Genomic DNA, 72089 nt, shown 5'->3' with positions numbered 1-72089 from the left:
TATGGCTATAATACTGAAATTACAGACTAGACTAAATATAATTGTTGAATTTAGAACACTTCAAAAGTCAGAGGAAGGATCATAAACCAGATTGACACAATCGCCTTGAACTAAAACAAATTACCTATGAAGTTGCTTGTTTTTAAATCTACAGTATTCTAATGCTTAAATGTCAAGTACTGTGCCACCATCTTAAATAGGATTTTCTTCACATTCAGTTATAGCAGTAAGTATGTGTTCAGCAACAACACCGTAACATTGAACAACATGGTTTCCACCAAAAAAAGCAAGTTCCAAAATGATGGCAGCTACTGACCTCAGATGATTGTGTGATTATCAGGGATTCCTGTTTTTGAATATTGTTTGGAGGGTTATATATAGGTGTTCATTGGGCTCATTTTCTTTGAAATACAGTTTAATGTTGATTTTTAATTTTGGCCATTATATTGCTGCCATTCTAGTGGTGATAGTGTTGATTACCTGTCCTAGGACAGTTGCGGAGTGTGTCCTTAGAGGGCTGAGCCTGTCCATCATGACTCAGTGGGTTAAAAGGGCATGCAGGGGAATGGTTCCCCATCCAACAAGATTAGATAGATAGATAGATAGATAGATAGATAGATAGATAGATAGATAGATAGATAGATAGATAGATAGATAGATAGATAGATAGTCTAGCATTAAAACAGAGTCAGAATTAGAAGGTGTAAGCCAGTTCTCTGCAATACCCAAATTTCACAGTACCTGAGCTCGCCATAACCCACTATGAGTCTTAACAGTTCAAACAACTTATATGAAAACAAGAGAATATATATATATATATATATATATATATATATATATATATATATATATATATATATATATATATATATATATATATATATATATGTAACAGTTGTCTGGTCACACTTACAGGTAATCTAACTTAGACACCATTTAAATATCCGACTACGCCACCCAGTTTTATCAAGAGACTGGGAACTCCTGAAATTTACCAATAATAGCACACAGGTTTCTTTAAATTGGGCGGTGAGTAAACACACAATGAAAGACACAACAGTTATTTCAGGAAAAGCAACAGTAACTTCTATTACACCAGACAATAATAAGTACATTAAAAAGATAAATGAACATAAACCAAATCTAACAGTATCATGAAGAAAATTTCTTTTTTAGAAAAGAAAGTACACAGTCCACACTATAAAAGTCCATTAAAAACAAGAATTGGATGATACAACCTGTAGTGGGGCAAAGTCCAGTTTGTTCTCAGTGTTACCCCAACACTTAATTGTTCAACTGTCCACGGATGCACTCTGTTCACCGGACACTCGTTTCCAAGAGAATCGTGGAATCCCTGTCGGCGTCTCTTCGTTTGTTCCTTTTTTTCCACTCTGGGCCCCTTGTATTGCTGTGACCTAGGCACGCCTTATTTCTTGTCTGCCAGCTTTGCTCGGTCCTTTCATGCGGCTTCCCTCTCTCGCTGGACCCACAACCAACGTCTCCTTGTGGAGCTGTCTCTTCCTCCCTGGAAATATTGCCACCCTTGTGCCTCACGTCGTGCCAGCCACGTACCCTTGTCAGCCTGCGAGCCTCTGTGCTCTATCCAAGTGTCTTGGCAGTGCTCTCAGTGGATCGTCCCCCTCTGACATATATATATATATATATATATATATATATATATATATATATATATATATATATATATATATATATGCATATAAAGCAAAAAAGAAACGTCCTCTGACTTTCAACTGTTTTTACTTTCAGTAAACTTAATGTGTAAATATTTGTATGAACACTAAAAGAGTCAACACCATAAGACATAAACTAAAAATGTTTCACAATGTGTCCCTGAATGAAGGGAGGCTCAAAATCAAAAGTACCAGTCAGTATCTGGTGTGGCCACCAGCTGCTTGAAGTACTGCAGTGCATCTCCTCCTCATGGACTGGACCAGATTTGTCAGTTCTTGCTGTGAGATGTTACCCCACTCTTCCACCAAGGCACCTGCAAGTTTCTGGACATTTCTGGGGGGAATGGCCCTAGCCCTCACCCTGCGATCCAACAGGTCCCAGACGTGCTCAATGGGATTGAGATCTGGGCTCTTCCACTGCGAGGATGATCAGCTGTCCTTCTTGTCTCCCTGTAGCGCTGTCTTAGGCGTCTCACAGTGCGGACATGGCAATTTATTGCCCTAGCCACATCAGCAGTCCTCATGCCTCCCTGCAGCATGACTAATGCACGTTCACGCAGATGAGCAGGGACCCTGGGCATCTTTCTTTGGGTGTTTTTCACAGTCGGTAGACAAGTCTCTTTAGTGTCCTGCGTTTTTAGAACTGTATTAATCTGGTCAGTTAAGTAGCAGAGGGGGTTGTTAATCAGTTTCAGCTGCTGTGGTGTTAATGAAATTAACAACAGATGCACTAGAGGGGCAACAATGAGATGACCCCCAAAACAGTAATGGTTTTACAGGTGGAGGCCACTGACATTTTTCCCTCCTCATCTTTTTTGACTGTTTCTTCACTAGTTTTGCATTTGGCTACAGTCAGTGTCACTACTGGTAGCATGAGGCGATACCTGGACCCTACAGAGGTTGCACAGGTAGTCCAACTTCTCCAGGATGGCACATCAATACGTGTCATTGCCAGAAGGTTTGCTGTGGAGGAGGAGGAGATTCTAGGAGACAAGCAGTTACTCTAGGAGAGCTGGAGAGGGCCATAGAAGGTCCATAACCCATCAGCAGGACCAGTATCTGCTCCTTTGGGCAAGGAGGAACAGGATGAGCACTGCCAGAGCCCTACAAAATGACCTCCAGCAGGCCACTGGTGTGAATGTCTCTGACCAAACAACCAGAAAGACTTCATGAGGGTGACCCAAGGGCCCCATGTCCTCTAATGGGCCCTGAGCTCACTGCCCAGCAGCATGCAGCTCGATTGGCATTCGCCATAGAATACCAGAATTGGCAGATGCACCACTGGTGCCCTGTGCTTTTTACAGATGAGAGCAGGTTCACCCTGAGCACGTGACAGAAATGAAAGGGTCTGGAGAAGCCATGGAGAACATTATGCTGCCTGTAACATCATTCAGCATGAGCAGTTTGGTGGTGGGTTAATGATTGTCTGGGGAGGCATATCCATGGAGGGTCACACAGACCGCTACAGGCTTGACAAAGGCACCTTGGCTGCCATTAGGTATCAGGATGAAATCCTTGGACGCATTGTCAGACCCTATGCTGGTACAGTGGCTCCTGGTGCACGACAATTCCTGGCCTCATGTGGTGAGAGTATGCAGGCAGTTCCTGGAGGATGAAGGAATTGATACCATTGACTGGCCACCACACTTTCCTGACCTAAATCCAATAAAACACCTCTGGAACATTATGTTTTGGTCCATCCAATGCCACCAGGTTGCACCTCAGACTGTCCAGGAGCTCAGTGATGCCCTGGTCCAGATCTGGGAGGAGATCCCCCACAACACCATCTGTCATCTCATTAGAAGCATGCACCGATGTTGTCAGGCATGTATACAAGAACACAGGGGCCATACAAAGTGCTGCGTACAATTTTGAGTTGCTGCAATTAAATTTTGGCAAAATGGACTAGCGTGCCACATAATTTTTTCACTCTGATTTTTGGGGCGTCTTTGAATTCAGGGGTCTGTAGGTTGATCATTTTCATTTCCATCAAACGATGTGGCATCCTTTTGTTCCTAACACATTACCCAGTCTATATCAGTATAGATATCCAGGAGGATTTCTTTTTCCCATTGAGATCTGATGTGTTTTCAAAGTGTTCCTTTAATTTTTTTGAGCAGGATTTCAATATAAACTTCCTGACAACTTCAACCAGTATTATTTATAATAAATCAGACCTGACCTGCATGAAATCAGGTACTACTAATGTGATGCCACATACTACCATCGTTAAATCAGACATTTTCAGTGTGACAACAGACAAAAGAAAAATAAATCACACAAAAGTAGTATGTAATTAATAATCTACCTGAGTTCCATGACTAAGCAGTAGGTGCCAAAAGTAAAAGTTAGAAAGTGTGAACAGGAAATGGAAACAAAAGCCTGGTCAGAAACCAGTCTGGGGTCTAATTCAGGAGTACAGAAAACAAACGAGGTCAAAACATGACAGTCAAAAAAGGTCCTAACTTGAAATTCTTCTTGGTAGCACCTTATAGCTCCCTCTGGAAGAAAACCAGACCATGAGATAAAAAGCTGAATGCTGAAAGCCAGGCAAAGGTCCTGACACTGATGATTCCTTGGTAGTGCCGTTGAACTGCCTCTACTGCTAGGAGGAATGAGAGTCTTAAAGAGAAGAATCTTAAATCCAATAAATGAATGTGTGTGTTAGTGAGGTGCAGGCCTAAATCTGGATCAGGATCAGGGCCTCATAATAGTGTATCACTGCCAACAACAACATGGCCTCTGCCAAAGAGAAGAGCATTACAATAGTATTTCCATTATGATGTAAAATAAAAATTTAACAAATACAGGAGTCCATTTTCAAGCTGAAAACTACAATCACAACACAAAATGAAATTATCAGTAAGAGTTCAGGTACAACCAATTTGAAATCAGGCACCAGCAGTGTCATATCAGCTATTACTTATAAACAGATATTACTAGCATCAATCAAGGTTCACTACCAAAAAATCAAATATTGCCAGTGTGAAAACAGACAGCTTCAAAATGAAAAGGCATTACTGGTGTGGCATCATATATTACCAGAAAATAATCTGTCATGACCAGTGCAATATTATCATTACAAAACCAGATACAGTATTATTAGTTTGGAACCAGGCACTAGCAGTGAGATATCAGATATTAAATTAATTAATAACACATTTCCTGTATGAGATCAGACTCTGACAAAGTCAAATCAGGCCATACAGAATGAAATCAGACACTACCATTATGTAATCTGATTCCACCAGTATGAATGTAGACTAAAAAAAGAAAAAAAAAGTATACAGTATATATATATATATATATATATATATATATATATATATATATATATATATATATATATATATATATATATATATATATGGTGATCTGCTTCTTGCTACTGAAAGAGGGCACCGTGGCAGATGTTAGCCGACTTGCTGACCAACTACAAGCGTTACCTGGTAGGTAACCACCCATACAATCAGATTGTGATTCAGACTATGAATGCCATGAATATATATATATATATATATATATATATATATATATATTAGAAATATATGAAGTATATATATATATGTGTGTGTGTGTGTGTGTGTATGTTTGTATATATATATATGTAAAACTCCTGCTGGGGATGCGGCAGCCCTTCAGAAACAGTTTTTAAATGGTAGGAAAACTCACTCTTCAGCTCTTCTTTGCGGGATCACATGCTGGCATGCTGGCTTCCCGCGTGACATGCTCCACACATGGGGCTACGAACATTTAAAAGACCAAGCCGTGTCCATCCTGTAGTCTCACTCTTCTGTCTCTCTTCCCCCAGACTCCCTTTGCTCTGGCTGCTGCTCAGGGCCAGATTAAGACCCTTAGATGCCCTAAGCACTAAGTAATTTTGGTGCCCCCTTACACTAGTAATTCAAAATATTAAAACAATAACAAACTAGAAAATAAAATTTTATTTTATTATCGAAAATTCAAAATTAAACCAAACATACTTATAGTAAGAAGGAAAATAATATTTATTTTTGTATGCTTCATTTTATTTTTATCTTAATAATTTTCTCCTACTTTTTTTCCTTGCAAACTCTGATTAGATCTTCATAATCGTAACACATCTGCTTCTATACATAATAGAGATAAGGTATCCAGCCTGCCTTGATGCATAGTTGTTCTGAGGGGATTTTTAATATATTTCAACCAAGAAAATGAGAGCTCAGCTGAGCAGTTTGTGACCATTAATGTTAAAAATATACGAAAGGCAATGTCTACATTTGGAAAAGCACACTCAATATTGTCTTCTAAACTTATTTTACAAAGTTTTGCATGACTGAATCTTGTCAATTTAGCAAATCTATTTACACATATTCTTAGTACAAGATTTGAAGAATATTTTGTGAAAAATTTGTTAATAAATCTTTATTAGTAAAAAAGTTATAAACAATATTATCCAATAGCAATCAGCTGTACGATTTTCACTTTTACATAATGTAAATGAATTTAAAAATATCCAAGAATAGAATTAAATAGACTTAACCAGAATATTTTTTCCTCAAACTGGAGCGATTTTTTGCTGTTACTTAGAGTCAGATGGGCGGGGCTTTGTTAGAGCGCGTGAGCTTATTCAGTGCAGCAGGATCAACGCACATGTTGATCTTTCTTTTCTTTCAGTTCATTGTGCCTTCCCTGTTTATTTATACAGTATCTAGTGACTTCTCTGCCTGTCTGTCTCTCTATTACACAGTGCTCTGTCTGTCTGTGTGTTATGGATCTTAAAAATAACAGTTATAAGGACACTTGTTCATGTTAATTGCAGTCTCAATTGTTACAAATATTTTAAAAGGAGCATCCCACATGAAAATATAACAATCTCATTAACTGACATTGCATACCACTTTATAAATATTATGTCCGTTTGAGGTTAGAAAGAAAAAAACACCTTACCACTAAAACAAAAGACAGCGGTAGTGTGAATCAGACCTATTAAACCAGCAGTGTCAGATCAGATCTGACCACTGAATATTATAAAATATAAGTGGACTTAGGTCATGCGGCACCAGTGTGATGATGGGTATTTCTAGCATGAAGTGCCAACTTTGCAGTATATATTTTTCCACTTTACTACCCCAATACAATGTTAGATGGCACCAATTTAAACTTTTATTATGATGGTGGTTAACTTAAAGCACATCAGTATAAAGTGAGACACCAGCAGTCAGACAAGTACACGGTACCAGTATAATCTGAGGATATCAGGCTACCTCCAGGAGTGAGGACACACCACAGGAGAAGGCCAGGGAACAGGTGGGTATGCCAGGATAGATAGATAGATAGATAGATAGATAGATAGATAGATAGATAGATAGATAGATAGATAGATAGATAGATAGATAGATAGATAGATAGATAGAGGTACCACATTGCCATAGATAGTATAAAGGAGCCACATTAGAGTTTCTTGACACACTTCTGGTAAACTATTCATTGGCTGAAAGTCCTCAGTGTTGTTGTTTAACTAAGAGGATACACAGCATTGTTCATAATGGCACTCAGTTTTGTTTTAATTCTCTCCTTTGCTGCGACCTCCAGGGGGTTCAGGGTGTGTCCCATAACTGTGTCTGCTCTTTTAATTAGATTGTTGATTTGGTGGACTTCTCTTGAAGTGATTTTACCAGCCAGGCACACCCCAGGTAGGAACCCACACTGCCAATTGCAGAGTTGTAGAAGATGTGAAGGATATCAATTCCCAGATTGAAGGAACACAGTCTTCTGAGGGAGAACAGCCTGCTCTGCCCTTTGTTATATAGTTTATTAATGTTACGGGAACAGTCCAGCCTATTATTTAGATGGACCCCCAATTACTTGTAGGAATGGATGACCACTACATCCACTCCTTGAATAGTGACTGGACACAGAAGCTCTTTGGTGCATGAAAGTCTATAAGCAGTTTCTTAGATTTGCTGATGTTGAGATGCAGACAAATCCCTTTGCACCAACAAACAAACTTCTCCACCTGACTCCTCTCCTCTGTGTCAACCCCTTATCAATGCACCCCATAAGTACAGAACCACTTTAGAATTTCTTCAAGTGATATGCTCTGATGTTATAAATTTATAGTCCGAGGGGTACAGAATGAAAGGAAATGGAGATTTGACTGTTCGCTGTGATTTTGCTCACACGTATATCAGGGACACGGTCCTTAAGCCTCACAAACTGCCTGACAGACAGTCCATTATGCAGGACACCATAGGCTCATTCACCTGCCTATCTCTGAGTTTACCCCTTAACATGGATGGCTGGACTGTACTAAAGGCATTCGAGAAATCAAAAAACATACTGTAATCTTCACAGTGCTTTGTCCAGGAGAGAATAAGCCTTGTGGAGCAGATAGATAATTGTATCCTCCACTCCAAGCTTTGTCTGATAGTCAAACTGCAGTTGGTTGAGGTGGTCTACCATATGGTCCAAGACCAGCCCCTCAAAAGTCTTCATAATGTAAGATGTAAGTACCTCTGGTCTGTAGCCATTAGATGAAGAGGTGTCTGTATTCTTTAGAACAGAACAATGTAGGATGTTTTCCTCATCAGCAGCACTTTTAAACTGAACAGATAAGAGAGGACACCACAAAGGTGGTCAGCACAGGCCTTAAGAATTCAAGGACTGACTCTATCTGGTCCAGTGGCCTTTCCTGGTGTAGCTTCCTCAGTTTTCTCCTATTTCGGTCTTCAATTATGGACAACCCATATTAATGGACAGAGGTGAACTCATCACTGGCCTTTCCTAATTTCTGAGACAAGTCACTGGATGAAGGTGAGAGTGAAAAATCTACTAAAAAATTGGTAGAGGGTGTTAGCTTTGTCCACGTCCCTTTCTAGCACCTGAGCGATGGATTGCTTGAGTCCATTAATCACGGCCATTTCATTCCCTGAGTTACCCTGAGTGAGGTTGTTTTCTATTTTAGTTTTGAAAGCTTCCTTTCCTTCACTTGGCTTTTTATTTAGCACTTCAGGAGGACCACAGGTTTCAGGAAAAGTTTTAAAGTTCCAGTCACTTTAAAAGCCATACCGACTGCCAACACTAGTCATGCCTAAAGCCAGCTTCCTAGGCAGAATGCATCCCCACCCAATAACTGGGCCGAATCCAAGGAAGGAAACCTATGTCCAAGTTTTGAGTTACTTTTTGTTTGCAACTCCAGAAGCTCGAATCCTGAAATGGCCGCAAGGGGTGAGATGTCACATCAAGTGATAAACATTTGCTGCTCTTGCCACTTCTCCCCGGCACACGTCATCAGTTGCTGCCAAGACAGATTTGTCTGTCTGACATTGTGGGAAGGGAGCCGAATCAGCTGAGCCTAATCCAGTGCCAGGCCCCTCCACCAGAGACCCTGACAGCCACTTCCCTTGCCTTTGTGAAATTATTCAGATGGTGTTAAAATATTTAGCGGTTCCCACTAATATTTAGAAGAGTCTACTAAATAGGTGGAAGGCATTTTGAAATATTCATCCCTTTCTGTCAGGTGTGCCAGTGACAAGCAGATTTAAAGGCCAGTGTGATCACCAGTAGCAGCAGAGACAGTGGCAGCAGTCAGACAGAATTGAGCTTTGAGGGGGAAATCGTGGGAAATCAAGCACATCTTACTTAGTCAAGTGTAATATTACAGTTGTGCTTGAAAGTTTGTGAACCCTTTAGAATTTTCTATATTTCTGCATAAATATGACCTAAAACATTATCAGATTTTCACTCAAGTCCTAAAAGTAGATAAAGAGAAACCAGTCAAACAAATGAGGCAAAATTATTATACTTGGTCATTTACTTATTGAGGAAAATAATCAAATGTTTGTGAGTGGCAAAAGTATGTGAACATCTAGGATTAGCAGTTAGTTCGAAGTCAGGTGTTTTCAATCAATGGGATGACAATCAGGTGTGAGTGGGCTCCCTGTGTTATTTAAAGAACAAGGATCTATCAAAGTCTGCTCTTCACAACACATGTTTGTGGAAGTGTATCATGGCACGAACAAAGGAGATTTCCAAGGACCTCAGAAAAAGAGTTGCTCATGCTCATCAGGCTGGAAAAGGTTACAAAACCATCTCTAAAGAGTTTGGACTCCACCAATCCACAGTCAGACAGATTGTGTACAAATGGAGGAAATTCAAGACCATTGTTACCCTCCCCAGGACTGGTCGACCAACAAAGATCACTCCAAGAGCAAGGTGTGTAATAGTCGGCGAGGTCACAAAGGACCCCAGGGTAACTTCTAAGAAACTGAAGGCCCCTCTCACATTGGCTAATGTTCATGTTCATGAGTCCACCATCGGGAGAACACTGAACAACAATGGTGTGCATGGCAGGATTGCAAGGAGAAAGCCACTGCTCTCCAAAAAAAACATTGCTGCTCATCTGCAGTTTGCTGAAGATCACGTGGACAAACCAGAAGGCTATTGGAAGAATGTTTTGTGGATGGATGAGACCAAAATAGAACATCTTGGTTTAAATGAAAAGCATTTTGTTTGGAGAAAGTAAAACACTGCATTCCAGCATAAGAACCTTATCCCATCTGTGAAACATGGTGGTGATAGTATCATGGTTTGGGCCTGTTTTGCTGCATCTGGGCCAGAACGGCTTGCCTTCATTGATGGAACAATGAATTCTGAATTATATCAGAGAATTCTAAAGGTAAATGTCAGGACATCTGTCCATGAACTGAATCTCAAGAGAAGGTGGGTCATGCAGCAAGACAACAACACTAAGCACACAAGTCGTTCTACCAAAGAATGGTTAAAGAAGAATAAAGTTAATGTTTTGGAATGGCCAAGTCCTGACCTTAATCCAATCGAAATGTTGTGGAAGGACCTGAAGCGAGCAGTTAATGTGAGGAAACCCACCAACATCCCCAAGTTGAAGCTGTTCTGTAAGGAGGAATGGGCTACAATTCCTCCAAGCCGGTGTGCAGGAACGATCAAAAGTTACTGGAAATGTTTAGTTGCAGTTATTGCTGCAAAGGGGGGTCACACCAGATACTAAAAGCAAAGGTTCACATACTTTTTCCATTCACAAATATGTAATATTCAATCATTTTCCTTAATAAATAAATGACCAAGTATAATATTTCTGTCTCATTTGTTTAACTGGTTTCTCTTTATCTACTTGTAGGACTTGAGTGAAAATCTGATGATGTTTTGAGTCATATTTATGCAGAAATATAGAAAATTCTAAAGGGTTCACAAACTTTCAAGCACAACTGTATATAGCACCTTTTGCTGTCAGCACTATACCACATGGGCTGCTATAACACACCTTTCACTTGAGCACTGTCACAAAGCACTTTTTAAAACAATTACCACCCAGCTCAGCCATCCATTGTCTATACCTCTGCCTGAGCACCATCTGCATGAAGTTTGCCATATTCCCCCCTGTCTGCATAAGGCTTCCACATCCCAAAAACTAACTGTGTTAATTTAGCTGGCAGAGTGAGTGTGGCTCTGAGTGGCACCCTTTCAAGTGCTGGTTCCTGCCTGGTGCTCCGTGTGACTACATTTCTGGGCATCTGGCCAAGTAGTGCCATTTACTAAATCACAAGCAGCCAAAGCACAAGGCAAAAAACAACTCTAATTGGAGCAGGCCTTGGAATCCCTGACCCTGTACTACAGTAACTATAACTGGCACAGCAACCAGTCTGTGAGCCTCCACCAATAGGCATTGAGTGCCAGGAAGGACATGGCTGCTGTATGTTAAACATTAAATACACTACAACGTCAGATGCTATTTGGGCTGTATAAACTCATCTAGGGTGGATAAGTAAAATCCAAGTTTTCCTAATGCTCCATTTATGTTTCTTATATAGTTCCAGGGTGTCCATTCCCAGCCTTGAGATCCATAAATGGAAAACAGATCCATCCATTTTACTGACACGGTTAATTCTGTTTGTAGATTGTTGGGAGTCACCACCCACCCTGACATCACTGAAGACCAGCTCTGGATGTGGCACCTGCCCATCCCAGAGTACATGTTTGCATACCAGTTAAACCTGGTGTTGCTGGAGAAAATCTAAGGATGAGAGAGTTCCCTTCCCTTTCTCAATCTATGAACAATTTCTGTTCCCCCAGTTTCACCCACCGGCCTGGGTACAGATTCTAAAAATAAAGAAAACCTTCAGATGGCCCAGTTGTCTAAGCGTTTTGACTAATTCTCCCTTTCTCTTCCATCTTTCCAGATTCCCCCAATTCATCATGTCCACCCTTTTACCCTGTCAGTTGTGTCACTCTTTCCTACAAAGTACCAACTCAACCTGCCAGCACAACAGTACTAGTAGGCACCCCCAGCATTCACATTATTCTCACAGAGTATCTTTCCCTATGATCATTCCTCCATTCCCTGAAGGCTTATTATTTTGTACTTTATCTATGCTGTGACTGTTTGGCATTTGAAGGGAATGATATGTCATTTATTGGATGGCCCTACTTCTTTATCAACCATCACTCTTGCCCAACAACAATTCCCTTTCTGGGTTAATAAAGTATTAAAGCAAATCATGTTTGTGTTCTTCAAAGTGCTTTGTAGAGGCTGACAATCTGGTGAGTGTTTGATGAAATAAAGGCTGATTAAGCATATGATATAATTACACTTTATGACAGGACATCTCACGTCCTGAACGGAGCTGAAGCTGAGTGTGGCAGATCAAACAGCAACCGTAATATGTAGGACAAGGAAGTGAGCTGTCTGAAACTGCACAAGAGAAGAAACAAACTAGCGGGCACTGAAGTACCAAATCTTGATCTTCAATAGGGCCTTTATTTGTCACCCTGGCAGTCTTTAAGTGGCTGCCATCTGACCTCTCACATAACTTCTTCTTACAAACAGGTGGGTCATCTTTCTAGCAATTCCTGCACAATGCCAGGGTCTGGTGAGGAATGTTACACCTCCTATCTCTCAGCCTGGCATGAGGATGTGCACCAGCATGGCAGAACTCGAGTACAGCCAGAGCATTCATCTTACTCATTTCCTGTCTCAAATTTTAAGTGTTTTCTGCTTCAGGACTTGTCTTCGGATCTTATTGCACTGACACTAGTAAAGTCAATGGCAGGAAATACAAACAACGAGGTTAGCAGCAAGTCCTGCAACACAGCTCAGTGACAGAGAAAAAGAAGCTGGTAGGCGACAATAATGGCCACTTGGCAATGACTCAGTGAGCCATCCATATGGCATTCTTCTGGTTATCTTTGCTAAGCTTTCATGCTCATGGACAAAGACACTCTGAACCTTGGTCACAGCACTACTTGAGTACCAAACTGATGGGGCTAAAGCAGCATTATTTCTCTGAAATACACAGAAACCGTTATACATTTAAGATCATCTTTGTAAAACTTCACAAATGTCATATTGTAACCAAGTGTTTATATAGATTGAAAGAAATGAAGACCAGTCCTGTATGCAGAAGATCTCATGGCTGGAGACACTTGTGGTTAAAATGAGGGTGGGAACTGGGCAGGACTAGGCATTCATCAATTCATTTTTTAACCCACTTGGACATGGATTCCAGTAGCATAGAACAATACCTGGATGGGGTGGCAGTTGGGTCACGTGGTACGCACATGCATTGGTCCAACTCAGAGACATGACATGCACCAGAGCACCAGGGGAAAAATCACACAGACTGAAGCCCAGAGTACCAGAGGGAAATCTCAAGAGGAAAAGGTTTCCCTGTCTCTGTGTTGGTCCAAATTGATCTTTCTCTGTGTGTCACCCCATTGACCCTGGTATGCAGCTGGTCAGAAGATAATGACTGAGCTGGGACTCAAATCCAAGTTAGCAGGAATTGTGAGTATTACAGGCCACTCTGACAACTGCAAAAAAGGGAAACAATTGGGCATATAAATGCTTGCGGTCCCACGGGGGTAATGCACATTTAATGGTTGTTTGGGCAAAAGATGTTGAAAAACATTTTGCAAACTTGTAAACACATGGTCTACACCAGTTCTTTATATGACATCCTGTTCCATTGGGTGCTCTGACATCAGTGTTGAGAGCTGAGGGCAAAGCAGAAGTGATGACAGTGGTCGTCTTAATGGAGGATTTCCTCCATTGTGGGGTGGAAGCAGAAAGAAGGTTAATGACTATGTAATATCTATTTGCTTCTCTGTGAACCATAAAGTCAGTCCCTATTAGGGACTTGCCGAGCACACTCAAATGATACAATATATGTTAGTAGCAAGACATCAGAGAGCGCCAATAGAATATAAGAAACTATTATCATAAACTAGACAGAATCACCAGCCTCCTAGGCTTGTGCAGGACTTGCACCCTGATGTCATATGTTCCATATGTTTACATATATGTCTACATCTACTGTACGAGATGAGACACAAAAATAACCGGATTGGCAAAAAAAAATATTTATTGATGAATTACAGCATTCTAAACAACAACAACAACATTTATTTATATAGCACATTTTCATACAAACAGTAGCTCAAAGTGCTTTACATAATAAAGAATAGAAAAATAAAAGACACAATAAGAAAACAAAATAAATCATCATTAATTAACATCAAATAAGAGTAAGGTCCAATGGCCAGGGGGGACAGAAAAAACAAAAAAAACATTGTCACTTTCTATATACAGTACTCCCTCTCCTGATCTCTACACTGCTCCATACGTATCTTCCATCGATTGAAACAGTGCTGGAAGTATTCTTGCCTGAGGCTCCTTAACAGGCTTGCCGTTTCTGTCTTCACTTCATCCATTAAAGAAAAATGTGTTCCCTTCAGGTCACTTTTGATTTTTGGAAATAAGTAAAAATCACAGGGAGCTAAATTGGGCGAATATGGAGGATGATCGAAGATAGGAATGTTTTTCTCTGTCAAAAACTGCTTTATGGAAAAATCATTGTACGCAGGAGCATTGTCTTAGTGAAACAATCGAACTGGCCGTTGAATGTCTTCCACGTTTTCTTGTCCTTCCTTGAAAAATTTGTTCTACTCAAAATCTTGTTTATGAGACAAACTGTTATCACTGTACACTGTTTTTATCATTTCAAAAGTTTCTGTGGCCGTTTTGTTCAATTTTGCGAGAAATTTGATGTTGATTTGCAGCAACTTGTGTAGCGATTATTGTGCAAATACTGACTGGGTTATTCACAGGATATACCTAACCCAGGGGTCCTCAATCACGGTCCTGGAGAGCCGCAGTGGCTGCAGGTTTTTGCTCCAACCCAGTTGCTTAATAAAAAGCACTTATTGCTAAAGTAACACTTCTGCTTCACTTTAGTGATTTTGAGCCCTTATTGCTTAATTTTGTCTTAAACAGCTATTTTAATTGCTCCTTATTATCAATAACATGCAAATGACAAGAGAGAGCAGCATTTCTCCATTTAGCTTATTTACATTTACACCTGTGTGTATTTATCTGCACTATTGGGTTTAATTAAATACTTGGAAGAAAAATGAAGAGAAAAAAGTGAAGGACTGAGAATTACTCGTCCATTTTAGCTTTCAAATCATTTGCATGATAGAAAGGGAAAGAAAATCTAGGATATGAGAATGACCTGACATAGCAGAGTTAATTTAATTTCATAGCTTGTTAGTGCTTTATTGGCAAGAATTGCTTTCTAATTAAGCAACCAGGTCAGAACAAAAACCTGCAGCCACTGCGGCTCTCCAGGACTGGGATTGAGGACCCCTGACCTAACCGGTTGGTGGTTTCAGAGGGTGTGTAGAAGGGGATATAGTTCTGTGATTCATGTTCAGCCGACCTACAGATTGTTTTCCAGGAAAGCCCAAGCCCAGTTGGTTTATTTTTGTTTCTCACCTCGTTTGCGTACTAAAAAGCTAAACTTACCATTGGAATAAATAAAGGGCCATCTTTCAATTTATCTATCTATTATATAGTGCCTTTCACTAATTATCTAACCATTAGTTGTAAGAAACTAGACAGTCCCAGTGGGACAAAGGGCACTGCCAGAATCAACAGCCCCTGGACCTGTGAGCTGGCACCACTGACAACTGCGTCTCCGTGCTGCCTCAAGATGATGTCCATATTACATTAATTAGTTGCTGATATGTGAAAATGTTCTTATTCTTTGTTTTTCATGATTTCAGACTCTTGTAGTTTATTTAAATAATGTATTAAATATTTACTTGTGAGACATTCATAAAAACAGATTTTATTTCAAAGTGCCTTACATTTTTAACAAAATAAAAGCATAAATTGCTACCAAACACAGGATTAAATTGGAATAGAACTGTCCTCAATGGAGGGCAGAGAGGTGCAGGTGATCTTTGCTGTCGTGTGCACTATTGAAGAACCTTATGATCAGAGGCAATGCAGTCCCCAATCCAGACAGTGATGCAGCTGATCAGAATGCTCTTGATGGGGTCTCTGTTGAATGTGGTAAGAAGCTACAAATACAACACTCCATACTGATCTGGGGGGCGTAATCCTCTTCTTAAAATAAATTATGTCATGCGGCCCTGTCCCCTCCAATTCTGCATAAAGAGAACAGGCCACACTAACAAAAGAAGGAAAATACATACAGAACATAACTAATCAATAAACAGAACATGACAAATACGGTCAAAAAGCATAGCATAGACAGTAACAATAATTAAAAGAACAAAAAAAGATCACAAGAAATAAAAACTGCATTTAAGAACCCAGCTAAAACATGACAGGCAGAAGAAAGACTCTAAGCTCCAATTTAGCCAGCAGTGAATCTCAGCTCTGCCCTCAATGAATTTCGTAGTTTGATGCGAATGACTAGTAGAGGCAGACAGAAAAGAAAGAAAGAAAGATTAAAGTGGATAAGAGAGCAGTGACTAAAGGACCAAATATTTGTGGATGCTGTGGACAGGCCTTTTTTTCCCACACCTTGCTCTCAGTACTGGCAAGCTGGCACCAGAAGGGCTGATTGTATCAACAGCTTTTTTGCTAATTAATGCCGCTGCCTTTCCACAGAGCTGCAAATGGTAAAAAAAGAACAGCAGCAGCAGCAGCCTGGTTGGGCAATGTCTACCATGCCAGAGAGAGATTGGATCACTGCTCTGCCTTGCCACCTCATGCATGTGCGCTGCAACGTCTCCCATTTGCGCCCTGTCTGTTTTCGTCTGCCATTCTCTGTTTAAATACAAATGCTTGTAGGACAGAAGGCAGCGAGAGCTCAGAACAGCTGCTTGGATTTCAACAGCATTAAAATGAAGGTGGCTCATGTACAATTGCTTAATAAATTCAAATTGCCTTTTTGGCCTTAGGGAGTGAGACCACAAAACTGGCCACAAGTTGAAACATTCAAATCTGTGAAGTTCATGGCCAAGATCTAATTCACTAGGGATACCGTGGTTGCTTCAGGGAAGGCAGATAAAAAAGTACAAATGGAGCACAGTTGGACAGGCCGAGGATGAAGAACATGAATGGAGACTTTAGCTGGCAGGGTGGCCTTGCAGCACCTTAGAACTTCTAGCTGGGATTTTATGTCTTGGTATTTAGCCACCAAGATTTACTTTGGAAGAATCACCTTGCATGATGTTTTTATTCCTTCAGTAAAAAAGCCTTGGTAGGACTGCTGCCACCATTGAAAGGTGTGGAGCACAAGTCACAGACTAGATGGAGGCACTAAATCCTTTTGTCCATCCTATGGACGTCTTCCTCAAGAACAGAGAGTGCTTGCCAGGGAATTCTTCTGTAATTCCTGACACTTTGTCATTCTTTAATTAATTTAGAGGTACTAAAGAGTCATTTTCCTGTGCTTAGTGTAGGTCCCCAACTGTGGCTTATTCAGTGGCACCCTAATCTGCTTCAAGTTCTTCTCTCATCCACATTTTTGTTCCGTAGATGCCTAAAGATGGACCAACTCCTGGAGCTCAAAACGTGAACCATTGTTACGGATCCATCATAGTGTTACACTGTGAGGTTTCTCTTTAATTTATGTAAGTGTGTCTTGACCTGCAAATGAAGTTTTAGTACAAAGAAACAAGCAATGAGTCAGGAGGAGGATGACAGCACCCTGCAGCGCCGTGCCTTCTACCCACTCTTTAAATACTCACAACAAGGGGGCTTCACCAATGGTAATTTGACTCATTCCTCCCAAGGGCCAATATCATTACAGAGAGGCTAGAAGAACCTTAATTCTATATGAGGTTCATGCAGACATAGGGGTACAAAAACTGCCTTTGGCCTGTGTGCACCTATATTGGTGCCCAGACACAGGGTGTGGTTTTGTTTCATGCCCAACGGCAGCCAAATGAGGTTTTGGCTTGCCAATCTCTTACTCAAGTTAAAGTGGTTTTATGAAATATAATTATCGTGCTCATGATGCAACACTTACCTCTAAAGAAAACACAAAGCTCTACACACCATCACATTCTATAAACAGACAAATACATCATATCATACATAACAACAAACACGCTAAAAAGTAGAAGTGTAACACACACAAACACACTGACAATTATACTGTACAGAACACACAACAATTATTATACAATAAAAAATATACGAGCATATGCAAGGACATTAATACATACAGCACGGTACATTGTACACAACGTATACATACACACAGAGGAACAAACACAGAAACATACAGTATGCCAAAACGCAAAGTAATAAATTGTAGACTGCACGCTAGTTTAGAATAAGTAGCAATCATACTGCTGCTGTATGTTGAATATGACAAAGCTAACAAATACATTGTACTTTACTCAAGCATTGTGGGAATCTGCGACAAACTACCAAGTCGTGGCATTGAAGCAGAAATTGTGGCAACCTTTAAGAAGAATCTGGAGGAGATAGTGGAACAGCTTAGCTATGAGCTAAACAAGTGGGCTTGATGGCCTGAATTGGCTCCTCTTGTTTGTTAAATTACTTCTGTTCGTATACCACACACACATACATAAAAAGACACTAACAAACAAATTAAATACTATACACACACTAGCAAACATATACTAACTAACATCCACAAAAACACAATTTGTGTCCACATACACACAAGTGAATACACAGCAATAAAGGCACAAACAAATACAAATAAAATGTTAGGTTACATCATTAAAATTGTTAAACTTAAGCCAAGGGATGTTGCTCTTAAACTATATAATGCACTCATAAGACCACATCTGGAGTATTCTGTGCAGTTTTGGTTATCCTAATTAATGTACAGAAGCAATTAAAAAGACAAATACAATGTTAGGTTATAGCATACAACTGCTGCTTATAAATGAAGGGGCATTATGCTTAGACTATATAACACACTAAAGAGACCACATCTGGAGCATTGTGTGCAGTTCTGGTCACCACACTACAAGAAAGACATAGCAGCACTTGAAGCTGTGCAAAGGAGAGCCACCAAGTGAATCCCAGGACTTATGGACATGACCTACTCTGACAAATTCAGAGAATTAAACCTGCTGAGTCTCGAGTAGAGGAGATAGCTTGGGGACTGAATCCAGGTATTTAAAATCTTCAAAGGCATTGATAAAGTAGATCCAGCAACATTCTTTCACTTTACAAGTAAATCACATACTCGAGGACATCAGTGGAAATTAAGGAAAACTGCATTTAAGACTGAAGCCAGGAAGCACTTCTTTGCAGTACGAGTTATGGTACTCTGGAACAACCTACCACAGCATGTGGTTGAAGCAGAAACCTTGACCACCTTTAAGAAGAATCTGGATGAGATATTGGGACAATTTAGCTATTAGATAGATAGATAGATAGATAGATAGATAGATAGATAGATAGATAGATAGATAGATAGATAGATAGATAGATAGATAGATACTTTATTAGCTAAACAAATTGGCTTATTGGACTGAATGGTCTCCTCTTGTTTGTCATATTTCTTATGTCCTTAAATACAAGGACAATGGAAAATATAAAGTACATGACATGCATATTAGTTAATAAACAGGTAAAAAAAATGCTGTACACAGAGACTAATAGAGACATTGTACTCCTTGTACACACAAACACACAGTGTCACAGGCGGCATGGAGTAGGGAGGCACTGCAGGGTTTTTTTCTTGTCCAGGGTTTGGGCTGAATCACCACATACATGGGATGTCATCTAGAAGGCAAAGGGGGCTGCACACAGGTCAGAAATTAAGGGAGTTATAGGCTTCGGGAGAGGCTCAGGAGGCCAGCAGTTAGTATTCTTGGCTACTTATGCATAGCAGGAAGCAGTGCTGGGTTTTACATTAGAGATATTTGGCTCTTTACTGGGACATGTGCGTGCCTACTAAGGGATCAAGGACAGCATAGGACCACATGACAGTCAGTTGCGCTCGACCGCAATTGTATTCTTGGGAATCCTTTGAAAAGGCAGTCAGGTTAACTTGGAGTCAATGTGCAGAAGAGGCAAGGAATGCAGGGAAGGAACAGTCTGGGACAAGACAGGAGTCAAAGGGCAAGGTGGCACTGTGAGGCTTGTTTATAGAGAATGAGTTGAGGTTTCTCTTCTATCATGCGTTTGCCTCATTCTCTTCACACTTTGTTGGTTTTACACTACCTGATACCAGCAAGCCCCCTTTTGCATTGCATGTTGCCTGCTGTCTGTGCCATCGTTTTGGTTGAGGGCCTGTTCAAGATCGCCCTCTGCAGTTCAAAACAGTAACACACACAAAGAAATGCAAAGACCCTGTCAAACACGTAGTAACTTACATTAGTGGATATACAATAATAAAGAAACTAACAAATCCCAAAATACATACACAAGTTGATACACACAAACAGGCTATAAAATATACAATCAATCAATCAGTCAATCAACATTTATTTATATAGCACATATTCATACAAAAAAATGTAGCTCAAAGTGCTTTACAAAATGAATAGAGAAATAGAAGACACAATAAAAAATAAACATAAGTCAACATTAATTAACATAGAATAAGCAAGGTCCGATGGCCAGGGTGGACAGAAAAAACAAAAACCACTTAAAAATTTCTGTATTTTAAAAATACAATAACCACTTAATAGATAGATTAGAACTTTATTTGTAAAGTAAGAAATGAATAAATGCATTGTACACTGCATACATACAGTACATAGAGAAACAGCAAGCACACACAATAAAAGAAGGGCAGTTTAAAATCACCAGTCCCATGCAAACGGAGCAGAAACAAGACTCTGGAGCTAACACATTCTGGTTTACTCACTCGTACTAGCAAATACACAGTAACAAACAAACAAGCTTATGCTAACACAAATTCCCCAATACACACAAACACTAGTTAACCTAGAGGAACAAATAACTAATGTGTCTTGTATCACCAAGACACAAAGGCTAGACATGCAAACACACAAACAAACACTGTTCAAAAGAAACTACCACACATACACCAGTGTCCGAATAAATATACAGTACAGCTTCGCACACAAAGCCGCAAACAAATAGGCTAACAGAGAAAAGCACACTGGAAATACAAAGAAACAAACATCCAAATGTAGACTCTCACTCAAGTTGTCAAGCAGATACAATGGCCAGACGTGCACAAGTACTTACATACACTGCACATGTCAGGTTAGGAAGATGGATGGATGCGTGGATGGATGGATGGATTTGACCACTATAATTAAATTAGGACTAACATACAGCCTTTCATTCTTGCATTTTTGGAGCTGCCTTTTCGATTACAGTCCAGGGTCTCAGTGAGTATGCATCTTCCCTCACAGTATGACTGCCCCTGACCAGAATGCAAACTGACACCCATGCTCACGGACAGAAGGCCAGTTTAAAGTCACCAATCAAGCTCACCTGTAAAACTCAGACTGCTTGAACCCAGGACTCTAGAGCTTGAATCAAAGACCCATAGATGCAAGGAATAAATAACCAGGTAGTGTGTTAGAGAGCAGGACTTTAGAGACCTTCATACCTCAACTTGAAGTTATTTAGGACAATCTAGATAAGTAGGATGGGCATATTATAGTGCTGAATGGCCCGCTCTCCTCACAATTGTCCTAATGTTCACAGGCAGCAGTACTATGAGCTGAGCCAATGTCCTGCCTGCACACAGGCAGTAATACAAGCAGCAATGCGATAAATACACAGCACAGGCCACACATAGCCACACTAAGAAATTTAGAATCTTATTAAAAGTAGCCAGCACATACATCCAAAGACGCAAATCAACTGCCAGGAGCACCCAGTGCCATGCACAAACACAACAATAACACACACAAAGCATGCTACAGAGATGCAGATTGGTGGGTGTGTTCTCAAGTCTGCTTTCTGGATCCTCTCCAAATGTTTTCGGGGGAAGAAAGTCTGCTCTTCTCGACCATCACAATGTATGAAATGTGCACTCCCCGCCGGGATTTCATTCTGCACAGATTTCCCCCCCTTCCGAAAACTGTTGCGGTACAGAATAATTAACATTAACAAGCCTGACTTTGTTAGCGAAGTGAGGACTTGCTCTCAGAGGGGCTGCCAATTCTGAAAAGTCCTGCACGACTCGTTTCTAACCACTGAGAGCAGTTGGAGGTGGGCAGGAAGGGCAAAGCCTCTGGGCTTGACGGCTCGACCCGCTTTCCCAGCCTTGGGGTCTGTCCGTCCCGAGTTGACGGAGTGCAGAAAAGATTGTTTTGTTTAATTAGGAGCACAGAATGGCAGTACCACCCACCAGCCTCCAATTATTGTTTCATCCCGTAATTTTCATGTGCAGCATAATAAAACAAGTAAAACGGGAATGGGATGAAAAGACAAAGCTGTGCGTGCAGAAAACACGCAAACAAAACGGTATGCTGACATCGGGAGCCTTCTTGCCAGCAAGCAGTTCAACAGGCATTAATTAGTGAAGCGCTCAGTTGTTTCTTTCTTTGTAGTCTTTGTTAACTATATTTAAGAAATGGTGGAGGGGCAAGGGTTCAAAATGCCTGACGAGTGAGGTCTGTGAGCTTGCAGGCTTCACTTCCAGGCCCTACAAAAATAAAGAATTGTTAACGAGCATTTACAAAGTGTAAACGGCCACCAGCAATCATTCAAAGAAAAATCCTGGTAATTTTAAACGCAAGATAAGAAACCAGCACTGAACGGGACGCCAGGGCACACTTACTTGTGTGGAATGCGCGAGTGCGACGTGCGTCTGCATCTCTAGAATGTGAGCGCGTGACTGGTGTACAGTATGCTTTTTCAGGGTGCGCGTGCGTGTCTGTGAGCGAAAAATGTGTTTATCTACAGAACGCGCGCGTATGGGAGAGCTAGGAGTGTTCCTGTTTAGAGTGCGCGTGAGACGTGCGTGTGAGGAGAGCCGTCAGCTCAACACGCACTTACGCAAAAGTGACAAATCGTGGACGCGCAACCTCGGAAAATGTTTTTTTCTTTCCCAGGATAAACTTGTTAGTTAAATACAATAGAATAAAAGAAAGATCGATACGCTCAGACTGTCAAAAAGATATTAGGTAATAATAAAGGCTTTTAAACGTTATTCTATACGCTGAGCGATCTAAAAAAAACAGAGTTTAAAACATTTATGACTCGGCAGTTTTCCAGGTCAACGGAATTAGACAAATATAAAACCTTTCCATAATGTATCGGTCTCTTGGGCGATGTCACATTAAGGAGAAGAAGTGGAAAGGCTCCATTAGGTACTGTTTTTACTCTTCTCGGGTTTCAGATTTTCTACATCCAGTATCAACCGCTGCCCGGCTTCCCTCCACTACAGTCAAGCATCCTCTCGTTTTTAAAAGTGAGGCTTACACTGGAACGGACCTCAGACTAATCGAATCAGCTGGCGCCTCCTGTCTTATTATCAGTGGTGCCCATCACAATGAGGACAGCCTCGGGCAGACAGAGCTGGACCGGCAAGCGTTCTCTCCTCAGACAGCCGTGAAGAGCATGGCGGTCCAAGTTGGTGTCCTTCAGCGTGTAGGCAAAAGACAAAACGGGCGACAAGCGGCAGAGCGACGGAGGAGGCCCTGGGACTTCAGACGAAGAACGCACATTCTAAAGTAAAGTGCAAACTGTGATTCTGAAAATATTGTGATACTGTGGTACAGATAGTCTTCTCAAATACATTTGAGTCAAGGCTTGGGCTCACTACATAAGTAATCCTGCTGATGTAATGTTAACGTGTTAATAGACTACAGCTTAGACTTGGGCAGGACAGTCCATATTCTAGAGTGGCTCTAGAACAGGGTCACTGGACACAGAAGTCCGTAAGGCAGAAATGGCAAGAACCAACAGGATCAACATAGCTAACAGATTGATATACATGTTACATAGCAAAATAACAGGACATAACATTCTTTAACCTGCTAAATTCATTTCAAGGATATCGAGGGCATCCTGGATGAACCGGGCACAAGGCACGAAAAGGCCCTGGATGAGGTGCTAGTTCATAGCATGGCACACCTATACCCACATGGGATTGTTTTTAGATTTACTAGTTAAACCCACACACAGATCTTTGGGAATAGACAGATAAATGGGAGTTAAATTAAGAGAAAAACCCACCTAGACACAAGAAGAACATGCAAATGCCACTTGGGTAAAAAGCAAGTATAGGATTAAAACCCATAATGCTGGACTGAAGGAGATGTAATGCTAAACAATGCACCTTTCACTATCTATCTATCTATCTATCTATCTATCTATCTATCTATCTATCTATCTATCTATCTATCTATCTATCTCTGTTATATACTAGCTATTTACCTAACTATTATAGTGCTTTCCAATATGTATGCATGTATGTATGTGGTTACAATCTGTGAATTGCTCTATATACCTTACACCCTAACTTTGTATTTGTTTATGTATTTACTTAATTAGGATGATAATTTAAAAAGGCAACACAGTAAATCTCTAAGATGAGGAAGATATTCAAGAGACAAATATGTAGACTGTGGAAATTGATAAGCTGCCATTGTGGATAGTTAAATGTTGCTGTAAGCTATTTGAGGTGCCCCACATCATTCTTAAATATCCTGATTCTTTAATAGCACTTTATGATTCTTTACTGGGTTATGTGGTTCCTCGTAGCCCCATTGCTTGACTAAGCACAATTTCATTCTGGGATGGGTTCTTTGTGCTTTGAAAAACTTCCTAATAAGTACACAAAAAAATAAATGAAATCATTAATGTATGGTAGGCTACCAAGCCATGCAGACATTAGCAGATTAAGAAAACAAGGACTTAGTCTGTGTTACTGTACGCAGTATGAGTTCATTTAAAATCAGGACCCATTAGTACTTCACAAATCTGTTACCATCTATTTATGGTTATTTACTATGTGGACTCTGTTACAGATCTAAATAAGTAAAGGTTCTTTTTGGGGCCTCCATAAGAATGAGTCTTTGTGGAACCCAAAATGTTTCCCCTATGGCATTGCTCTGAAGAGCCGCTCTGGCACCTTTAGTTTTAAGCGTGCAGAACATTTTGCTTGAATGTTTTACTCTTCCTGCAACTTTTTCCAAAACACACACACACACACTCAACTTATTTAAAGCTGTGGTCAATGTCAGCATTCTTTGGGGGGTTTGTAAGACACCACTGCCTATAGTTTCGCTATATACTGATCACAGTGATGTAACTCACCCTTTCAACATTTACATATTCAGTTTTTATGTATACTGCAGAGAATTTCAAAATGAACTGAACAATTGAAAATGAAAACTAATTTGATAGTTCATAAAAGCAATTATTTAAATGGAGTAAACTTGTGAAATCATCTAAAATGACTTTTTATATTTCATAAACATATTCTCTGATATGTAGTCTATTTTTATCTATAATCTATGGAATGCTGCATCCAAATTCTGACAAAGACGTTGCTCAAAACTGCTTGTGCTTCTCTCCAAATTATTTCTGGCCTTTCATAAAAGTCAAGGTATTTAGCTTTCTTGGCTGATTCACTTATGAACACTCTGCTTTATTAATAAAAGTGTGGAAAATACAACAGAGGTTTTTTTTTTTTTTTTTCAACACCTTCCAGATACATTTGAAAATTAGCGTTGACGTTTAAATTATGCTGTCAGTAGATCTTGGACTCTCAGCTTGATAATTCTTCATTTAGTACTGCAATATGAGCATGGCTACGATGAGCTGAATGCAGGGGCACCCTGCAGCTAGAGGGGGGCTATCTAGACACAACGGCTTTTGCTAAGAAGTCATCATTTCTATTTTACTAGGTGACCACTGACTTGACCCTTAAGCCCACTACCACTCAGTATGGGGGTGAGAAGAATAAACAAAACAAAAAGAAAAAAAATCAACAAATTAAAGAGGGGAGCTAGGAAAGGTGGTGGTGGGTTGGGGTAATTGAGCTGATATTAACAGAAAGTTTAATGAAGTCATCAAGCACTTGCCTGTTTCTATGGGAACGAAGAAGCTGCAGCAAGCGGCACTTTTACCCACGACCCCCATTGTTAGCATTCCCCCTATTTATCTTTCTTGTACTCCAGCGTTAAAAATGTAACCCACTCTTAACTTCTGCACAATAGCAGTGTACTAAAAGCCTGTACACAAAACTGAAAAAGTGCAGAAACTGAAAGAAATGTCCAAAATGAGTATTTTTCTTTTGTAATTATCTGTAGTCTGCATCTCATATTTTCCCTTCTAGTGCGTGCCTCTTCTGCAGTGAACTCATTTACATATGAATATGAGTGTTTTGCTACATATTTGCACTTTATAAAATGTTGATCTATCTATCTATCTATCTATCTATCTATCTATCTATCTATCTATCTATCTATCTGTTATATGGTGCCTTTCATGTCTATCTATCTATGTCTCTTTGTCTGTCTATGTCCGTGTTAACTAAAAGTTAACTTTTGAAACCGAGCTTTTTGTTTTAAACCTTTCGTTTATCAGAGATATAAGTAAAAGTTAATAAAATGATACCCAGTCTTTATTTTGAGGCTTACCGATCCCAAGTTCAGTTAGATATTTTATAGCGTCCTTCTTGTTACTGCAGTTCATATCACTACATCGACATTCTCGTTTTTATTATTTTAATCTGTGTAGCACTCGCATGTAGTATTTCAGACACAAAAACCTTTGTAACTGTAACGTGACGCTATAAACATTTTGGCGTTTCGCTGTCAAAAATCGTTTCCACAGGGGCCTGGGTTTGCAGACGGATTTAGCCTGGCATGTAGAGTGGCAAGCCAGCAGATCAGACCTTTGCAGTGGTGGGCTGACGTTATTCGAAAGAAAAAAAACACCGTGGTGGTTGCGCTTAAAAAAAAAGAAAGAAAAAGAACCTTTTTGATGTCAAAATGTCACTCTTGCAGCTGGGGGCTCGATAGCGCAGTGGTTCCGATCGATGTCAACAGCAGTTCTAAGGCGCCGCAGATACTCGAAGTATTGCATTTCCTCCCTTTCAAGAAATCCTTTGATTGTTTTTTTTTTTTTCTAAAAACATAAAATAAATAAGAAAAACCCTTAAAAGGAATCATGTTTTGTTCTATTTAAATTTCTAATTTCCAACATTTTTTTTTTTCAAAATGTTTCTTCTCTCGCCATAACAGCGTCTATTTCTTCCTAACAATGGAGAAACGGCTGCATTTTTTGTAAAAGAGACTATTTTTTCTTTTCTTTTTTTAAGTCAAGGAAACTAAATTGTGCAAAGTAGTGTACATAGTCAGAAAAGAACATATGAGCAGCCCGCAAAGAGACGACTCTTGTGCCGAACACCGTAACGACACGAAGTCGCTCGGCCTGCTCCTGAGGAAAACCGAGCGGCTGATCCTCGAAGTAGACGTGGAGGAGAGATTGGTGTCGAAAGGGTTACAAGCAGAGCGCTCCTTTTCTTTGTTTTAAATGTAGAGTGCTGGGCCATTTGAAGCATATAATAATAATGATAATAGCATACATGACATTTTAATATTAGATTCGAGCGATAAGGTAACAATTCCCTTTGAACACAGTATGATTTAATCAATCCAGATGCTCAGACTGGAGGATAATTTATGTTAATTAACGAATGACAATCAGGTTTCCATATAAAAGCATTTCGAGTAAAATAAACATTTGTGTATGTGTCTGAATTGGATACCAGATGTGTGAGGACCATCTGAAGGGGTGACCATTATTATTATTATTATTATTATTATTATTATTATTATTATTATTATCCTCGCGTACACATCCTCAGCAGGTTGAGGCAAGCCGGATACACCGCGGCATTCAATTACTGTCCCTTAGGATTTATTTATCGCCGCGCGATCATCTTGCGTGAAAATTAAATCTATGCAACTCTGCTCGCAACCTTGTTTTTCCTCAAAAGCTTTGCTTAATTGCTGCTGTTGTTTTGTTTAATTAAACTCTTTTACTGTGTATTAATATTTGCCTTGATTATTCTTCATCAAGTGTTACATTGTGCATACTGAATACTAGTTGGGACAGTACGCTAACAGTATAACGGATCATTAACCACATTCTCATTATTTACTTATTATATATGTGTGCTAGAAATATATATATATATATATATATATATATATATATATATATATATATATATATATATATATATATATATATATATATATATATCATGCAGAAGTATCTCCACATTATTTAATTTCTGATGTAAGCGTTGTGCGGTATCTTCTATTATTTTTTGGTGGAAGAAGGAAGACTATTACCTTTATTATGATTGTTATTATTATTATTATTAATAATATTTCCAAGGTTTTGCGGGAAATTGAGGATCTAAAAAAGAACAATTATTTCAGTTTGTCGACATATCTCTTTTGTGACTACAGGGCACAGTGGCCACGTTAATTGTCTCGATTTCTCATAAAAAAAAAAAAAAAAGAGTCTACACGCTCGGCTTAGACGAGATCGCCACCTGCCGGCCGTTTTGGCGAACGTCTCTTGAAGAAGCTTCATTAAGTGAAAGTTCTTTCCCACAAAAGTTAAAATATTAAGTTATCGCAAAAACATTAATTTCTCGCAAAAGTTTTGATTATTTTACAAATTCAAGTATACGTTCAATACATTTCGATTTTGCACTGTTCACTAACATCTTTGTTTTTTGCATTTGTGTTTTTTAAATGTTCGTTTCAGTTTCGACGCTGGCAGTGGAAAAAGTAGTTTAATCATTATTAAGCATTGTGCATATTTGACATTATATTCTAAAAGGCTTTTCTTCATGAATACATCATTTTACGCTGGTCCAATTGAAACCACACAGTTAAATGAATGCTGTCCGCAGCTTGGCCTGGTGGCTAAAGCTTTGGATTGTATCCTTCAATTTGCCGTTTCAGTACCCAGCAGGATTTCCTGATGTGACCCTGAGTCAGTCATTAACCTGACAGCGCTAACAATGTACTGCATACGGGACTGTAACATTGTGATATGTAAGTCGCTTTGGATAAAAGTGCTGGGTAAATGGAAACGAGTATGGAGCGCGGCACGAGTCATGGCGTGCCCCTCATCTGTCGTCCGGAAGATTTTAATGCGTTGCTTTGCATTCTTTGTGACCTTTCTGTTCGAGAGAAGGGTCGTCCTCGGGAATCTTCTGGAAGCCTATAGAATTATGTGGGATCCCACGTACAAACGTCAGCGGAAAACAGATGCCGTTAAGTAACAGTAGGAAAGCATAGGCGCTCCACAGCCCTCATAATTTTCAAAATAGAAATTTTATTCTCTCTCTCTCTTTCGTGTCCTTGTTTCAGAATGACTCTCTAGTGAATGATTAGTGTTGGGAAGAGATTCAGAATCAGTCTTTGTCAAACACGAGCGAGCATTTATTAGGTGAGTGCGAAGAAGCCAAAGATAATATTTTGCAACAGGTTTTTCTGCATTGGATACACGACGGGACTCTTGGCTCCATCTCAACGCCGCGATTCCGTATGTGGAGTCAAAGACGCAAAACTGCAGCGCAATATCCTGATATTTAATATAGAGCCCGCGTGAGAGTGCGTGGCACGGTGGCAAGGAAACAACATGAAGGTTTTCCATCTACTTATGATCTCACATTTTGGCATTGTGAGATACGAGAGCCGTTGCCGGCGACATCGAGTGGAAAGCAGGGGCCAAGGCTGGACTGAACGCCAGTTCATGAAGGCAAGGCACATTCATTCACGCAGGTCAGTTTAGAGTGGCAATTTAACTTAAAAGGGAACGGAAGCAGAGATTTCGGGAGAAAATCCGTGCGAGCATGTGGATGACGCGAGAATTGTACAGACGATCCCAAATCGAAGACAGGTGGTGAGGGGTATAGTGGCCGTGTCACCGTGCTGCCCGCGGGCAGTTCAGCGTGTGACGAGCACCCAATTTGAACAGGCATCAGAGTCCACTGAATGCTGCTTACGCCTGTTTGAGTTGTTCCCCCACCTAGTTCTGATGCCCTAAAGTTAGACAGTAGGCTACGAGCCAAAACTTTACTGGCACCAGAAAATCTCTATAGACGGCCACAGGGGAATCAGAGCCCAGGGCCGGGCACCTGCGGGGTGGGCACTCCTTGACAACCCAAAAGACTTTCATGACAGATTAATTGGTGAATGTAAATTCCTCATGTGTGAGCTCTACCAGAAATGGACTGCCTTCTTTCTCACGTTGCCACTATCTACATAAATTAGTTTAAAAACGGACAGACTCATTATTACACATTTACTTCTTTATCTGGTTAACCTAAGGGACATTGCAATTGTAAGTGCAATAAGGCCAATGCTAGCACGCAGAGACTTAAACATGTTAAGCAGCACGAGGTTTTTAAAGTTTCAGGATTCTCGCGCAATCGTGACAGCCATTACATAAAATCAGGAGAAGAGCCTTCAGAATGACAAGAAGGATGGGTCGACCTCAAGAGTTCACATTTAGGCTCACTTGGTTTACAGCCAGGGGTTGAGTTTTATGCACACATAGGAACATACGCACACACACACACACACAATCCGCGTATAGACGCAATTTGATGATAAAAAATATAATCACAAAGACGTTTACACAAAAGCGCATAGCATCTTTAAGATCTTATGAGAACATGAAACCACAGTCTTACCTCGCGAGAGCCGCTGCGTGCCAGATAATTACTACAAAAGCATAATACCATGAAAAGCAATATTGAAAATTATCTTTATTTTATTTGTTCATCTGTTCCTATCCACGTACTGTTTGGACTTGGAATTTGCTGGATTCCACAGAGAGAAACGTCTCTATCGCCCTACTCAGGGACACTAATAATATGGACTACGCTCATTTATAGCAAATGAATGGCGCCATTGTTTCGTGATGAATTCACCGACTCTCTATTAATTAATTTTAATTGTGCTCGAGTGCGGTTTGTTTTAAATTATTTATTTTTCTTTGTTTAAGTTTGTTATATCTGAATATGAATTCATTACTTTACTGAAAAAGATAGTTTCCAAGAGTATCTTGAGCACATTCATTACCTGGGATACCTTTCATTCCGCTTTGCTCAGCCCTGGAACGGAGACGAAAGACGGCCGACAACCCGACTTGCGCCTTTCTTTCTTTCTTTCTTTCTTTCTTTCTTTCTTTCTTTCTTTCTTTCTTTCTTTCTTTCTTTCTTTCTCTTAATGAAAGTTTAATTAATCCATTATGCACTTTGGGTAGTGCTCTGTTCCAAAATTGTCAGTTTTAAATTCACACTTCAAACTTAATACACTATGCGAAGACAAGACCGTTTAAAGGTTAGTTCAAGATTTAAACAAGCGTATTGTTAACCTTTCTTTCTTTCTTTCTTTCTTTCTTTCTTTCTTTCTTTCTTTCTTTCTTTCTTTCTTTCTTTCTTTCTTTCACTGAAAGTTTAATTACTCTTTTGTGCACTTTGAGTAGTGCTCTAACCAAAACCTCCAATTTTAAATTAACACTTTAAACAGTATATGAAGACATTTCTATCATACACAAACTTTTAATTTCAAGATTTAAAACACATCATTAACATTTTTCTTTCTTTCTTTCTTAGAGCACTTGATGCATTTCTTTTCTGTAGTATAGACCTCTTCTAAATGTTCTTAACTCTATTTTTAGTGTTTTTAATTTGCCTTTTAATGATGGTGTATTTATTTATGCTGTTACCGAAAATAAGAATAATCAGGAGGAATGTCAAATTGGGAATTTCCTCATTGGACAGGCCAAGCTGGCTGTTTATATGTCAAGAAAAGAGAAAGCCAAGTCAAATAGGCAATGTGACATGGTAAGAATATTTGAGGGACCCGTGAAAGCCAGAGTGTATTTAGAATATAAATTCCACAAAATGACCACAAATATCAACTTTTTTGTGGAAAGATGGTGTGTTCATGAGGCAATTTGCTGAGCTAAAGATAATGAGTTGATTTTTTTAAATTTAAAATATGAATTAGATATTGGTTTTTATTTAGGGTAAGTTGGATTTTTTTGTTTGTCTTAATTACAATAATGTAAATGATTTGTTGATTACTGATTAATAAAGTTCAATTCAAAACTTAAAAACTCTTTCTTTCTTTCTCATATGTAGATCACCAGAAACCATAAGATTCAAGAATAGAAAACCCTTTTTTTTATCTTAGACAAACAAACAAACAAACAAATAAATAAATAAAGGGAACAAAACTTTTTGAAGAAAGTACCTGTCTCTCGTGGCCACCCATGGCCTTGTTTTTTGCTTTTATTTCATGCATAATGCAACTTTCTTTCTTTTTTTTTTTGGTTTGTTTTTCTTTGTGAAAGCCTTTGTAGTTCTTAAACCTTTGACTATTTTTTGCTTATTTATTTGTTTGTTTTGCAACTTTTCAGTTTACATCTACTTGAACACTTTTCTAGTTAATTTCTGTTGACATGCCTCTGACTTGTAACTGCTGAATAACCCAGGACTTGGGCAAAATTAACCTGTAATGTAAAGGGCAGGACATTGTAAAGACAAAACCCTCGGCTGATCATCCTGCCCATCCTTAAACATGTACATGTTAACAATATCCATATATTTATTAAGCACAGATGTTTAACATACAGTACAGTCTTCAGCATTAATAATGTAACTGAGTATATTTACCTACAGAATTTGATTTTCGAGAGGTCCTACTGGTTTTGGGTGCAGAAAAAGCCTTCAACAGAGTTAATTAAAGATGTCTACAGTATATATCATACTGTACACATTTGTGTTCAGTCCTAGCATATCAGCATGGATTAAACTGCTGTGTACTTGCCCCAAAAGCCTCTGCCTGAATAGATTGTGCTGCACATACTGAGCGGCAGTTCTCTGGGTGAAATGAGCTGATAGAAAGGCAACAATAATCCGAATAACCACTCATTACAACTGAGGTATGCAGAAGAGCATATCTGAACACACAACACATCAAGCCTTGAAGCAGATGGGCTACAGCAGCAGGAGACCACACCTGGTGGGACTCCTGTCAGCTCAGAACAGGCAAATGAGGCAACATTTCACACAGCCTCACCAAAACTGGACAATAGAAAATTGAAAAAATGTGGCCTGGTCTGATGAGTCTCGATTTCTGCTGCAACATCTGGATGGTGGGGTCAGAATCTGGTGTAATCAACATGAAAACATGGATCCATCCTGCCTCATATCAACGGATCAGGCTGGTGGTGGTGATGTTTTGCTGTGGGGGATATTTTCTTGGCACACTTTTTGCCCTTAGTACCAACTGAGCATCATTTAAATGCCAAACCCTACCTGAGTATACTGTTGCTGACCATGTCCACCTGTAGAACCTGTGGAAACACATAAGTGCTGGTACTTTCTGTTTTTTTGTCAGTTTCCTGGCTGCAAAATTATTAGGCATCTTCTTGGAGCTGTGGAAACAGAAAGAGATGATGACATTAGTGACAGTTGTGGTGTTGCTTACCTCAAATGTGCCTGGAAGGTGACCCTTTCATGCAGATGTGTGACAAAACAGATTTGATTGGAGAGTGGGAGAGGGTCTTCCCAGGAGTTTCAATCAAGAGCATTGTTGTATGAGGGGGAGTCAAGCTAAAGTTAGGAAATGGGATTTATTAGAAAATGGAACAAGTTTAACAAAACTGATCGTGTCATTTCTCAGTGTAGTCTCCACACTTCTCAATGCACTTGTGCCACCTGTCTGGAAATGCATGGATTCCATCAGAATAAAAGGTTTTGCCTTGTCCTCACAACCACTCGTGAACCATTTTCTACACATTGTCATTTGCCTTGAATTGACGACCACCCAGATTTTTTTTTTTTTATTGGTCCAAAAAGTGGAAATCACACTCTGCCAAATCTCCCGAATAACGAGGATGTGGAAGTACCTCCAACTTCAGTTTCTCCAGACAAGCCTTGGTACTCTTAGCAGTGTGTGGGTGGACGTTGTCTTGCAGCAAAAGGACTCCTTGAGACAGCAATCCCCACCACTAGGATCAAATAGCAGGTTTCATGTTTGTCTGCAGCAAGTCACAGTAATTTCCATAAGTGACTGTAGTACCCCTCGGCTTGTAGTGTTTGACTGTAACTCGGGTGCATGAGTGGCGGCGAGGACAAGACAAAACCTTTTATTCTGTGGGAATCCAGGAACTTCTAGGCAGGTGAGGCAAGTGCATTGAGAAGGGTGGAGACTACACTGAGAAATGATATTATCAGTTTTGTTAAGGTTCATTCCATTTTCTAATAAATCCCATTTTCTAGCTTTAGCTCGACTCACTCTTGTACATTTGATTAAACAGCATGTTTGGTCCCTTAAAGGTCAGAGTGAATGAAAGTAGTAACAGTTCATAACCATTTACTGCTGGGATGCACCTATTGTCTCTTGCTACCTCACAATAGAAAATGGAATACTGCCAGTACTCTATGCCAGTGTGGCACACTTTAAAATATATTTATACAGTAGATCGATAGATAGATAATTTCAAATGGGAAATTGAGTAAGACAAAGGTGTCCATTATCATCAATGCTTTTTGCTATTTCTATTGAACCCCTAGCTATTCATCTTCAGTAGCAGCCAGAAACAAAAAGGATCATAATCAAAGACTTTGAAGAGTCAGTATCTCTTTTTGCTTAATATTTTATAGTCCATATCTCAGACCCATGCTTATCTTTACTATTATTATTACATTTTCTAGGAGAATTTCATCTCCACATTCAAAACTAATTTTTTCAGTGAATTCATTCACATGTCAGATCAAGTTAGATCACTTTTTGATCACTGTATCACAACAGTTTAAATACCTGGGAATAACAATTACAAGAAAACAAACAATAATCAAACAAATAAAAAATATCCTTAGACATGATTTTGTTAATGTGGCAGAAGAAATTGAAGATGCTAATAAATGATCCTCCTTTAATCATACTTTATGTTGAACAATTAATCTCAACAAAATAAACATTTTTTGCACAATTCCTAAACCACTTTCAGAGAAGCCAGTCGTGTATTAATAAATCCTTTTTTGAAAAGTTTGACTCAATTGTATCCATATTCATCTAGAATTTAAAAAGGTGACGGTGGCACTGCACTAACTTTCAGTTCTATTAATTGGGCTGCAAATATTCATTAAACAAAATACTGGAAATTGTCAGTAGTCCACAAAATTACATCTGCATGGTTAGCCATGAAAAGGAAATTTTTATTGACAATCCTTCTGTATGCTTTGTTCTATGTTCTAGTCAACACCCGCAGTCCAGTGGTTATTCATTTGCTGAAAATATGGAAATGGCATTGGATACAATTTAAAGCAGAGAAGTTCTATTCTGTTTCTGTTACATAATGGTAATCACCTTTCTCTGCCTCTTTAATTAATTTGTGGAAGACATTAAGATTTGTGACATTTTGAAATCTCTATATTGATAATGTATTTGTTTCCTTTGAACTATTATACTTGAAATGTCATCTACCAGTGACATTTTTTTTCTCCAATGTTCAAAGTAGGAACTTCTTCAAAAGCAAACTACTCAATCTCATTCACCATACACATATACCAGTCCCTGAGGCTATGCTGACTAGTTTGGGTGTGGACGCAGACAGCATCTCCAGAGTACAACAAAATATTTCAAGGAACGTACCCTTTGACAATTTCAAGGAATGATGGAAACAGAATCTCTCAGTTAAAACTCCAGAAAAAATACAGAATTCAGCGACTCATAAAATACATTCTATTTCCAAATGCTCCAGCATGTCACACATTCTGGGAACGTCTCACACTAAACCATTTTTTAATATAACTTAAATATCCTTGGATTTAAAATTACTCCCATTGCCTTAACAGCCATATTTGGAGTGATACCAGATGGGAAAAGGTGTGCTATGAAAAATCAGTTGCGATATCTTAAGCCATACTACTTGCACAAGAAATGATTCTGCTCAACACTCTGTATCTCAGTGGAAGGTGATATTCTGTATTATTTTAAAGTGGAAAAAATCAAAATCTCTTTAAAGGGATATGTTCAGAATATTTCCAGAATTTGTTAAGAATTCATTTGTAGTTATTTATTAATATACTGTAATTCTAAAGTAAGTTTGCCTGGCCTGTGTTGCATCTTTCTTGGTTTTGTTGACAGTGTTCTCCACTTCAAATGGGGCTCATCCCTCTCTTGTCTTTGAGGAAAATTATTGTACTTTGTATTTTCTATGGATTAAATTGTCTTTTTTAGCATGTTTTGTTCTGTAAATGTAAGAATTGTTTTTAAAAAAAGGTGCCAGGCCACAAGATAGTAATGTCATGCATCTCTGCTAATATAGCGCGTGGGGAGAAATCAGAGCTATCAGACCGAGGGGGCAAAGAAAATGAATCCAGGGCTTCACATCTTTTAGTTGGCAAGTGGACTTCCCAATGGCTAGCCTCATTATTTGGATACATTCCATCCATCCATCCATCCATCCATTTTCTAACCCGCTTAATCCGAACACAGGGTCACAGGGGTCTGCTGGAGGCAAACCTAGCCAACACAGGGCACAAGGCAGGAACCAATCCTGGGCAGGGTGCCAACCCACCGCAGTTGGATGCATTCCATGCCACCATTTTCATGAAAGATCAATTGGACCTGCTGCTAAATGTTCTTTCTTTCTTTCTTTCTTTCTTTCTTTCTTTCTTTCAACAATAGAAAGATATTCTGATGTCTCTCTTGGTTAATAAAGGCCACATTCATATATTTTTTTCCTTTTCTATTTTCCACAGGGTAAAGTACTGCATCTCCAATTTAAGATGACCACCATGCTGTGGGAGCTGCTTCTCCGGGATTCAAAAGGCATTTTACTATCAATCAAGCGACATCAGATGTGTTTGTGACACTAGGAAAGATTCACTGTACAGCAGGGGGTAATTTATACTCCAAAGCTCACTTAATTAAAATCCAATTACATCTTCTGGAAAATTCAATAATGAACTTTTAACTAGAATTAACCCAATTTATCTTGGGTCCCCACAGACAGCCGTGCTTTCTTTTCTGTGTTCAGGGATGATTTAGGGCCTGGCCGTGTTAAAGCGCCACAGAGCTGCCCTTTAGTGGTGACGCCCAGACATGCTGGGGAGTCACTGAAGGTTTTATTAAGTTGGACTCCACACTGGCACTCTGCTTCTTCATAGCTTTTGGGTCCTTTATTGAGTTTTCACACTTTTTTAATCAGCTAATGCTTGCAGGGAGAGATTGCATGCTTTTGAGTCATGGTAGTGATAAAACAGCTCACTGGGGTGTGGGAGAGAAAGGAAATATGAAAAGGAGTCGCCAGGTCCCAGAAGGAGCAATCCATCGTACAGTTTTGTGTTTTTACAATTAATTTGATGAAATAAAAGTTATAGTGAATGTTCTCTGAAGAACACAACTCAGACCTGAAATTATGGCTCTTTGGCAGCCAAGCTGACAGTAATATTTAGTATGGAATGTAGCACTGGGAAAAAGTGGAATTTAAAGTCTAAAGAGTGTGCTGGGATTGCGCTGTTTGAAAGGCATCTGGTGAGCCCACTCTAGGAGTCACGTCGTGGGTTTACAGGTCACTGGGGGTCCTTCAAGGCACAGTAGGAAGTATTTGGCTATGAGAACTACAGAGTGCCTCTGTGTGTGGACAAGAAGAGCCAACAGGTAAGAAGGAGACTGCAAGCGGACGACATGGGCAAAAGTTTACTTGAGGTTTTTGCAAATTTATTAAAAATAAAAAAACTGAGAAAGCACATGTACATAAGTATTCACAGCCTTTGCCATGAAGCTCAAAATTGAGCTCAGGTGCATCCTGTTTCCCCTGATCATCCTTGAGATGTTTCTGCAGCTTCATTGGAGTCCACCTGTGGTAAATTCAGTTGATTGGACATGATTTGGAAAGGCACACACCTGTCTATATAATGTCCCACAGTTGACAGTTCATGTCAGAGCACAAACCAAGCATGAAGTCAAAGACCTCCGAGACAGGATTGTCTCGAGGCACAAATCCGGGGAAGGTTACAGAAAAATTTCAGCTGCTTTGAAGGTCCCAAAGAGCACGGTGGCCTCCATCATCCATAAGTGGAAGAGGTTCTAAACCATCAGGGGCCTCGTGTATAATGTCATGCATAGAACTCGCACTATAACATGACGTAAGCACAAAAGCCGAAATGTGCTTACGCACAGAAAAATCCAGATGCAGGAATCTGTGCGTACTCTAACTTCCACGTTCTTCCGCTACATAAATCCCGATCAATCTCGACATTTCCACTTTAATCACGTAGTTTATTTTGTCATTAAAGTAGAACATCATAAACTTAATCTTAAAATCGTTAAATTAACCAGTTTCTCAAATCACATCGTAATTAAAGTAGCATGTTAAATGCTTTGTTTTGTATTTGATCTTCTATGTGCTCTATGTGTGTGAATCACTACTTGCTTCTTAAACCAGCTCTCTTCCTCCAACTGGACACAGAATCCATTAAATTTGTGATATTACAGCTCTCTGAATAACTAAAATACTGAAATGTATACGTGATATAATTTTTATGATGATAGGAGTTAAAGCACGTTATTAAACATGAGTTTCACGGCGCAGTGATTGTGTGCGACCTTCAATTAAATAATTTATTGCACTGGGCAGAGGAAGAATCGGTGGCTCCTTCGCCAATGTCAGTAAGGTAGCTTATGCACGGTGGATGGCCACGTCCGTTGCAGACACTGCATAGCCGCCTCGTGCTCATGACACAAGCATTTAACTTTTGCCGAAATTTGTCGCTGCGTTTTTAGCTGTGTTGTTATTTTCTCTTTCTGTTTTATATTCAATATATATTGGTGTAGCCGCCACTGCAGTCCTTGCTTTTCTTTCCCCAAATACCCAATCACCACACAATCAGCTCTGTAATAGACGTTAAGCCATCTGTAAGCTTAGAGCGCCGATTCTTCAAAACATTGAAATATCTTCATAGTACATGTTTAATTATACTATCCTTCACGACACTCCCAGTGAAGAATATAGATTATTTAAATGAAGTTAAAGTTTTATCTGTATAATATAATAAACATATTTTGCTGCATTTCACCTTAAAAATGATATCGTCATCATATGTAAATACGCGCTTTATAAAGTGGCTCAGGTTGTGCGATGTTATAACTGCAGTGCAAGTTTACAGTGGGGTGATTGTACTTATAAGTACAAACAGTTCTACAAGGAGCAATTGATTGAGTGCATTTAAAGTTCTTGGGATGTAACTGTTTCTGAACCGCGAGGTCCGTACAGGAAAGGCTTTGAAACATTTTGCCATGGCTGAGACAGCGTGTCCTTGAAGCTGTATACCGATAATTCTCTTTCCAATCAGCTGCTGCTGTGATTCACACTCAGATACAGTGATATAAATACTCTGAGTGGTGCAGTGAGAGTAATATGGATAAAGATGATCCGCTGGGGCAACTCCTAACGGGAGGAGCTGAAAGAAGAAGAAGAAGAAGAAGAAGAAGAAGAAGAAGGAGAAGTAAGAGTAACAACGCTAAAGCAGTTATGGTATTTGGAATACTATGGCTATTCCCTGGACCATTCTTATTATCTATCTATCTATCTATCTATCTATCTATCTATCTATCTATCTATCTATCTATCTATCTATCTATCTATCTATCTATCTATCTATCTATTGTTACAAGTTAATTACAGTCAGATGTGTTACACTAATAAACAATATGCGGTTAGTTTCAGTGTATTTATAAAGGAAAATAAGGTGTAACCACACAGGAACAGTAGCATTGCTTTGACGCTTGGTGCCGCCAGTCTGCAAAACCGAGCGGAGAACTTGCATACGACAAGGTATGAGGTACCGTGGAAAAGTGCGTGGCTTTATGCCAAGTGTAGGTTTTATACATCGTGATTTGAACGTGGAAAAGTTCTTACGCAACATTTCTGTGCGTACGCACCGTTTATACATGAGGCCCCAGGATTCTTCCTAGAGCTGGCCGGCCATCTAAACTGAGTGATCGGGGGAGAAGGGCCTTAGTCAGGGAGGTGACCAAGAACCCGATGGTTACTCTGTCAGAGCTCCAGAGGTCCTCTGTGGAGAGAGGAGAACCTTCCAGAAGGACAACCATCTCTGCAGCAATCCATCAATCAGGCCTGTATGGTAGAGTGGCCAGACGGAAGCCACTCCTTAGTAAAAGGCACATGGCAGCCCACCTGAAGTTTGCCAAAAGGCACCTGAAGGACTCTCAGACCATGAGGAACAAAATTCTCTGATCTGATGAGACAAAAATTGAACTCTTTGGTGTGAATTCCAGGCGTCACATTTGAAGGAAACCAGGCACCGCTCATCACCAGGCCAATACCATCCCTAAAGTGAAGTATGGTGGTGGCAGCATCATGCTGTGGGGATATTTTTCAGCGGCAGGAACTGGGAGACTAATCAGGATAAAGGAAAAAATGACTGCATCAATGTACAGAGACATCCTGGATGAAAACCTGCTCCAGAGCGCTCTTGACCTCAGACTGGGGCGATGGTTCATCTTTCAGCAGGACAACGACCCTAAGCACACAGCCAAGATATCAAAGGCGTGGCTTCAGGACAACTCTGTGAATGTCCTTGAGTGGCCCAGCCAGAGCCCAGACTTGAATCTGATTGAACATCTCTGGGGAGATCTTAAAATGGCTGTGCACCGACGCTTCTCATCCAACCTGATGGAGCTTGAGAGGTGCTGCAAAGAGGAATGGGCGAAACTGGCCAAGGATAGGTGTGCCAAGCTTGTGGCATCATATTCAAAAAGACTTGAGGCTGTAATTGTTGCCAAAGGGACATCGACAAAGTATTGAGCAAAGGCTGTGAATACTTATGTACATGTGATTTCTCAGTTTTTTTATTTTTAATAAATTTGCAAAAACCTCAAGTAAACTTTTTTCACGTTGTCATTATGGGGTGGTGTGTGTAGAATTCTGAGGAAAAAAATGAATATAATCCATTTTGGAATAAGGCTGCAACATAACAAAATGTGGAAAAAGTGATGCGCTGTGAATACTTTCTGGATGCACTGTACAGCATGTGGCTGACTGGGTGAATAATGGATATGAACAGTGTCCACTCCAAATGTGCCTGGTCTTGTGGACCAGAGGAGCTGACAGCCCCTTAAATATATAATTTGCTATTTAGACAAGACGAAAGTGTCTGACCTTTATGAGACTGAGCAGTTATAACAAAGAGAAGTCATGGCCATTCTGTATGTGACTGAAAAATAAAAGACATCGTTGAGCCTATAAGTGATGCAGTTGGTGGACGAGAGACTTAGAGACTTCATTTGTATAGTATCTTTGACTGGCTTTATACCAATTATAACATGCGCTGCCATACTAGAGCAGCAGCAAGGAGAAAGAAAATAATAAAGAAATGATCCGGAGATGCGGGCGACCAACACTGCTTCCCTACTAGACCATCACAAGTACAGAAACTCACCAGCGAAAGCAAAGTTGAGTGACAAAACAATTGTTATTATCCCGTAAAATGAGGTATTAGACACAACAAACAAAACCCCTGTACACATAACACCGCTCTGCAGCTTTTCCACCTCCCCATATGAATCATGAAACAAAACAATTAACAACACCACTAATACACAAATGTGAAAAACAAATGAATGCAACCAGAGTCCTTTAAATATTCACTGTTAAACATGATTATTTACAATCTGTGATGGTGAAGAATGTGCTGAACCATACCTCTTGTTTCGGGAAATGTAATGCTACGCAGTCTCTTATGCTGGCCCGTCAGGTCCTCTCCCGAATGACTTCACCTCATTCATATGCAAAGAAAAATGATTCTTACAGAAATGTACCCGGGTTCATCTGACTTTTTCCAGTGAGTTGAGTAGCTTTCCTTCTTCTTTTGGGGGCGTCTGCTTCTCTTTCGGCTCTGGCACTATCTTCTCCTCCTTCACCTTTTTCCCGTCACAGATGTACATATGATCGGCTCCTGCCTTTACAGTTTGTTTGGCCCCTCCGAGCCAGGTGCTCCGTTCCCTATGAGCAATTCAGCCATTCCATCATTAACAGGTCTTGGGAAAAGTGCAAACTGCCAGTGACACCAACACATATCTATGACAACCTATTGAACATGAAGGATGAAGAGTGTCCATTTTGTGTGTGACTATCCTGGTGAATAACAGGAGTGTGTCCTATATATGACTGATCCAGACCATAAGAGTAGAAAATAATGTTCAGAGAGTGAAGGCCTGAACCACTGGATGAAAGGAAGTGATAGTTCCATATCTCTTAGATAAGGGGGTTGACATTGGTAGTGAGTGACCCAGTAGGTAAGAGAAATAGGCTGTTTCCACTCCGTATGGGGCTGACATGCTGACAAAAATAGCACAGTGATGGCGCTAGTCAACCGGAGAGTAACATTGTTGACTACTGCCAAGGTCTATTCTGAATGGATCTGGAGTGGTGAATAAGCAAAGTCAAACTCAACCAGTATGAGACTGGCATGGCTAAGGCAGCTGATATTTGCACGGTGTGCTCTGTGTACTTGTAACGGCCCTCATGGATAAGTTTATCTCTTTTGGAGGAGTGGAAAGTAGCCAGTCCAGGAAATACTTCTCTGCTCATATCTCATGCCACGTGACATGCGTGATCTGAATGATATGAGGGTGAAACTCGTTTTCTGTGATGGAAGATTTGGCCTTGTGAGCAGCGAGGACTCTTTATGGACTTAAATAGGGCAACACTGCAGGCTAATGTTTTAGACATTTTTGTCAGCCATGAATGCTCCTCACCATGAGAAAAAACATAACCTGCCCTTTCAACCAAATATTCAGTGTGTCAACAGGCATCAACAGGAAGCAAGATTGCCAGTAAGGGAAAGGGTAAAAAATTAAAGGAGTAAAGTATCAGACTACCACCAGGGAGCAGATGGAAGACAAGTGCAGCAAAGCAGACTGAACTAAATCCTATTTAAGCCTTAGATAAATGAAATATCGTTTCGAGCTGTGAGCGGGTACATTTTCGTTTTCATGCGGAGGAGTATTGGAAAGCACAATTTGTTGCATTAGGCCTGAACAAGATAAGAAGGAACAACAGAGGATGGCGGCCTTCGGGGCTTCCTGTGCTGAAGCTGTCAGTCGATGTTGATAAAATCTCTGCACACTCTGCTTTCACTTGTCCTTGGCTGCTTATTTTGCTGCTTTGATTAGCAGACAAGAACGCACTGTGTTCGCCAGGCAGTTCTCTCATTGGGCCCATTTTGTTTTGTCTATGGGCAGCAATGGGACCAACGAGCGGAGAAAAGCCTCAGGAAGGAGCGGTGGCTACTTGAGGAAGGACATTGCCAGGCGCCGTGTTTGGAGTTCCTCCCTTCCTCTGGCTTCATGCCAGCGTAAGCCTAGCTTCTGCTTTCCCTAGTGGCTCACTCTTCAGCTCCAGTCTTATAGCCTTTAATCCCCTTTCATCTTTACACCCCGAAAACATCTTGACTTTATCAGGAATTGCACCTGAGCCAGAGAGGATCATGGGGCCATGGGGGCAGATTGTGGAGCAATGTGATTTATGGACGATGTTAGACACGGGGGACCGTGTGCTACTGGGTGAGTTGATAATTGGGGGGGGGCACTATTGTGTATAGAAATAAGACTGGTTGACATTGAACAGACACAACTTGTATTAGAAACACCTCAAAGACAAGGAGAAGAACCATTCATCATCCATCCATCCTTCCACCAATATCCTTAATCCAATATTGTTTAAGTGGCACACATAGAGGCGTGCCCTTAGTTAAAATTAAGTGTATAATATGTGATGACTTGGTAGTTAGTGGTGCTGCTTCAGAGTTTCTTAGAAGCATGTTAGGATCTTGATTGGAATCTGCATGGAGTACTGCATGAGACTCTGGGTTATGTATTTAATTCCAGTCATGTCAGTAGTCTTTCTTATTCATTTACCACCCTTAATGAAGAGCTGCAGTTTAAGTCAAAGCTAAGGTGTCTATGTGGGCCTTCCTTCCATCAAGAAATGTATAAAACTGTCCACCATTTGGGCTGCACTGCTCTGACCAGGACGGGTGTTTCTTCTATTCAGCCTAGAGCCTTTCACTCTTATCTTCGCCACCTTTAGCTTCCAGTCTAATCTGTGGTCTGTGCTTAGGGTCTCCAGTTTCTTCATGTCTTCCTGAAGTGTGTGCCGCTCTTGACGCTTCCAGTTCCTCGATACTAAGAACACAGAACAGGCTCCAAGCGTCACACATGTTTAGATCTATCGACAAATCTAAACCATTCTGTGCTTTGGTTTACACACAAGTGACAGACACAGGCCGGCATATGGGGTGACGCGGCAAGGGGGGCATTTTCATACAAGAGTTTTGTTCTTTCTTTAACATTGCAAAAGAGTTCCATACTGTCCATAGCAAGAGCCCAATTTAAATACTACCTTTAAAAATGAGATTTATATTTAATAGTTTCAGATATCTCAGAACTGCAATTCACACCACTCCTCACCATATTCAAGCATCAAAATGGCGCATGTGCGTGTGGCAGTTACACAACAGTAAATTATATTGGTGTTCATTTTCCATTACATATAAATTGATAGTCATTTTGTAATTTATTTAACAGTTTTGGGCTGTTATGACAGTTTCAATCACTGGTACAATGTCTGTTAAACGCCTCTTAAATTTGCAACATGCGTGTTTACTTAGCAGGAAAAATTTGAAACTGCCAAGGCATTTAGAGAAGCGTGCGGAATGAGCAAAACAGCCAAGTTTAATTTAGAATTCAATTTAACAAACTCAATAAAAATATAAATAAACAGCATTAAGACCAAAGACTGGTGAAAATTGTATATACTTGTATTGTTCTCAATGCCTATTTTGTGTGTTTTATTGATTTTTAAGGTAAATATTTTTATTTATCTCACATTATTTCCAAAGGTAATATTTATTTTATTATTTCGCCAGTTATTCCAGTTCTGTTGTGTGTTATGAGCCCTGTATGCAATATGTTTTGCATGTGGATTAAGTGTTATCGACTAATGCCTATTAAGGATATGTTAGGACTGGTTTGTGTGTTTAAAAATGTGCCTTGCCTCAGGTGGCATTATTTACCGTGCCAGCCCTGGTGGCACAGATACATTTATACTGGGGGAAACATGAGGTGTGGACAGAAGGGGTGCAGTTTGGTACACAGAGAAAACAGAAGACAGGCGATCAGAGAAATAAGGGCAAAGCTTCAAATCACTAAAATGAGAAACAGTCCAAAGTGATGTTCTCTACATTAAAAATGTAAACTTCTTTCATGAAAGCATTTCCTTTATTTTCAATTAGTTGATAATGCCATAGCATACAACTCTCTTGTAAAAACAAAGTGCACGGCACATACTACGGTACATCAATGGTCAACTTGAACAGAGCATCATCATCAATTGTTTAAACTTGCTAGGAAAACTTTAAATATAACAATGTGAAATATAATTAAATTAAATTCTTCACAGAAAGTTCACTGTCAGAATCTACAGAAGCCGATTGAGGGCGTGCAATAGCGTTATTTTTTGAAATTGTCTCCTCCTGATAACAGACTAATTCTATTGGGATCTCGAGAAAATTACCTTTGTTTTCTTGAGATAATGTAATAATTTTATCACAATCTCGAGAAAACGAAACGTAACCTTTGCTCCTGCCATCAGGCTCGCTTAGATTGCAATGCCTATACAGCTGAAGCCTTGCTAACCGTCTTCTTAAATGACGTACACTGTTATTATTTTCTAAACTAAGGCATAAACATATTTCAGCCTGCATCAGCCCTTGACTTGAACAAAAATGTGACGCGTTGATCAATATAGTTCTGCTCTTCTGCCGTTTCAAACAGGACGTGGCTTTAATAAGCTAAACATTGAACAGTAGATACAATTACTTCATAATTTTGAGAAAACAAGATCTTTTGTTTTATCAAGATCTTGATAAAATTAGTCCATTATCTCGAGGAAACAATTTAAAAAAATAACAATATTTCACATCCTGTCTTGGCTTCCGTAAGAATCATTGCTATGGCTTCATCCCTAATTTTTGTCTTGTTTTAATTCTCTTATGGTCAAGCTCAGGCTCTTCTTCTTGCTAATATTTAAAGTGTTTCTTTTTGAATTCTTTGTTTTCTTTTTAGTATCATTCATTGTTTTTTTATTGTTTTTATAATACTGTTGTGTTTATACATTATTCTTTTAATTATGTATTGTCCATTAATTTTATTCTGTTTAGTTCTTATGTAGTTTCTGTGTGTGTTTTTCTGTTCTCTGATGCTCCATCTATATTATGGGTGGTTCCCAGGAGGCAGGGTTACCTGTCCATCACCGCTGACAGACTGCTGTAAGCCATATAAAGGCTGATGGGAAATGCAGTCCAGAGCAGTTCATTTGAATGTGCTCTGGTGGATTTTGTTAGTTTTGTGAGTATTGTATATTCTTTTATTTTGATTTTTGTTTATTTTCTTTTTTTTGCTCTGCTCCTTTATTAGGATTATTTTTTGAACTTCATATTGAAACCTTTTTGCATAATATTGCCTTATTGGCAACTGCTTTTGCCCCATTTTTAGCTCTTTTCAAATAATTGTTGTTTTCCCCCTTTCTTCTGAATAAAGTCTTACTTATAAAGATTGTGTGACTTGTCTGCTCCAGCCAGAGTTGCACAGTTGCCCCACACCGGTGAGACATTTTCAAGGGTTTGAAACTACTATTTTTTTCAACATCAAAGCTTGATTTCCATTTGGAGGCCTAGTCAGGCCTTTAAACCCCCAATTTTCCTGGAGTCAGACTTGCTTATCGGAGTCTTTAATCCATTGCTGTTTTGTGGAGCCAGTGATTTATAACAGAATAAACAGCCTTACAAGAAAACTAAACTAGGTTCAAAAATCTCTGGAAGTTGTGACAAAATTTTTCTTAAATATTATGATGATTTGAATGATGGCATACTGCCCATAGGGATCTATATGTATAACCGTTTAGAGGAGATAATGAAGTGGATTCCTAGTTATTTTTGGAAAGAATTGTGGATTTGGAGGATGATCCCATTTTTGATTTGCCAGATATTTTAGCTATGAGGCCAAGTCAATATACAATATCTGCTTGAACGATATACACCTAAGGGCTGTTTAAATGAGGTTGGTAGCCTAAACAAGCTACTGTATAAATGGTGCGCACACACAAAAATGTTGCGTAAGGCTGTTTCCACACTGAAATCGCGATATATAAAACCTAAACTAGGCATAAAGCCACGCACATTTTCACGCTAGCTAAAACCCTGGCGTACACAAGTTCTCCACTCGGTTTTGCAAACTGGAGGCACCCAGAGTCAAAGCAGTGCTACTATTCCAGTGTACTTTCCCTTTCTTTTTTAGATCCACATCCCTGACGTAGCTTTATAAATACACTGACATTAACCGCATATTGTTTATTAGTTTAATGCATCTGTTTGTAATTAAGCTGTAACAATATAATGGTCCACAGAATGGTCAAACACCAGCTGCTTTAGCGTTGTTACTCTCACTGCACCTTCTTCTTCTTCTTTCAGCTGCTCCCATTAGTGATTGCCACAGCGGATCATCTTTTTCTATATTACTCTCACTGGGGAATCACAGCTCTACAGCAGCTGATTGGAAAGAGAATTATCGGTATACAGCTTCAAGCACACGCTGCCTCAGCCATGCTGTCTGTTGAACTGCTCTCATACAGCAAACGCTTCAGAGGCTTTCCTTGCGGTTCACAAACAGTTTCATCCCAAGAACTATAAATGCACTCAATCAGTCCATCAATTGCTCCTTGTAGAACGCTTTGTAATTATAAGTACAATCACCTCACTGTAAACTTGCACTACAGTTAATAAACTTGCACTACAGTTATAATATTGCACAACCTGAGCCACTTTATAAAGCACGTATTTACATATGATGACGATATAATTTCTAAGATGAAATGCAGCAAAATATGTTTATTATATTATACAGATAAAACTTTAGCTTCATTTAAATAGTCTATATTATTAATAATTAAACATGTGAGGACATGGTGCTGCAGCGCTAGCGATAATCTGGCGCTCCGTTCACAGATTGTTCTTGCCTCGCGTTTTCTTGCTGGGGCTGGCGTGACACTGGAAGGATAGATGGATAGAATAATTAAACATTTACTACGAAGATATTTCAATGTTTCTTAAAAGTTTTGAAGAATCGACATTCTAAGCTTACAGATGTGTTAACGTCTATTACAGAGCTGATTGAGTGACGATTGGTTGTCTGGGGAAAGAAAAGCAAGGACAGGAACTGGTTAGTATGTTTGAAAGAGACAGTACTGCTGCAATAAATTATTTAATTGAAGGTTGCAAACGGCAAAGCAAGCATCTTGCAGGAGACATGAACAATCACTGCGCCACCGTGTTCCCATGTTTAATAACATGCTTTAATTCCTGTCATCATGAAAATTATATTAAGTATAAATCTCAGTATTTTAATACTGTAATATTACAAATGTAATGGTTTCTGTGTCCTGTCGGAGAAGGAGAAAGACCGTTTAAGAAGCACGTAGTGATTCACACACATAGAGCACATAGAAGATCAAATACAAAACAAAGCATTTAATGTGCTACTTTAGTTACGATGGGATTGTGAAACTAGTAAATTAAATGATTTTAAGATGAAGTTTATGATGTTCTACTTTAATGACAAAATAAACTACGTGATTAAAGTGGAAATTTCGAAATTAAAGTTGACATTTCGTGCTTTTTTTCCCACTGTGTGCCTGTTTTTTTTTTCTCTGTACCCTAATAAGCTTTCATGTGACACTCAGACGGTGGGCTATGACTCACCTTTTCACTGTGAATTTGATATCTGACAACTACTTTTTTATTTCGGGCAATGTGTGACTTTGTGAACTTGACTTTTCGAGTTTCTCCGACACTCTATGTCACTCGATCAACTTCCTTTTGTTGTTTATACCACTGTTTAAACCAAAAAATAGTATGTTTTTCCTTGCCTCCACTTGGTAGTCACTGAAATTCTTCTATTTTTCCCCCGTACCTCTGCCATTGCCTTTTCACAGAACGCTGACCTTAAGGGATATTTATATTGATTTGTCTATTCAAAGAGGTGTAATTCTGGAAGGAGATGGGGAGTGGCAGCAGGCACGTGCACGTGTGTTACTTTTCACACTGACCGGGATTTATGGAGAGGAAGAACATGGAAGTTGGCGAACGCAGAGATTTATGCATCTGGATTTTTTTGTGCATACAAACATTTCTGCTTTTGTCCGTACATCATGTTTTAGTGTGAATTCCACACACAGCGTTATGCATGAGGCCCCAGGTGTTTAACCATTGCTACAGTTGCTGATCTTCATTTTGAGGTCTAGTCAGGCTTTAAGTCTTTTCCTGACTTTTTTGTGGAGCTAGAGATGTATCACAGTTTGTTCTGTTTGTTTCTTTTATCCTTGCTAATTGTTTAAATGTGTTAGAATCTGTGCTTAATGCTGATAACTACTTTCCTTGATTAGTTGTTAATTATTTTGATGATGTGTGAAGATGAAAGTGGTAGAGTTCTGTACTGAATCATGGCCTTCTGATGCCTTAGGTTCCCAAGGTTTAAATGTAAGACGTGTTGTCTAGCGACTGTTGCACTTAGAGAATTCGCTTTGCTCATAGCCATCCAACTTCCTGCCCTGTTCCCTTTGTGCGGATCAGTCTGATTATGTAGCTGTGAGACTGCATCAAGCTGTATAAATGGAGAAGCTGCTGTTTCACATTGTGTTTTTGCTTCTTAATTTTTGTTTTGACAATTTTGTCCTTCCTTGTATTTCACTGCCTTCAACTCCTGAAGGTACCATTTTTAATTTTGAAATTATTCATATTGCTCGATTTTGATATGATTTTTGCGTTTTCGAAATTCTTCTAATTTAAATATGAAGGAAATTTGTTTTTTTTGTCCTTGGACTAGTGGTTTAAAGTTTCTTGTTTTTTCTTTCCAGATGTTTTTGGAGACTTTGAACTTAAAAAAAACTTATTTTGCGGCCTGTGTAGGCCAGAAGCCTGGCATTTGAGATTGGGGTTAGGCAGCTTTAGGTGAAACCTTTCCTGTGGACTTGTCTAGCTTTTTATGTTAGGTGTTGAGGCTTGCACCCATTATTAGATCTTTATGAAGTCAGGCATTGAAACAACTTATTTGTTTCTTTCTAAAATAACAGTTTTATTTTTGCTTTGCATCATTCAGCAGCTTTATATCATAGTTTAATGGTTTTGGTATGACTAGAATTTATTTTTTTACTTTTTTTTTGTTTGTTTGAAATACATTTATTATTGTTTCCATGACATCACCACAGCCCCCTTTTTTTAAATATTTTTAACTGTGTTCACCTCCATTTTGAGATTTAGTCCATTGTGGTAATTTGTTGTTGCCTGTGAAGTCTGGTTGTTTCTATGTTATGGCAGTACAACTGACAAATGATGTCTTCATAGAGCCCCAATTTAAAATGGCAGCACAGTAACAAGAGAGTCAAAGCCTTTCGGTACGTTGTTTAATAAAAACATGGTGTGTGATTATAATTTTTTTTTTCAGTAAATGAGACCTTTGCTTTCTCGTTATTGACTATGAGTTTAGTGTTATTGAGTTTTGTTAGTTGGGTTTTTTTGGATATGGTGGGTTCAGGCCCATGTTAGTTTATTGTCAGCATTTTATGCTCAGTGTCTCTCACCTGGGGCCTCATGTACAACGCTGTGCGTAGAATTCACACTATAATATGGCGTAAGCACAAAAGCGGGAATGTACGTACGCACAGAAAAATCCAGATGCATAAATCTGTGCGAACACAAACTTCCACATTCTTCCGCTAAATAAATCCTGGTCAGCATAAAAAGTAAAACATGTGCAAGCACCTGCTGTCCTGCCCCAACTCCTCCTAGAATTACGCCTCTTTGAATATGCAAATCAATATAAATAGCCCTTAAGCTCAGCCCTCTGTGAAAAGACAATGGCAAAAACACAAGGAAAAATAGAAGAATTTTAGCAAATACCAAGTGGAGGCAAGGAAAAATGTACTATTTGTTGGTTTAAACAGTTGTACTGTATAAACAACAAAAGGAAGTTGATCGAATGATAAAGTGTCGGAGAAACTCGAAAGTTCAAGTTCACAAAGTCACACAGTGCCCGAAATAGTCGCCGTGAAAAGGTGAGTTGCAGCCCACCGTCTGAGTGTCATATGAAAGCTTATTAGGGTACAGAGAAAAAAATGTAGGCACACAGTGGGGAAAAAAGCACGTAATGTCAAATTTTATCTCGAAATTTCCACTTTAATCACGTAGTTTATTTTGTCATTAAAGTAGAAAATCATAAACTTCATCTTAAAATCGTTTAATTTACTAGTTTCTCAAATCAAATCGTAACTAAAGTTGCACATTAAATGCTTTGTTTTGTATTTGATCTTCTATGTGCTCTATGTGTGTGAATCATTACTTGCTTCAAGGCTTTCTCTTCCTCTGACAGGACACAGAATCCATTACATTCATAATATTACAGCTCTCTGAATAATTAAAATACTGAGATGTATACGTGATATAATTTTCATGATGATAGGAGTTAAAACATGTTGTTAAATATGGGAACACGATGGCACAGTGATTGTTCATGTCTCATGCAAGATGCTTGTTGCACCGTGTGCTACCTTCGATGAAATATTTTATTGTAGCAGTACTGTCTCTTTCAAACGTACTAAACCCTAATTCCTGTCCTTACTTTTCTTTCTCCAAATACCCAATCACCACACAATCAGCTCTGTAATAGACCTTAAGCCATCTGTAAGTTTAGAACGGCAATTCTTCAAAACTTTTAAGGAACATTGCAATATCTTCGTAGTACATGTTTAATTATTCAGTCCATTTATCCATCCAGTGTCGCGCCAGCACAAGGAAGAATACAGCACGAGGCAGGAATAATCTGTGATCGGAGCACAACTCCTAGCTAGCGCTACAGCACCGTGTCCCGGCATGTTTAATTATTAACAATATAAATTATTTAAATGAAGTTTAAGTTTTATCTGTATAATATAATAGACATATTTTGATGCATTTCATCTTAAAAATGATATCCTCATCATATGTAAATACGCGCTTTATAAAGTGGCTCAGGTTGTGCAATATTATAACTGTAGTGCAAGTTTACAGTGGGGTAATTGTATTTATAAGTACAGACAGTTCTACAAGGAGCACTTGATGGACTGATTGTGTGCGTTTATAGTTGTTGGGATGAAACTATTTCTGAACCGCGAGGTCCGTACAGGAAAGGCTTTGAAACAATTGGCCGTGTGAGAGCAGTTTAATAGACAGCATGGCTGAAGCAGCTTGTGCTTGATGTTGTATACCGATAATTCTCTTTCTCAGCTTCTGTAGATCTTTGATTCCCTACTCAGTTTCAGTGATATAAATATTCTGAGTGGTGTAGTGAGAGTAATATGGAAAAAGATGATCCGCTGTGGCAATCCCTAACAGGAGCAGCTGAAGGAAGAAGGAGATGCAGTGAGAGTAACAATGCTAAAGCAGCTATTGTATTTAGAATAGTTTGACCACTCTGTGGACCATTATATTGTTACTGGTTAATTACAATCAGATGCATTAAACTAATAAACAATGTGCGCTTAATTTCATCAGGTTTGTGGCTCTGAAAAAGAAAGGGTAACCAAACAGGACAGTAGCACTGCTTTAACGCTGGGTGCCACCAGTCTGCAAAACCGAGAGGAGAACTTGCGTACGCCAGGGTATGAGGTACCGTGGAAATGTGCATGGTTTTACGCCAAGTTTAGGTTTTATATGTCGCGATTTGAGCATGAAAATGTTCATATGCAACATTTTTGTGCATATGCACTATTTATACATGAGCCCCCTTGTTATGGTAGTTGTCTTCCTGGCTTCCATTCTTCTGTGGCAGAACACTTTGAGTTTGTTTTGCCCTTCCTTTTACCCTTGATCTTTGTACCCACTCTCGTTCGTGACTGATTTTTCTTTTTATGGACAGATTTCATTAGTCGTATGTTCACAGTATTGTCCTCATTGAATTAAAATAGGTCTGAAATCCAAAGACGTGAATAGTACATACAGCCAACAAGTTAAATACAAACTCAGCTTTTCAAGAGGAATCCAACACTGGAAGTTGTGACATAATTCTGACCTTTCACCTCCCTTATGTGTACGAAATTAAAATGAAATTTTCACCTCAGCCAGAAATAACATTTTATGGCAACGTTGTATTTAGAGTTATGCAGTATGCGCCTAATACATTTCCTTTCCTTTTCTTTTTCACAAAAAAACTCTTTAATTGCAATATAATTTTCATCCTTTACATTTTTCCCAAACTATGACGTAGAAATGCACATGCCCAAAACATCGAGAGAAGTGTAATTTCACAATTGCTTTCTCCAACACTCGTCAGTAAAGAGAAGAAACACAATGATGAAATGTACTAATCTGGCCAAAATGCTAACTTTCAAAGTTCCCACACTGCTTTAAAGTGAGACTGTTGTGTTTTTGTGACAATCAGTTTTTTACTGTCATCTTCAGTATGGCATTCATGGTGCCATGACCAGAAAGTACAATATTGTGCCCGGCTTCTACTTCCGGATGAGAGCCAGTCCTGTTTTACGGATGGACGTTTGGCCCACTCTGTGCTCCAGCGTATGTTTCATATCTTCATTCAGACTCATACCACATCTGCTTAGGATGATGTCATCTCAGGCTTGGCAATTTAAGGAGTATAATGCATTTCCAATTAATGCTCACCCTTCCTGATTCCTGTTGCAGCCGTAGTTCAAATACTGTTCTCTGTAATTAGACACTCCTTGAATGAGAGCGCTCTTGGCGGTTCTCTGCGGCCTTGTGACCTGATTCATGTCTCCAAGGTTCGCTTGTGACATTCTGCTCGACTCGAGTGATTACAGCAAAGTGGGAGGTGGGGGTCTCTTTGTTAACAATGCTCTTACATGTCTTAACCACAACTTTCATTCATCCCACGGGCTCTAGGCAGGGTTTGCATGTAGTACTGCTGGGAGCTGACTTCCCAGCTCTTTTGCCCTTTACTGATTCTCAGTTTCAGGGCCTGATGTTTTTGAAAAGCTTACATTCCAGATAACTGGACTTCTATCTTCATGGGGAATAATGTGTCTAGCAACATTTCATCAGGTGCCCTGGTGTTGCTTTACCGCATCCAGTAACTCGGTGCACATGTCAAAGAGATTGGCATTTTTTTAGGGAATGCACATGTGGGTCTATTCATGTACTTTTAGATTTTATGTAGATGTGATAAATGGCTCAATTCACAACTTGGGTTCCATTTCTATGGAGTTTGCATGTTCTCCTTAAGTTTATGTGAATTCCTTATGGGTGCCCACAGTTCTTGAGCAGGCAGCTTAGCTAATTTATAACTACATTTTGAGTCTGTCTTGTGATAAACTGGTTTCCCACCTGGGGTTTGCTCTTAATTTTTCTTTATCATCTTGTAATCCTAAACTGGATAAAACAGGTTAAAAAAAAGATGTCTATAGATTCTTCATGATTAACAATACTTGGTCACAGCTATGGGTGACTGGGTTTGAATCTCAAGCTGCTCACAACCCTCATGGAGTTTACATATTGACACCATGTCCATTTTCCAGCTACTCTGTTTTCTGTCCTCCACATCCTAAAATATCCAGGTTAATTCATGACACTAAACTGACGTTTGTGTGTGTGTGTGTGTGTGAAAGGGCCCTGCAGTCAACTGCTCTGGTTCTGCCCTTTCCACGGGTACTTTGCAGACAAATTTTAAACTGGTCTTGCGTGTCAAATTGTTACTGATTTGAGTGACTGTCCACTATGGTGGACCTGAATTCACTCTGTGGTTAAGTTCTGCTCCAGATACCTGCTGCCTTTAAAAGGATAGAGCAGATTCAAAAAGTCAGATAGATTGTTAGAGTTGTAGACATCTTAAAGCCAGAAGTGGTGCATTCTCTCTGTGCAACAACAACAACAACCTTCATTTATATAGCACATTTTCACACAAATGATGTAGCTTAAAGTGCTTTACAAGATGAAGAAAGAAAACAATATATATAAAAATAAAATTAGGCAATACTAAGTAACAAAGAATAAAGTAAGGTCTGACAGCCAGGAGGACAGAAAAAACAACAACAACAACAAAAAAAAAACTCCAGAGGGCTGGAGAAAACAAAAATCTGCAGGGGTTCATTGGCCACAAGACCACCCAGCCGCCACTTGGCATTCTACATAACATAAATGATCTAAATCAGTCCTCATGGTTTTTACACTTCACATGGCAGAAAGATGATGATGGTCATGTGGTCATCTGGCTTTCGATCCATCGATGTAAGGACTGCACAGTGCTTTGATCAGGTGGTGGTGGTGGCACAGATCGCCACCACAGAAAACCAGAAAAAGAGCAGCAGAGAAAGTAGGGGTTAGTATGAATCACGGAGTCATGATAAAAATGATAATTAAATGCATATACAGGATATCAGGGTTATACTAAAATGAAGCTATAAAAAAGCCATATCACAGCAGTTCTTTTTTAAATGCTCCACCATATTAGCCTGGTAAATTTAAATTGGTAAGCTATTCCAGATTTTAGGTGCATAACAGCACACGTGTTATTATCGGGATCCTTTGTTTTCCTGGCCATTAAACAGAACAACAGCTCTAAATCAGCTCACTGTTGTAGTGCTAAGAAGAAAAGTAGCAGCAGAGAGAGGATCAGGAGCAGAGATGTGGCTATAAAACAAAGCAAAGGACAAGATAAAAATTGAAGTAAGAATAACGCTGGGGCCCAATATGAGAAACAGAAACCAAAGTCTAAAAATGGGCCAAAAAGATTAAAACAAGAGAATAAACTACACACAAAGTCAGAAAGAAATTCTAATTTGAGTTGGATATCCGCAATCTCGGTCAGAGATGAGATGCCTGGAGCGTACGTTTATCCCATCACACTACTAATAGAACATTCAGAACAAGTTAGCCAAAACTCACAAAACAGCAGCTTATGTAGTCAACCAAAATGGCATCTGAAGCATTATAGACATAATTACAAAATCATAATAATCATAATTGCAAAAGGAACATGGTCTATTTGGATTCCTGAAAGAATAAAATCCAAACTGACCCCGAAACAATCATTACATAAGGCAATTGAAAATGAATAGAAAATTAACTCAGGAGGAGTCCCATAATAAATGTGAGGAGGTGTCCATTATGGTGGACTTGCATTCATCAGTAGTTAATCATGGAAAGTCATCCATTAGAAATTACTATTCTCTTCTCCCAAAGTGGAACAGCATTACTTTACACATTACTTCCTTTAAACAGTGATCACATTACTCTGCTATTCCATTTACTGTAATTTAATGGAAATCTATATTATTTGGACAATACAAAGTTGACACCCACATGTCTTTACAGCGTTTAATGAAGAGGTAATGTGAATTTAGCAGTTAAACAAGTAACCTAACATGACTAAAATTACGTTTCTCAACCTTTAAGTATTTGCGACCTGAGTTTTCATAACAGTTTTAATCGCGCCCCCTCTAACGTTTTTTTGAATGGAGCCCACTAATACCAATTTGTTCTTTTTTAATTAATGATATATCCATCCATCCATCCATCCATTATCCAACCCTCTATATCCTAACTACAGGGTCACGGGGGGTCTGCCAGAGCCAATCCCAGCCAACACGGCGCAAGGCAGAAAACAAACCCCAGGCAGGGCGCCAGCCCACTGCAGTTAATGATATATCATAGATGCATATTTTATTATACCTACTTAACTTGTATCGACATTTATCTAACTCTATATTTATTTTTCTAGTATCAGAATGTAGTTTAAGTTAATTTGTTTTGGTTTCAATAGATGTATTTTTCATATTTTTCATATTTTTGATTCTTGTTTTCTTTTTTTCACATCTTTGTGCCCCCCTTTTTGTTACTTTGCGCCCCCCTAGGGGCGCCCACCCCACAGATTAAGAACCACTGAACTAGTAAGATGAGGCCTTTAGGTTGCAAAAAGAATTCTTAATAAAAAAAGCGAATAATAATTATTAAAAGACAAACTGACTGAACTACTCAAATAAATGCAAACATGAAGTCAATAAGCAGTAAAATCAGACAAGCAGCACTTACTGATCACGTGGCGCTCGCTACCTGCAGGCTTTATGGTGTCACTCCTCTCTCGGTGCTCTTTACATTATCAAAAGCGGCATGTGGCAATCAAAACAAGATGATTTATATTTATTAACTTTTAAGGTAAAGATTCACTTACATTCCTTGCACACAGACATCTCCATTTTAATGGGAACATAAAAAGATGAGGCAAATATATTGTTGGGATGTGGCTCTAAATTTTACGACACTTGACATTTTCATTTGATTGGATGTCAAATATTTTTTGCCTCGGTAAATCTAATTCTTTGTAAGCTTTTTGATTTCTCTACAACACAAAGAAGAGAAATATTAAGATAGCTAAAATGTGTTTAATTATGAAGTTTGTGCTGAAGTTCACTTCATTCCATCTTCCTAAAACTAGAATTAGATTCTGTCTATTAAACACATTCTTTCAACGCAGTTTAAAACTTAAAAGTTGTTATCTCTCAAAGTATACCTTGAAATCCTTACTTCTTAGTAAAGACAAAGTCGACCTCAATGCAGTTATCCTGAAGTAAATCAAACAGACACAAACGACAGGGCTGTAACATCCAAAGTGCTCTACGCCTGTCTGAAGTAGTGTGCGTGTGAGAGAGGAGATATGGGAGATCGGGACTGGGACACTCACCTCATTGAGCGTTCTGTAAAGCATTACAACATTTACATTTTATTTGGGTAAAAACATTGTGGCGGATGACTTGGGCTCTTGCCCAGCCAGGACACCTGAAGGATGAAAAGACCAGGAGAGGCAATACCTCCTTCAGGACACCAGGGGGCGCCCTAATGACTCGGAGCCATGGACTGCAGCACTTCTGCCACACCAGGAAGTGCTGCCAGAAGATCATCAAGGGGCACCTGGAGCACATACAGGTACAATATAAAAGGGGCTGCATCACTCCATTCTGGGAGCCAGAGCCGAGAGGTGGAGGACAGAGCTTGTGAAGGGAAGAGTAGAGGCAGCAGCAGAAGAGAAAAAGAGAAAGAAATAGAGAAGAAGAAAAGGACTGAGGTATTGTTGGTGATTGGATCACTGGGTAAGATGCTGTACTAGGAAAGAGATCAAAAAATAAAAAGCATGAGTGTTGCAAGTGTGCGTCTTGTGTTTGTCACAAGACAACACAAATAACAAAATTCCAGTTCAGTCGGTAACTGTAATGTGATTGCAAGAATTTAAACATGCACGTGACACTACATTGTTACTGGGGAATTACAATACCACAAATCTAGTACCACGCTATTACCAAATCAGTTGTGGGAGCTCCATGAATGTATCATGGGGACTGATTTAACTGTGCACTGTGTGGACTCAAGAAATGGTTGCACCTTCTATACAATAACTCCCTCCATATCTGTTCCCAGACAGAGTAAGTCCTGACCTAATTTCCATTCCCTCCTAACTCCAACCCTTCCACCTCAGTCGCCTTATAATTCCTCCACAGAAGTACTTCACCCTTTTGTCCAGGAGGGTGAAACTTTGAAAGGGCAGCATTACACCTTTTTGCACCTGAGACAAAAGTTTCTTCGAACAACATTTCAAATTAAAATGGGTTCTGCCAGCATGGACCCCAACTCTCTTTACAGTTTCTTATCTTGTTCTTCCAGAGTCTAGGACTGGCTCTTGCACTGCACTCTACAGAGATCCGACCACAGAGCCTGCTCTTATGAAATGGGAAAAGCAGGAGCAGAAAACAGGTGGACGGCTACTTTCAGATGGCAGTTTTCATTTTCGCTCTGTGTATTAGGGGTTTATCCTCTGGCGTCTTAGTGAATTAACCCATTGTGAACAAATATACCAGGTGACAATGTGGCACCTGACGTACGACTAATTCCTGAATAGTAAAACAAGCCGTCAGGATAATCTAATGAAAGTGAATGGGTGAGTAGCTTCTTTACATTGTCTTCTTAATACTATTGATTTCATTACCATGTCTTGTCTTTTCAATATGTTAGTTGCTTGCTTTGTATGTAAAATCAATTAATATTTCAGCATAAAAGCTGAAATAAACACAGATACTAGAGACTTGGAGAACAACAACAAGACAGGGTCTGTGCCTGAGGCTATTTTGTGAGCTATTGTATTACATGGACTCAACCTCCACCTAACCACCAGCTGACTGAGGAGGTCCTGTGCTGTCTGCTCTTGTGAACAGGGCCTTCACTTAGAGGACTGCTACCTTATTGCCCACACACCCCAGAGGCTACCAGAGAGCATCTTCAGTGCCTTCAGTAATGTAATACAATACAATACAATACAATATAATAAATTTTTATATAGCCCAAAATCACACAAAAAGTGCCGCAATGGGCTTTAACAGGCCCTGCCACTTGACAGCCCCCCAGCCTTGACTCTCTAAGAACACAAAAAAAGTTCAGAAAAAAAACCCTTGTAGGTAAAATATATGGAAGAATCCTTGGGAAAGGCAGTTCAAAGAGAGACCCCTTTCCAGGTAGTTTGGGCATGCAGTGGGTGTCAAATAAAGGGGATAAATACAATACAATACACAGAACAGAACACAAGTAATCCTCAATACAATATAATAGTGCAATAGAAATATTTCAAGTACAGTAGATGACATCACATAATACAATTTGGAATTGATCAGAGTTCTGTAGACCTCGGCCATCAAGCTGCCTCCCCCATTTGGCCATTCAACAGCTGAGTCAGCACTGGGCCAGCCAGTCTGAAGAAAGGACCCCTCTATCCCACGATTCATGTGATCCTCCATCAGGGATGACTTTACCTTAGGCTAGCAAAACAACTTGGCAGGTGGGCTGTGGCACGAAGTGCCACATTTGAGTACCGAGAACACTAACGTAATAGGTGAGGGTTATTAACTTATTAACAAATTATTTAATGATGTTTTAGTGCTAATGACTACCAACAGAGATGCAATCCATACAGTTAATCAGCAGCTCTAGTCAGGATATGCTAAACTGCAGTAGTGAGTATTCAGCCAGTATTTAAAAGCTGAGACCAAAGGGGCATCTCTTATAGTAGCAGGTAAACCACTCCACCGTTTAGGGGCCCTGTAACTAAAAGCACGACCAACCACTGTTATTTTATTAATCCTTAGAATTATAAGCATAATGTATGCTCTGGTTTGTAAGTCATGATAAGTTCAGACAAGTAAACTGGACCTTGGCCATTTAAGGCTTTATATGTTAAAAGGAGGATTTTGAAATCTGCCTTAAACTTAACAGGGAACCAGAGTAAGGATTTAAGAACTGGAATTATGTGTTTGTATTTTTCTTGTTCTTGTAATAATTCTTGCAGCAGCATTTCGGATTAACTGGAAGCTGTATAAAGAACAGTTTGAACATCCAGTGAACACCGCATTGCAGTAGTCAATCCTACTAGAAGTAACATCCAGTCATCCCTGTTAAGGGGTAAGCTCAAAGATATGGAGGTGGATAAACCTGTGATGTCCTGGATAGTGGACTAGCTGACCAGCAGAGCACAGTTTGTGAAACTCAAGGACTGTGTCTATTATATGAATGTGAGTAACACTGGAACACCACAAGGGACCGTCTTCTCTCCTTCTCTACATCTTGTTCACCTTGGACTTGTCACAAAGTTTATCAACTCTGATCTACTGCCAACTAAAATGCTTTAAATTTTTAAATTGTATCTTGTCTGTTCTGTGCAAGAATGGCTGCCCTGTTGGATGAACCCAAGGCTGTCCTTCTTCCTTTAACTTATTGTTTTCTCCACCGTATGTCTTTAGATGTCTGTGTGTGACTTTGAGCTTAGTTGGGGTGAGACTGCAACTTGACAGTCATGGCACAGAGAAAACTCACTTTTTTTCCACAAATTAATAAGCAGACCTCTTTTTCGATGACCTGGCATGCTACTCCTAGTCTTTATAAACCCAGCTCGACTGCTTGAGATCCACAGCATTGAGATCAATTTTTGTAGTTTGGGAGGACCTCATTTCTGATTATTTCATTTTGATACAGGACAACATTGTGGTGCCATGATTAGCGCTGCTGCCTCCCAGATACAGCGTGTTGGATTTATATCAGCCTATGTCCTTGTGGATTTTTCTCCACGTAGTCCCGTTTCCTCGTGTAATTCAGGTTATTTGGTGTCTCTGTGGTATGTGCATGTAAGTGGGCTCTGTGGAGGACTGTTACCCCATCTCGGGTGGGTTCCTGTCTTGGCACCAGTGTTGCTTTGACAGGCTCCAGCCCCTCTGCAATGCTCCACTGCATTAAACAGGTCTGAGAGCTTTACATTATGTCTTTGTTATTAATTCAGGTAAAGCTGTTAGCATGAATGTATTCCTTGAAACCAAGGTGGAGTTGGACATTGTCTGATTACTGTGACGAGACTTGGCCCTCTTTACTTAATTTAAAAATATTCACATTTTCACTGTATGAAAAGAAGCACTTAGAGATCTCCATCAAGGCTTGCATTTTGGGATCACCTCAGGTCATTGTTGCAACATTTTTACAATGTAGTACTGTATTGTCGGAATTGTATTTAAATGTACATGTATTTATGTATGTGTACATTATTTCAAAATTGAACAAATGTTTTCATACCAAATAATTCACAAATCCCACTGACCCGAGTGTTAATTTTAAGACACTTGTCGAGGGTTTCTCTAGATGCTATACATCAGATCTGTACTGGTAGTCTACGCTCGGCCTCTCCTCCAGATGTCATCCTGGGACCGAGCGCGTAGGAACTGCGACATCCTAGACTTGCTGATTTCTTTCTAAACTTGATAATGTGTCAATGATGTCATTAGCCGCATCGTTATGAATTCCTTCCCCAAAAATCCTCTGGGATCAGGGCTTTCACAGCCATGCCTAATGTTAGCTCTGACATTCTGCCGCTTAATGTGTGAGGATTTGTTTTCTGCCTAGACCTTATCGCTGCTTTTTATACAGTCAGTTTGTTTTCTCCACTATTCCACTGTCTTTGTTTTTCAGCCATCATTTTGAATGTGATTATCAGGGAAGGCTCAATACTAAAACTAACCCTAACCCTAACCCTAACCCTAAATGGAGGAGAATTGCTTGTAATTAACAGCTTGCAGGTCCATCATTTCTCCTTTATTTCTGTTTTTTTTTTGTGCACAAATCTGATCTGCTGGGGTGGTTTTTAAGTAATACCTTAATGGCCACCCTCATTGGATCTACAACATTCCTTCTTGATCTCAGTTCTTTCCAAAGACATCACAGTATCTGACTTTGAGTCTGGGAGCACATTACACTTAATGACTGAAATAGCTGGAGCTCAGTGCTTTGAGGATGTCAGATCACATGACCAGGAAGTACCTGGAGGAATAGTGATAAGAACAGGGGCAGAACCTGCAAAGTCCACACAAACAAGCATGGGACTGACTTGAGTCCAGGACACTTACTTAATCTATAGAGTGCTACCCACTACACCAGTGGTTCTCAACCTGTGGGGCGGGCCCCTAGGGGGGCGCGAAGATGTGAAAAAAAGAAAACAAGAATCAAAAATATGAAAAAAAATCTGTTGACACCAAAACAAATTAACTTAAACTACATTCTGATACTAGAAAAATAAATATAGAGTTAGATAAATGTTCATAAAAGTTAAGTAGGTATAATAAAATATGCATCTACATTTCAAAAAAAATGTTAGGGGGGCGCAATTAAAACTGTTATGAAAATTCGGGTTGCAAATACTTAAAGTTTGAGAAACGCTGCAGTACACCATTAAGCCACTTACTGTGAAAGGTTAACTTGTTAAAATGAAAGATTCATCAGTTGTGGTCGTGCAAGGTATGACAATAGATTCCAAAAAATGTTGGGGCACCAAATTTAATTAAAGTGATACAATGGTGCATATCAGGTATATAATGCTAAATGTCCATGTAGCGATCAGGTCTGGTTTGGATCTTTGTTTCTCTTAAGCATTGGTCCAGAATGAAACGCCACCTTCTGGGAGCACCACGAATATTTAGGCCTCTAACCAGAAGGGGCGGAGTCAGTTGCCCTCACAGGGCTTCTTCTCCTGGCTGTGGCAACATAAAGAGAGGATACCGTTACTGACAGTGCCCCCTCTCATCCTGGGGTGGGATGGCTTACACAAGACGATCCTCAGACACACATGCATGACACAGTTCAGTCTTAATGGAGAGACAAGTAAAATATTTATGAAAAATATAAGTGAAAAAAATTCCAAAAAATGGAAGACAATCATGAAATACCGTTTTTATTCGTGTACCACATGCCCTCGTGTAAGACGTGCATCCTAATTTTTACAATGAAAATCACGAAAATCATTTTGCCCCATGTGCGATGCACATTGTGTTTGTATAGGAAGCATTTAGGGCACGTTTTCCACGAATTGCCCTTCTGTTTTTGTTGCATGACTAAAGTTTTTCTTTCTTCCGTTGCCAATCTCAAACACATGACTCTGGAACACCGTACTTGCGACCTGCTGCCTGATTTCCTATCTTCTCTGCTTCCAAAATCACTTTTAGTTTCTCTCCCGCCGTGAAGGAGCATAAACGCTTGCTACTATCCATGCTGAATGACGACGCCAAACTGATTCAAAAAGAAGAGTGACAGAGAGAGCGAGAGCACGAATGAGCGAGCGAAAGAAAGAGAGAGAGACAGCGTGAGCGAGCTAGAGAGAGCACGAGAGCGTGAGCGAGCGAGAGAGAGAGTGAGTGCGAGAGCGAGTGAGCCCAAGCAAAAAAAGTAAACATTACAGAATTACATTTTGTCGTGTATGATGCGCACCTGATTTTCTAATGCTAATTTTCGGGAAAAAATGTGTGCGTGGTACACATGTAAATATGGTAAAACGGAGCAAAAACTGATGGTTCGTTAAATATATTACAAAAGAACTAATAAATAATTGAAGTATTAAACTAGGTGGCACAGTGCTGCCTCACACCTCCTGAGTCTCAAGTTCAGCTTGCTACCGTTAAACAGTACTGTCTGTGTGGAGTTTTCATGTTCTCCCCATGATGATGAAGATTTTTCTCCACACAGCAGTTTCTTCCTTCGCCATCAAAAACTGAAGTTTAAGTCAATGGGCACAGCATAACTAATGGTGTAGTTTGGCATCTTCTCCAAGGTTGGCTCCTGTATTCCAAGGATAGGCTCCAGCATCCTACAACTCTGATGTAATGTAGGAAGGATTAGAAATTTAATGAATAAATGGAATCAGAATAAAATCAGATGTAACAGCAAAATTCAAAATGAACATTTAAATCATTGATTCTAAAGGCTCAGTGGTTAGTGATGTAGCCTCACAGCTCCTACTTGTTGTCTGTATGGAGTTTGCATGCTCTTCCTGTGTCTGCATGTGTGTTCTCTCCAGATTCTCCAATTTTCCACCCCCATCCCAAAAATAGGTAGATGTCAGTTCTTAAGTATCCCAGGGTGCATGGCAATGGACTGGCACCTGTCCATAGTTGGTTCTTGCTCCATGCCCAATGCTCTCAGTATAGAAATCACTTCCTTATATCCCCAAAGTGAATAAGCATGTTAACTAATGGATGGATCTTTCGAGATGTTTTCTTCTTGTCTTGCTTACAGTGAACAAATGTAGTTGTTACACATCTCACAAACATAATGATGTGAGTCCAAAATGATTCATTTCTAATTTGACCACCATTTTCATTTAATTTAATTGCTGAGAGGCAAGCTGCCACATCATTCATTCAGGGTCCTCGACTTCAATTCCATGCCTGATTATTGCCCATGTGTAGTCTGCACATTCTTCATGGTGTGTGTCATCCCTTGGGTACTCCAGTTTTCTGCTCACATTCCTGAAAATTTTCAGGTTAGTTTAATTAGCAACTACATTCATTTTCACCATTGTGAGTGTGTGTGTGTGTGGACTTTGCAATGTACTGGCGTTGTTTCCTTCATAGTGCCCAGGGGACTGAAGCCCCCCATAACCTTTAATTGGATTACACTAGTTTGAGAATGTTATAATAAAATGAGGCCTAAAAATAAAAACGGTTAGTGTTGACAATATGTCAGTCTACAGCAGACTAACTGCAGAGTTGATTGATACAATCTAAAACACGCTCATTTCCTTCCATTGTGCATTTCTGTGCCTTTGTTTATTTAAGGATCTGTTTATCTAATAGTGCATTAGTGTGGCAGCCCCAGAGACAGGGTCTCAACAAAACATCATCTTGCTCAGAACAGGGGCGTTCCAAGCAGCTGCCCATATTCTCCTATTTCTCACTTTTCTATATGATTGTTCTGCATGTGTTTGCCAAGGATGTGCAGGAAGCTGGTGTCCTAGTATGAGTGAGTAGGACTTGCACCTTCACCCTGTGCTGGAGTGAGTTTCTCTCAGGTTAGGCTAACTGGTGACTCTAAATCGTTCAGACGTGAGGGAATCTGCTTGAGTGTGTGTGTGAATTGAGGGGACCTGATACTCCATACATGGTAGGTCCCTGCCTTCTACCTAAATGTGGTCAGAATGAGGCCTGGATCCGAAGACCTGGAATTATAATAGGTTTTGTTTTAAAAATGCATGTATGATGGATGGATGGATGGATGAACTTTTGTTCCAAATGTATTTGTTGTCTAAAGATCCAGTCACTTACCTTATAGTCTGTGTGCAGATTCCAATTCCCCGATGCAGTAACGGGGACACTGTGATGTAAAAATGATGCTGTCCTTCAGGTGAGATATAAAACCTAGGTCCTGTCTCTATATGATCATAAAAGACTCTTGGACAGGGTGTACACCAATGTCCTGGGTAAATTGCCCACCATGACATAGTCAACCCCTAATACTCCTTGGTCTCTGATTGGCTAACTATCTCTCTTTCCCCATCACCACCTAATAGCTTTTGGGAGGTAAGCATACTGATGCAAGAATGGCTGCTGTTACATCATCAAAGTCAATGCTGTACATTGGTGATGGTTGAGGTGGACCCCCTACTGCCTAGTACTTTGAATGTCTAGAAAAGTGTTATATAAATGTAAATATCTAACTGTCTATTTATCCCTGAACCCATACAAAACCTGAGATGTTAGAGCATCAGAACAATACTGAAGAGAACAGGCCATTCATTCCCAACAAAGTATGATAATTCTATCCACATAATTTTTTCAAAGCGACATCCAGTCAAGAAGGTCTCTAATGCCCTAGTCCCTGTCATAATACTTGGCAATGTATTCCATGTGTCTACAGTATGAAGAAACAAGTTCTAATGTTTGTGAAATTTGCTGTTAACAACTTTCCATCTGTGTCACTGTATTCTTGTTGAGGAATTTATTTCAAAGTAACAGCTGGGACCCACTATACTAATTCCCTTCATAATTTAAAACACTTCAGCCAGGCCACCTTGTAATTTCCATTTGCTTAAGCTAAAAAGGTTCACCTCCTTCAATCTCTGTTCTTACGTCCCAGTCCTGTAATGAGCTTTCCTTCTCTAGGCTTTCTCTAGCGCTGCTACGTCTTCTTTGTAATATGGAGACCAAAACTTCACGGAGTACTCCAGATGTGACCTCACTAGTGTGTTGTATAACTTAAGCATAACTAGTGATGAGCAACATATCTGAGTTTTGGTTTGCATACAGTTTTACCTTTACCATTTATTTTACAATTGCAGAATATGATAATTGCCAATAAATATGTTTTTAAAGTTGTTTGGAATGATAAGCAATAAATATTGCACCTTAAGAGATATTCCAAGGCCAAATCGACTGTTCTCTTCCTTAACTACTCTCCAATGCTTCTACCCCTTCCCTGATCTCCCACCCAGTCCCCCTGGGTCTCATGCACTGCTTTCCTGCACATTCATGCTGCCCCTTCTGCCTTACACCAGAGGTAACATCATCTACTCTAACTTTCCTCAACCCTGTAAACTGATCCAGGCCACAGTCCTTGACACGCCAGTGGCCACACACCACGGGCAACAGATTTTGGAAGAGAAGAAGTGCCTTTACGGTGCTAGCAGGTAAGAGCTCTCCATCTCTGCTCCCCTTTCAACAACTGCACCAGACCAAACCATGCCATGTTTTTACACATGGACAAAAAGGTTGTAGATGAGATGAAAATATATGAGTTAATTGTATGAACTGGATACAAAACGTCATCTTTGTTTTGCTCATCATTAACCATGACCTCCCTGGACTTGTACTTCACAGTACAGAGCCTAACACCATATTAGAATCCTATTCTGCCCAAACCCACTTAATGTACCCCTGAAGCTCTAATAATGGATACTTCAGCACATTAATAATCAATCCATTCATCTGTCCATTTCCTAAATCCACTTATCCTGAGTAAGGTCATGGGAGCCTATCCTAGCAAGCATGAGGCACACAGCAGGAACAATTTCTTGAACAGGGTGCCAGTCCATTGAATGCACAGACAGACACAGCCAAGGGCCAATTTGACACTGCAAATCCACCTAAGCAGCATGACTTTGGACTGTTGGAGGAACTTGGAGCGCGCAATAAGAACATGCTGACTCCACACAGGGAGGACTTAGGACCTGAGCCCTGGCCGCCTTGGGAAGTGTGACTAAATGAGAGGATCTGTCCTCACTGCCCCATTTTCTAGTCTCAAAGAGTGGAAACAATAGTCACCTATAATCATTGCTGCACCTCATAGCTCAGCTTATGAATGAATATTTAAAGGAGGGATGAGCAAAAGGAAACTGCATAGGAACACCAGCCAAGGTTAGCCTCCTCATTCCTAGTCTTTGCCTTGAAGTTTAGCCCAACTCACCTCCTGAATCCAGGCTCAGTAATGCTAGTTGGGAGAGCTCTTTAGAGCTTCAACTTGCTGACAAGAAATTCATTAGCGCTGAATCCAAAGCAGTCCCTGAAAACCCCTCAAGGACATGGGGAGAACATGCAGACTATATGCAGCGAGACCCTGTGACATGAGCTTGTTGTGAGGCAGCAGTGCTATCATTGTGCCACCCCATTCACATCCCGCTATCTAGCAGCTATCTTTGTCGCAGACCCTAAGTCAGTAGTTTAAGCAGCTCTTTGTTAAATGGCAGGTCCTGCTCAATGACGTTAAATCATTTAAGTCATACTGTATCACTCCTTTTTTCCCACTACTCCATATTTGGCCTCAATCGTTTAGCGATGGGAACCAATTTAATTCTGAAATGAAACTGAAGTCCATGACAATGGCCTTTTCTTATGAAAAGACAGTCCCATCTGCCGCCTATCAATAAAAAGTGACCGCTCACCCCTCAATAAAGCAACCTAGTCAAAATCCAGCTGTTGCTCAAAGGACCCAATCATGGGCAGTGTAACAGGAGGCAGAAAAAGGGTTAGGAGTGACCAACCTGTATACTGAAAAATCAGGCAGCAAAACAAACGACACATCTTTACAGAATGGAGTTCAGAATGGAACTGGTTAACAAATAGTCTCTCTAGTATATATATTGCACAAACATGAAGAGGTGAAGTTTTGGGAGGTTGCAAAAGGAAGTGATGTCTGTAAAGGTGGGTTCTGGACCAGATAGGACATCATCATATGATGCTGGAGGTGATACTGGGAGGTATGGTCTTTAGTCGGTCTGCGGAGGGACAAATGGAGAGAGCATTAGAAGGCAGCACCAGCCCCTGGTCTGGCTGAGAAATTGCACTGTATGAGCCTGTGAGCCATCTCCGATGCAATACAATAAAATACAATTTGTTTTTGTATAGTCCAAAATCACACAGGGAGTGCTACAGTGGGCTTTAACATGCCCTGCCTTTTGACAGCCCCCCAGCCTTGTCTCTCTAAGAAGACAAGAAAAATCTCCCAAAAAACACTTTGTAGCTTGGAAGAAATCAGAAAGAGAGACCCCTTTCCAGGTAGGCTGGACATGCATTGGATGTTAAAAAAAGGGGGTTAAATGCAAAATAATACATTGAACAGAACACAAGTAATCCTCAATACAGTATAAAAATAAAAATATTACAAGTACAGAGCAGAATTCAACAGTAGATGATATCACATAATACGATTTGGCACACAGTGTACACGTGTGTGATAGTAGCTATTCAACTCAGTTCAAGGTAATGAGCCCAGTGCGCTATATAACAATCATGGACACATCATTAGTAAATGAAAAGCTGTATATAACCATAAAATGTTATAATCAAACTTAAAAGGAGATTTCAGGAAATGCAAGTTTACTAGAAAATGAAGGTTTTATTAAACAGGTGTTGTTTTGAAAGGTCAATAACGCAAATAAAAGAAATTGAGTAGAATGAGACAGATGAAACGATTAGCTGAATAAAACACCTTCAGCCATGGTGGCCCTTGAGAATCAGCACAGCCCTGCCATTAAGACAAGGTTGGAATAAAGAAAAGTATTTCTGTCATTCATTTCCTGAGTTTGCTTTATCTATCATAGAATCTCAGCAAGTTGAAGCCAAAGCGTACCCAAGCAGGATCAGGGTGCAACTCCCAGTAAGATGCCACACCAACATGCTCTCTCTTAGGATGTGTTTGTAAAATGTGCAGACCGTGGCAGAATTTGGCCGTGGATCCAGAGAGCTGTGAAGCAGCTGGGCTAACCACTGTGCCTAGGCACAAAGTCACTTTCAAGTGACTCTGTGCCTAGAAACTTTTTAAAGCAGTAGAGCTGATTTATTGTTCATCCTTCCCAGTCAGTATTTCTGGCAGAAGCAGACCAATTTGAAAACACCAGTCCAGGGGAGGTGGAAGGTAACTGGAAAGCAAAAAGAAAAACCCATGCGAACAAGAGGTAATGATTCTACACTCCATGAAGAGTACAATATCATTTACTCATTTTACAAAGCAACCTAGCGCAATACGAGGGCACAGAGAGACACAGCACACAGCAGCAGAAAGGAGGACAAGGGAGGACATACACAAGATGACATGCCAGTCTGTCGTGGGGTTTATTCAAACAGCATTACTTGTTTACTCAGGACCAGTTTAGCTTGACCAATTGATGTAACCTGCTTGTGTTTTAGAAATAGGAGAATGACAGACATAGACACAAGGATAACATGCAAACTTTCTTCCATAATGAACTCTGGAGCTGTGAGGTAAGAGTGCAAATTACTATATCCTACAGTACCCAACATAACAACTGTGAGGTGCACATGAGGGAGAGGAGAACCAAGGAAACGTGGAGTGCCAACGAGGCCACCCCGTTTACTGCCAAAGTCCAAAACAATGAACAAAAATGAATGTGTGGTGACACAACAGCAATCAGGCGTAATAGATGCCTCTTTAGTCTCTGTGGCTTCTCTCCAATGGGTCTGAGTCGGGGAGCTCCATCGTATGTATTCCTCAGACTGAGACTCCATCTTCTGGGACCCTTTGAATTTATGTCATCCAGAACTGGGTGGTTTTATTGAAATGGGGTGTGGCTAAGGCACCCACACTGGGAGGTTTCTCAGAGCTACGGAAGAGAAAAGAGAAAACATTGTTAAGTGTTGTCATCCCCTCTTGCCCCAGTAGGGTATTGCATAGCTTGTATGGGCCTGGACGGTGATCCTCAGGTGTCCCTGCATGACACAGCGTCTCAAACCACTTTTCATGGGATCTAAAGCAGCGACTGTGTGCTGGTGCAAATCCAGCCAATCGTATAGCTAGTTTTGGGGGATTCGGCCTCTCAAAGCTCCTCACCGGCAGTTGTCTATCTCTCTTTTCAGCTGTTTTGGGTCTGTTAATAACAGGGCCTCAGTGGCCGCTGATGTTACTGTTGCTGACAGCTGGCTTTCTTGGTATCAGTTACAGACAAATGATGACTATGCGCCGTTGTTTAGATTTCTCTCGGCACACACATGCACACACCCCAGGCCCACATTACGTATCGCTGCCACTGTGCTTTTGATTCAAGTGCCGGGGGCTGCAGCCGAATTACAGCTAAGCATAGACAAACTTTCAAGATGTTTTGTCTGTTATTTAAGTAGAGCTTGCTGAAGAAGGCATCCGCTCATCTACCCGCCTGGTGTGTCTCACTGCTCACATAACAAGTAGGCTTGTTAATGTGAAGTGGCAGTGCAGATACCTGACATCAGCAAGGTTTTCATCAGCAGAAGCCATTCATTCTTTTTCCGTCTGGGTCTGTGTGTGTGTGTATGTGGCGGGCATGTGTCTGCCCCACAGTTCACACCAGGCCCACAGCACACTATGCCCTTCCTAGGGAGAGGGAGGGAAATATGCAGGGAGTGGGGTCCGTCCCACAAGGATACTAACTAAAACCTCAAAGCCTTCTTTTATTTACTTTTTCAATGAATGTTTGAAACATTGATATGTAATATTGCCAAAGATGAAAGGCCCAATATGCATAGCGATTGATTGATAATCCTGACCTTTGGCCTCTCTTTGTGCAGTTAAACTGTTTTTAGCTGAATTAAATCATGACGCACCCTTTTAGATAAGAGCTAGTCACGCTCATCACTTATGTCCCATGTTATTGTGTGACATGATGAGAAGGCCACCAGGATCTGTCCTCACCGCTCTCTATTTTCAGCACCAAAGGAGCTGAGAGAACAGTCACTCGTCTAGATTTAAAGATTTAAAGGAGGGATGAGCAAATGGAAAATGCATAAGAACACTAGCTATTCTCTCTTTCCATGCCTTTGGCCTTGAACTTTAGCCCAATTTACCTCCCGACTCCAGGATCAATAATGCTAGTTGGGAAAGCTCTTTAAAGCTTCAGCTTAGTGACAAGAAATTCTATAGCATGGAGTCCAATGTGATTCCTGGAAAACCTACACCCTGGTACTCCTGAGCAATTTAAAGGAGCATTAATGAGACAAATACGAGGAGACCACACAGTGTACTACTCTCATTTGGTTAGCGTGGAGGTAAGTTGTCCAGATATCTCACCCAGATACATTTTAACAGTTGTCCAGTTCCTCTTTATGACTGGATAGTTTGTTCCCACGCACATGGCGCATTCCCATTTCTGTGCCCCTTTGCATAAAGAAGTGCTTCCCGGCTTCAGTACCAAATACTCTTCTGCTTTTGGACTGCCTGTCTTCCTCTG

Source organism: Polypterus senegalus, chromosome 10 (assembly GCF_016835505.1).
Source record: "Polypterus senegalus isolate Bchr_013 chromosome 10, ASM1683550v1, whole genome shotgun sequence".
Lineage (NCBI taxonomy): Eukaryota > Metazoa > Chordata > Cladistia > Polypteriformes > Polypteridae > Polypterus > Polypterus senegalus.
This window is presented reverse-complemented; position numbering follows the sequence as displayed.